At 41.3% G+C, this 72,089-nt stretch overlaps 1 protein-coding gene across 4 annotated transcripts; it reads right to left on the bottom strand.

Moving 5' to 3' along the window:
* Nucleotides 1–12,509: 12,509 nt before the first annotated feature.
* On the bottom strand, nt 12,510–43,489 carry SPTSSB (serine palmitoyltransferase small subunit B). Of its 4 annotated transcripts, XM_078069606.1 has the most exons (5): nt 40,479–43,484; nt 29,956–30,052; nt 21,088–21,212; nt 17,105–17,148; nt 12,510–13,483 (listed from the first exon to the last, which is right to left on the bottom strand). In XM_078069606.1, exon 5 carries the CDS (start codon nt 13,449–13,451, stop codon nt 13,221–13,223), a length of 231 nt encoding a protein of 76 aa, XP_077925732.1. In that variant the 5' UTR covers nt 13,452–13,483; nt 17,105–17,148; nt 21,088–21,212; nt 29,956–30,052; nt 40,479–43,484; the 3' UTR covers nt 12,510–13,220. The 4 variants fall into 4 exon arrangements, with proteins under 4 accessions (XP_077925732.1, XP_077925735.1, XP_077925738.1 ...); XM_078069609.1 differs by lacking the exon at nt 17,105–17,148 and having other exon boundaries at nt 40,479–43,489; XM_078069612.1 differs by lacking the exon at nt 21,088–21,212 and having other exon boundaries at nt 40,479–43,485.
* Nucleotides 43,490–72,089: the final 28,600 nt, after the last annotated feature.

The following is a 72,089-nucleotide window of genomic DNA, read 5'->3' as shown; positions in this document are numbered from 1 at the left end:
ACAATTTTTATATGTCAAAGATATCTCAGGAGAGCTGTTAATAAAAAGAAATTATTTGATCTCAGTCTTGCATTGTTGGCAGAATTCCATAGATGGGGGTGATGGAAAGGATTTCAGATAGGGAGAGAATAAGCCAGCAAGCCCGCACTCAAGTGATCAATGACAAGCACAGCCTGCCTGGGGTAGCCAGTGGATGTTGACCTGAAGTTTGATCAGTAGCCAATAGCAGGGGAAGAAGGGGGGCTGAATTATGGAGATTCTTGAAAACCAGGTTAAGAATATTAGATTACAAGCCTGTAGCAGATAATAGAGTCTTCACATGTTTGGGAACAGGGAGTCTATTGTAGTGATCTAGATGGGACCTGAGGCCTTGCTAGGTTTGAATGTTGATAGTGGGGATGGAGAATGGACATGACACAGAATATATAAGAAACATTCAAGATTTGATAAATATGAGGGAAATGGAGAGGAGTCATAGAGGACTTGAGAATTTTCGTATCAGGTAATTTGGATGCCAGTACTCCTGACAGCAGGAAATTCAGGAGGCAAAGGGATTCAGGGGAAAAGGACATTTTGGTATAAAGTTTGAGATATTGTAAGAGATTTGAATGAAAATGTCTTAGTAATAGTTTTATAAACTCATTCATTCATTGATTCATTGAAAAAACTATTACGTGTTTTGTGCCGGGAATTATGCTAAGTGCTGCATATCTTATCCCAGGGGAGTCTGGTAGAGATAGACATCTACGCTATGATTGTAGGGAGCATGAAAGGGCTCTAGGAGCAGCAAGGCAGGGCAAGTTTCTCAAGGTGTTGGGACTACGGGACCACAGGTCAGAAAAAATGGAAGATCCAAAAGTGTTGAAGTCATCTGCAAGAAATAATACGTGGAAACCAAGATTGGCTAAATCCAATTTTAATGGAAACAAAAAGGCAGAAGGTCAAGGTATGAGTCCTGCTGAGACACAGAGAGAATAGGAGAAAATCAAGTGTCAGCGACAGGGAGAAAGTACTGGAAAATTTGCATATGTAGTGGTGTCCCAGACACTGAAGAGAGAGTCTCAAGGAGTTTGCCAATTGTTTGGATTTTGGAACAGCTTTGAGGGGATGGTCTCGGGGGAGCCAAACTAGCAGAGGTTGGAGAGGAGCTAGAGAGGAAGTGAAGGCATTAAGCACTCGTGTAAAAAGTAAGGTAATAAAAGAAACCTAAAAATAGGAAAGTAACCAGACAGGGCACCAAGAGAGAGTGAAGTAGAATCTTCTCTGTTCATTTACTCTGTAAAAAAAAAAAAAAATGCTGATTCAGTTGCCAGGCACTGTGATGGCTACTTCATGTATATTTTCTCTTTTATTCCTCACAACTTTTTGAGTGAGTAGCAACATTTATTCAGCAAACATTTATTGAGGGCCACTTGGAGCCACGTAGTGTTTCAGGGGACAGGGATACAATAGTGGACAAAAATAGACAGTTCCTGCCCCCGTGGCACTTATTTTCTAAGGGGAGAATTAACATGAAATAAATCATGTCACGCATTATGAAAAATTGAAAAAGGAACAAGGTGTACTGTTACAGGACTTATCATTCAAACAGGGCTGTGCTCCAGTTCACCTTTGTCCTGTGAACACACATTTTGCTAAACAAATTAATAAAGGAAAGGCCACGACATCTTTATGAAAAAAGTTCTAATTTGCAGAGAAGTGTGCAAATGAGCACCCTGGGTTTGCTGTAACTCTTAGGGCCACTCTGATTGTGGGCACTGATGTTAGGTGACTTCAAGTGGAAGTTTGTTCTGCTGCCCTCCTGAATCTTTGGATTCACCTGAGGCACCTTATCAAAGCCAAGAATTAGGCCAAGAGTGTGCTCTGAAAGTAGCGGAGCTGGTGTTTAGCACTGAACCTGGGAAGCTGGCTCAGGTTGACCAAATGCCCCCTCTACCCCAACTCCCAGCGGCAGCCTGGAATTTAGAACCCCAGATATGTCTTACCAGAAGTGGGAGTTTCTAGGCACTATTCCCACTCTAGGCTCTGGAGTTTCCCACTTGGTTTTTTTTTTTTTAAAGAGATTTTATTTATTTGTTTGACAGAAAGAGAGAGCAAACAAGCACAGGCAAGGGGGAGAGGGAGAAGCAGGCTCCCTGCTGAGCTGAAGGCAGACGCTTAATCCACTGAGCCCAGGCACCCTCCCACTTGGTCTTGACTCCCTATTTCTGTTCTCCTAGCTCCTGCCAATCCAAACAATTATTTTCTTTTTGCTCAGATCTTGATATTGGTTTTTAACCCCTGCCCAATAGACTGATACCACCTCTGGCTGTTTTTTTTTTTTTTTTAAAGATTTATTTATTTATTTGAGAGAGACAGAGAGAGGGAAGGAGGGGCAGAGGGAGAGGGAATCCCAGGCAGACTCCATGCTGAGCACAAAGACCAATGTGGGACTTGATCTCAGGACCCCGAGATCATGACCTGAACCAAAACTAAGAGTCAGATGCTTAACCAACTGCGCCACCCAGGCTCCCCACCTCTGACTGGCTTTATTTTTTATTTTTTTTTAAGATTCTGTTTATTTATTTGAAAGAGAGTGAGGGGGAGAGAGAGAGCACGAGCAGGGGGCGGGGCAGAGGGAGAGGGAGAAGCAGACTCCCCACTGAGGAGGGAGCCTGATGTGAGACTTGATCCCAGGACCCTGGGATCATGACCTGAGCCGAAGGCAGACGCTTAACTAACTGACTGAGCCACCCAGGCGCCCTGGCTTTATTGTTTTTTCTAAGCTGGTTTCTGTCTCTGGAAGAGTCAGGATCCCACCATCCTGAAGAGGTTTTACCATTTTTTTCTCCTGTCTTTCATCTGGGAGGCAGGTAACTTCAAGTTTCCAGGATATATGACCATTGTTAAATCAGATCGACTTTTGAGCCTGGATTGAGTGTCCCATTATAGTAATTAACCCAGAGTCAACCCAGGTTTTGAAGAAGTGAGAAGCAACCATGTCCTTCTTGCGATTTCTTCTCTGAGCTTCTCAATGCTTTCAGGTCTTACAGGTAAATGTGACTTACAAGGCTTGTATCTTTGCGTGTCTGTGGAGTAAAGTCACCGTCACGGTCAGGTTGAAAGTTATTCATTATTATAATTAATTTGAAAAATATCGCTGTTAAATGAAAGACATGATCCCGAACCAGAAACAAATAAAAACAGGATTCCAATGCAGTCCCTTTTTATTTTCTTTGATCAGTGGGCTGTCCTGTTGGCCCAACCATCCTTAAACTAAGGCTCAGCATTATAAGTAGAACCAATCTTTATTTGTCTGAAACTCGCCAAAATCTAGCATCTTCTCCCTCATATCCTCATGGAGTTACCAGCTCATTACCTTTGATTTATTGGAGAGTCTGAAGCTCTTGCCTGTAAGAGGGAACAATTTCCTCACTCTCTGGTGCCCTGAAATATTTTCTCCTTTCCTAATCAAGAATTTTATTAAATCTTTCCCTCCCTTTCTAACAACCCAAGAACATCACCTGGAAGTGACATTATGCAAAGCAAGTTACCGCAGTTAGGACAGGACTGCACTTTATTCTTGCACATAACTTAATGGGTTTTTTTTTTTTTTTTGAGTTTTGGGGAGGGATGGTCAACTCCATTTATGAAATAATGTATTTAAAGGGGGGGTGCTAGATAACTCAGTCAGTTATTATCTGACTTTGGCTCAGGTCATGATCCCAGGGTCCTGGGATGGAGGCCTGTGTCCAGCTCCCTGCTCAGTGGGGACGGTGGGGAGTCTGCTTTTCCCTCTCCCTCTGCCCCTCCCCCTGCTCATGTTCTCTCTTTCTCTCTCTCAAATAAATAAATGAAATCTTAAAGAAAAAAAAGAATGTATTTTGGGGTCCAAGCAATATAACCAACTGGAATGGGAGAATGTTCATATTGGAGAATAAATTGATTTTAAGGTGGGCAATTGCTATTTATGCTATTTACTCATTAATATGTAACTCAGGCATCATCTCAGGTAGAAAGCCTCTGAATTTTCCCACCCCCACCTAAGACACTGCCGGGGCAAACCAGGATGTATAGTCACCCTCTGTAAAATTCTGTCTAAATCTCAAAGTGTTTTACTACATGCATTGATCTCTGGCAGTCACAGGGAATCAGTAAATAATAGAATGCAAAAACAAAAAAGTAGGGTGAAGGGGGGTGGTTGATATAGATGTTCAGAAGAAGATAACATTTCATCCAATGGTTAAGCACATTTCCTGTGGTGCAGACTGCCTCAGTTCAAATTCCAGCTCTCTCAGAGATTGTGTAGCCTTGAACAAGTCCCTTACACAATCTGTACCTCAGCTTCCCCCTCTGTAGAATGGGGATCCCTAAACGGATTGCTGTGAGGACTAAGTGAATTACCGATGCAAAATGCTTAGAACAGTGCCTGACACATAGTACCTGCTGCATAAATGTTACCATTTATTATCATGGCATACGTTGGCCTAGCAGAAGAGGTAGAATTTGAACTAGAGCTGACAGGTAAGTGCGACTGGGTAAAGACAGCTGTATGCCAGTATGTACATATGGCTATAAAGATTAGCGCTAAGGTGGGGGAAACAGTTCTTTTCATTTTATTTCTACTGGTCTCCATCCATTGCATTGGGTTGGGACGGCAATTCTCTGGTGTTCGGCCCAGTGGAAATTAAGCTTCACTTTCCTTCCGACCTCCTGATAGACATTGATAAGTCGATAATGGATTTCTGTCCAGTGAGCTGATACAGCCTCAGAACGCCTCTCAACACACCCTCCAGGAAGGCCCTGCTAGTGACTGAAGAACCGAAAAAGGCAAAAACATATGTGCCATTCCCAGGTGAGTGTCTCACCTCACAGCAGAGAAACCTGGAGCCTAGAGAAGCGAAGTGACCCGCCCAAGGGGACACACAGCTACCAGAGCAAGAACGAGAACTTGGGTTTTTCTACCCTCCGGTTGACATTTATCTTTTCATCATCCACCACTAGTATTCATTTTTCTATTACACATTATCACTTGGTTAACTTAGTTTCTAATTAGAATGGCTTCTGTCACCAAATACATTAGTATGGCTTTAGATGGTTTAAAAATATGTGTGTGCGTGTATTGTCAAAAGTTCATAAATAACAGAAGGAAAACCAGGGATCACCTAAGTAGTAATTAGTAAAAGTTTATTGTGCATACACCAAAAAGACAATTCTCAAACCGAGAGCACTGGAACCAAAACATGGAATGAGGCTCGGGTGCATTGTTATAAGACAATTTATATAATAGAAAGGCGGTGACTCTATTCTTCATAGTGATTGGTTTATAATATTATAATTTTCTTAAATGATGGGGAATTGGTTAGTGGTTACCTTTGGGAAACTGTTCTGCTTATAATTTCCAGAGGCATAAGCAAGAAATGACCTAGTCAAGTCCGTCCGGCAGCATAAGCTAAATTAAGCTTTGCTTCTATGACTAAACTGGTTTTGTCTGCTCAGAGAATTTTTAAGGCTGGTCTCTGTTTGTTTTTGATTTTTAACAATCTCCTATATTATGTATCTATTACGTGAAAGACAGGTAGCCGCAAGTAATTAAAACAAAAGGAATCGAGGTACAATCATGCAACCATAGGATGCCTTGGTGCCTTCCAACCATACGGTGAAATGGAGAAGCCTTGCACGTTCTGCAGCAGGGCTGATGACACTATCTATCTGGCTTAACTGAATTATGGCGACATGATCTCGTACTCAGGTTGCAAATGAAAAACTCCACCAAGCTCATCAGCGGCAGATTGAGTGTACTTAGAGCTTCAAGCCTAGAAGCATAAATTGTGATATTTTACTGCTCTTAAATGATGCATGATGAATGATTGAAGACATCATCCCATTGAACGGAATCTGGTGGGGAGTGTGATGTTCTTAACTATTTAGCACTTTAAGCTCTTAAGGGAGTGTTAAGTACTTTTACAGAAAACCTGTAGGGAAGTGATATTTGTTACGATTTAGACTGTGTCTAGAGAAACAGTGGAGCCTTGACCCTGTCATAGACATGTTGGGGAACCTGACTAGCGGGAGAAAGTTACGTGGAGTGTCCAGCTTTAAACTGGATTTTAGTGACTTAATTAGCACTTAGCGAAGCCCTGGTAAAGTGGTTCTTGGTCTAGGCTGAATATTAGAATCACCTGGGGAGCTTTTTAAAGTACCACGCTGCGGTCCCCTTCAGGGATTCTGATTTAATATTTTGGGTGGGGCCAAGCACTGGTGGTTTTTAAAGCTCCCAAATGCTTCTAATGTGTAGCCACAGATGAGAACCAATGGCGTGGTACTTGAGGAGCAAATTCATCAATTAGCTTTTAAAAATCCTCCTTCTTTCAGCAGTGAGCATGCAGGAATTGCTGGGAAGGAAAAATATAGGAGCGGAAGAGAAGTAACAGGTAGGAGATTCTAAGGGAGGGTCAGTAATTTCTCAAAACCTTCACCTACACTCGTTCAGAGTTTAAAAACTCTCTTTAGAGGTGAATCACTCAATACAAACTCTAATGACAGATCACGTCTGGAGATAGGACTCTATGCTTCCTGACCTGGAATTGTCAAAAAGGACTTAATTTATTCATTAATCAGTTCATTGAATGAGCTTCTACAAAATTACATGGGGCCAAAAACACAAAACACAAAAAACAAAACACACATACACAAAACACAAGGTCTGTGCTCTCCAGAAGCAATTCACACAGGACTCTGTGGAAACTGACATAGGAGAGACACGGGATATTCCTATGTGGGTAACGGACTTTTCCTCCCCCGCACCCCTCTTTTGGAGCCAGTTACTTTTTCTGGCTCAGGGAAACATAATTCCGGGCTGGGAGGATGGCAAGGCCTTTGCATGACAAGGTGTAAAAGATAAGCTGCCAGAGGTTACAGCGGACCCTTGTCTGTTGGCTAGACCAGGACAGGAACCGAACCGCTTCCCTCTTTGTAGATTCTACTCAGAGCCGGTCCTCTTGTCCCCAGTCCTTTGTGTTCATCCAGTGGTGAAAACTGAGGTTGCTGAGAAAGACAGTGAACCACTCCTGGGGCAGCAAGTAAGAGTAGGCAGGGGGAGGGCCCCGAAGAGGCCTTGGGGAGGGGGGGTGGTGGGGGAGGGGCTGCGGAGTAGGCGTGGCTACTGAAATGTAAGGTGCAAGCTGAATCCCCCAGGAAGGCCTCTCCTATAAACCCACCACCCATTCAGTGAACTAGATTTCCTCAACTGAATCTGCGGTAAAGGACTGACTGATTGCTCTTTGGGATTTTGTGTGTTTGCTTGTTTTTTGTTTTTTGTGTTTTTTTTAAATTTTTTTATTGTTATGTTAATCCCCATACATTACATCATCAGTTTTAGATATAGTGTTCCATGATTCATTGTTTGTGCATAACACCCAGTGCTCCATGCAGAACGTGCCCTCCTCAATACCCATCACCAGGCTAACCCATCTTCCCAACCCCCTCCCCTCTAGAACCCTCAGTTTGTTTTTCAGAGTCCATCGTCTCTCATGGTTCTTCTCCCCCTCCGATTTCCCCCCCTTCATTCTTCCCCTCCTGCTACATTCTTCTTCTTCTTTGCTTGTTTGTTTTTATTTGTGGACTGTCTTACCTTTCTCCCATAACAATGATGGTTAGTGCGAGGGTTACAGAGGCCATAGAATTTCAGAGAAAGGTCAGGTTCCTATCAATAACCAGGGAAAGCTTCAGGAAGCTGAAATGCTGAGAGTCACTAGAATTTCATAGACTGTAGACTTTTTAATTTGAAGACACTCTGGAGAGACCCAAATCCATTCCCTAATTTTCTAAGGAGGTTATTGAGCTTTGAAAAATAATGACGTAGTGGGGTTGGGATGGGGTGAGACAGAGTGAAACTTAGAAGCCAGGCCATAGGGGAGGGAAGACATAAGACCCACTGGAGCATGGAGAGAGGATCAGTTGCCTGATTATTCGGAAGATTTTTTTTACTATGGGCAAAGGTGAACTATTTTAACAAAAGAAACTGAATTATTAATATGAACAAGATATAAAACATTTGGACATGGCTCGTGTTAGGAAAAAAATATATGAGATCAGGGAATTTCTTTGAGGGATGAAGATGGAGGAGAAGCATTGCACTTTACTTGGAAGTGCGACTTTCCCAGTATGAACTCAGAAAACAAAAGGATAAGCCTTCTTCCATTTTCCTTCTTCCCTCCCCTCCCCCAATCTCTCTGACTCTTCTTCCTCCTTGTTCCTTTCTCGTCTCATTGCTGAGTGGGAATCCAAGCTGGGTGACATGGGGCTCTCCTCCATCGCTGCATCCCTAGTGATCAGGATAATGCCATCCAGGGAATTTACCCGCTGTTTGTGTGTGTGTGTGTGTGTGTGTGTGTGAGAGAGAGAGAGATGTGGGGCACTCTCTCCTCCATTTTGCAGTCTCCCCTCCCCCACAATCAGACATCTGGGTTAAGTGCTGCCTCTGTTAGGAACAAAAATACAATAATAAAAAGCAATTTGAATTTTGAATTCCATCTGGAAATGATTAAAAGTGTGAATTTTGTTAATGGAATACGTCATCATTGTTCACAGAAAAGCTACAGAAATAGGCTTTGCCATTATAGTAAAGGCAACTGTAATTTTATTTTGGAACTCCTTCTGCCTCCTATTTCCTCATAATTTCTAACCAAATAACTGAAATTAAAAATTGGTCAGCCATGCTCCGATAACACTACTATTAAATCTTCTCAATACCATTACTTTCACTGTTCTCAGCATAATAATTCAGGAATGAATCAAAGAGAACCCGAGCCGGGAAGTTTGCTTTTAAAGCCTTTTCAAGCTGTAGAATTAGTCTTGGGCTAATTTAATCCCTAGGAACAACCATGCTACTGATATTTCGGCTAGTCCGTTTTGATGATGCAAAGTACCTAGAGAATAACATTCTGTTTCCTGGTGGAAAATTGGAGTCCTTTCTTCCAGTCATAAGTGTAAGGACTCTTGATGAGGTACAGTGGAAAAAATAGAAAAAATATATGAAGCTGGCTTCCTTCAACCTCTCTTAGGATAGTTAATCAGCTCCGGAAATAACTTTACCAAAATGGGAAGTTTCTTTTGGAGTTTAAAGAAAAAAGGTTTTGGGTATTTAATGGAATTACTCCTTTGATCCAACCTATAAATAAGACGTATTGACTTTCTAGCTCCAAAATATATGTCAAATCAGACCATCTGTGTCTCTGCTTCTGATACTGCCCCCTTAGTCCAGCCCTCTCCTGCATGGGTTCTCCCTGCTCTGACCCCTGCCCCTCCCACTCACCCTCACACAATGGCCAGTGTCCCCCTCTTACAGTGTAAGATCACCTCCTTCCCACCTCGTCCTCCTGCTACCATCCTACAATGAGAGAAGTTTGGATTTAAGTCTCACTGGGTCTCCCAAATGCTCGACCCTCCCCGACTTTCTGTTGCTTCCTCTCCAGCACTCTGCTGTTCCTTTCGTAAGACCTTACCACAACTCATAAATATTTGGTTTGCTTATTTTTTTCTTGTGTCATCTTGTGTGCCAGATTGTATGATTCATGAATTTGGGAGTGTTACTGTTTCAGTCTCATTTATCTTTGTTTCCTAGTGGCAAGCTCAACAACTAGCCTGTAGTAGACTTTTTCTCCAGCGTTTTTTTTTTGTTTGTTTTTTGTTTTTTGTTTTTTATAAAAACTTTCAAACAGGGCTGCCTGGGTGGCTCAGTCATTAAGCATCTGCCTTCGGCTCAGGTCATGATCCCGGGGTCCTGGGATCAAGTCCCGCATTGGGCTCCCTGCTCAGTGGAGAGCCTGCTTCTCCTTCTCCCTCTGTTCCTCCCCCCATGCTCATGCTCTCTCACTCTCTCTCTGGCTCGCTCTCACTCTATCTTAAATAAATAAAATCTTTAAAAAAAAACCTTTCAAACATGCAGTAAAGTTAAGAGAATTTTACAACGGACATGTGAATACCTGCAATCTAGTTTCTACTAGGCTTTCTTCATTAGATATCTATCCATCTTTCCATTCCTCTATCTGTACATGGTTGGCTTTTAATACGGTTGTTGAATGAATGAATAAACAGATGAATGAGTGCTACTCTTCTGGTTGATAGATGGAAGCTATTCATTCTGAGGTTGGCCCAATACAAATAACTGAGCTTCCTAACCTGTCGGTGACCCCATCCCATCGTTTCTGTGTGGATAAGGGTATGGGGAACTATGTGATGTGCTCTAAGATGTGTATCTGCTAAGTTCTGTATTATGAACTGGGCTAGATACTGGGGATTCAGAAATAAGAACAAATTTCCTGCCTTCCAGGGGCACATGGTCTGCTAGTGAGAGAATCTAAATATGGTAATGATGGAAGAAGAAAGAAGTAGAAGATGTGAACTAGTGATTTTTTTTTTTTTTTTAGTACACACAACTTATTAACAAAGACTGACCAGTGTTATCTTGGTGTTAAAACTGCCTGCTTTCTCAGCATTTTGTATTTTTGGTTGCACAAGTAGGGAAAAGCAGTTGTTGACTTGGCCAATATCCGTGCAGGAACATTTTATGATTCCAAGTTCAGTGAGTGACAAACGCAAGCCCATTTTAACCATGAAACTTTTGACTGTTCTTTTTTTTTAAAGTTCTGTGACCACTATTGAAATATACAAATAATGCAGAAAAGAAAAAGCATATAAGAAGTGTTTGTAATCTAGGCTAACGCTGGTCATGGTAAAGAGCATCTCTGCCTAGTGGGGCAAATGGACAGAGCAGGCACTGCAGGTGGGGTTCTCTTCCCTTCTGCGTGCAGATAGGTTTTTCCCCCCATACTATGTTTGATTATATTTGATGAACCCTGTGTTTATCATTTTGATTGCTCAGAGGAAATGCTTACCTTCAAAGTGACATCCTGAGGGCAGTGCTTTGCAATATCCTTTATTAGGCTTTACTGTGTCTCTTCACATTTATCTTAACTCTTATTTTTAGAAGGAGGATTTTAAGAAGGTCAATGCGGTATCTTTGTAATTGAATTCCAAGAGTACTTAGCAGGGGTCCTTGTATATAAGCATGTTGAATCATTGTGAACTGGGAATGCATCCAAGTTCATGCTTAACTGAGAATCCTCTTTTAAATATTTAAAAGTGAAAACAATCTTTCAAAATAGGCCTATGGACTTGGACAGCGTAGAAATGGGTGAACACAACACCCGGGTAAGCAGCAAAGGTGGAAACTGGGACCTGGGCTTCTTGCTCCTCTGACCTCAGCTCCTCTGACCTCATGCCCTTGCGTCTTTTAATCCATGCGGTTCTGTTTCCTAACCTGTCGGTGACCCCATCCCATCATTTTTCGTTTGCTCCCATTGTCCTCCCACGGGCTCCAATGTGCCACGTATTTCTGGGCCCGGAGGGTCCCCGCCCTGGATTTGCTTCCTTGCTTTGCCACTAGCAGCTGAAGGACCTTGAACAAGAAATGCGTCTTTTCCAAGTTCCACGTCCCTTACCTGTAACTGGGAGACCTTAATATCTACTCCAACATGTAAAATGGGTTCACTATGGAGAAGACCCTTAATAAATGTTCATTTTACCCCGCTGTTTTAAGATCAGTTGCCCCAATGGATTATAAGAAAAGATAAGTTTAGGGGCATCTGGGTGGCTCAGTCGTTAAGCGTCTGCCTTCGGCTCAGGTCATGATCCCAGGGTCCTGGGATCGAGCCCCGCATCAGGCTCCCTGCTCCGCGGAAAGCCTGCTTCTCCCTCTCCCGCTCCCCATGCTTGTGTTCCCTGTCTTGCTGTCTCTCTCTCTGATAAAGAAATAAATAAAATCTTAAAAAAAAAAAAAAAAGACAAGTCTGGGGACAAGTGTGGATGGAAGCACCTAGATAGTTGGTGCAATATGAGGAAAAAGCAAATCTGGGGGTGACTGTCTTATTTACAAAATTAAGCCTAAGTTTATTTTGCAAAAATCAACAAGTCCAGGTTCAGATCTGGTTTATCTTCAAAACACATGTTTTTGGTTTTGTTTTGTTTTTTTTAACAAACATGCATGTTAATTTGGCATGCCAAACATCTTTCTCTCTAGCCTTCCTTGGAAATGTTTTTTCCATAACACAAACATGGGTGCAAATACTGTCCAAAAACTATTTACATTTTGACCCTCAGAATTACGAACCTTACTATTTATTGAAAGGAAAGACAAACTGTAAGGTTTGGTCTTTGGCATTCACATTTGATTCAGCAGTACAATTAAAAACTTCTATTTGTTTTAAGATAAACACTTTGAAGGAAATTTAATAAATCTTGTTTTTGCTCTGCAAAAGAGCCACTGTACCAAAGCATTTAACTGGAGCTGTCGAGTTCCTGCTGGTAGAATATTACTTCCAGCCTATTTATTAGCTTTCCTTCCTGTAGCCCAATACGTGCTTCCCCCCACCCTCCTCTACTGAGTGAAATCACAGAAAGAAAGCAATTTCTTTTCTCTTTTTCCCCCCGGCATCATGCAAGGCAAGGCAGCATCACAAGTCATGATATCTGAATTTACTTTGATTATATTTTGTTCCTTACACTTAATATTTTTTGTATTATAATACTTACTGGGTTATCTAAAATCAACATTGTTGATTTTAAACTCTTATAAAGCCAGACTTTTAGAGGCGTTTGAAATCATTCATGAACCATTCTGAAAAGAGATAATTGCCTCCCGCCTATTCTTTTGCACTTGAAGTAAAAGAATTTTAGGTATCAGCAGTTTGCTAGAAAATAAGACTTTAGGGGGCCCATATAATTTATTCACATCTTTTTATATGTGTAAACAAGGATAGGATACTCTTGACAGGAGCTTATGAATAAATTTTTTTTTTAAAAATATACCCTTTAGTACAGAATAAATATCAAGGGACCATTTTAAACATGATTCTGGTAGGTCTCTTATGAGCCTACTTTTCAGAAAAATTTTATATGAAATTTCCTGATTAAAAAAAAATCTAAAGTTGTAGATTTAAGTTGAAAGAATATGGTTGGTACGTGAGGCAAGGTGTATGCATTATATGGACTGATGCACCATGTAGCATGTACAAAAAAACCTAAAAGACATCTATCCCACACTGCAGGCAAGATATAAGAGTGCATAGACAAGAGAGTTTTTCAGATCAGACAATGAAAGAAGACACATATTCACGTAAACTGCTAAGTTGTAAGCAACATATACATAGGCAAAGCTGATTCACAGAATGCAAACAGGATCAATTAGAAATTGTACTGTGATAGCCACACATTTTGGAGAAAAATTCCCAAGCCAGACGAATGTGGATTGGGATAAAAACATAGGCGGTATACACCACCATAGCAAAAATGGTCAGTAAGATGGTATTGAACATGGATTGCTCCCAGGGCTCCAAGACAGCACAGCAGCTAATGATTTGGTATTGATAGTAGAGCCAGGAGAAATAGTCCTTCACACGCTTGAAATCCATTGTTGGCTCCTTCAAGCTGCAGAAAGTCTGTCCTGTTAACAGATTAGAAGAAAAATAAAATGAGGAACCAAACACAGAATCTCCTTAGATTTTCATGATCTTAGCATGTTAAAACCTTTAAAAGAATGTCAGTGATCATTGGATGGATTATTTATATGAATATTATATTAGAAATAATTCCCAGTATATTAATCATAGGAGCTCATAATATTGCCACTATGGATAATAATTACTACCAGGATTAATGGCAGCAATATTATTAATAATAGTAATAGTTATCTAAAAATGATAATTGCTAGTGGATAATCTAGTGAAAATACCTAAAAATCAAGGCTAACCACATTTTCTTTAGCTATGTATGCAAAGAGTGAGAAGTGTGAATATTCTATTTCCTACAACACGTATTCTGGAAGAAGATTTAAAGAATGGTGTGCAGAAAAGAGTTAATACAGCAAGCCTGAGGCTGCTATATTTACAAGGGTCTGCTTGCAAGTTTTTGGCCCTTGGCCGGCACCTGGGAACTTGCTTTCGGAATGTTCTCTCTATTCCCTAATGGATAAGGATGATTCGCTATGCCTAAACTGTGCAAACACTGTAATTTTCGGTGAACACCTGCTTTATTCTGGAAGTCTGAATTTTGATAATTGTTAGACAAAGGATGTCCACAGAACCAGCCCCAATTAAAACCCTGGTGCCGAGTCTCTAATGAGCTTCTCTGGGCAGAAGTATTGCATATGTATCACTGCACTTTTTGCTAGTGGAGAAAGAAGCACACTTGGTCTGTCCACTCATGGGAGGCAGAAAGCATCGGAAGCCTGTAAGGAGATGTTTTCCAATTCCACCTGTATCTTTCTTCCTTGCTGATCCTGTTGTACATCCTTTCACTGTGATAGTCCCTAGCTGTAAGTATAAACATATATTGAGTTTTGTGAGTCTTTCTAGTGAGTCACTGACTATGTGGGCGGTCTTGGGGACCTCCAAAGCACATGGAAGCCCAAAGTTGGGTGATCATTTGGTTTTTGGGTAAAGAAATTATGAAAACCATATAAAAATGTTTTGTTGGTCCCCAGATAGGATCACACTTACAACCACATGCATGTAAAACTTCCTAGAAAGAAGGGCATCTATTATTTCTTAAAAAGATTCTTGGGAAGATTCTGTAAACTCCCATAGACACTATGGGAATATAAGCTGACCCTTGTGCCTCTTCTGCTTATTCCTAAGAATATAATGGTGCCACATCATCTAAGTCCACTTTGCTTACATTTACTATTCAAATCACAGTTAAAGTTTTTGAAGATAATTTCTACCTTCTGACCTAAACACGTCTCTCTTTTCTTTGATTCTCTGAGTAAAATAAGATGTTTTTGCTCCATAAGACTAAGGACTCCTCAGGCTATGGGGAGACTTTCATGATCCTAAAGCCCTCCACAAAGATGGTCATAAGTAAATATGTGCTGAATGAATGAGTGAATGGATGAAGAGTAACCAACTTAAAAAAAAATAATTATAGATCACTCATAGTCCCAACCTAAGTAGGATATGGTTAGCTACTGTTGACTTTCAACAGCTTGGCTTTGATAAGTAACTATTTCTGATGAGGGTAATTTCCACAAAAACTCAAAATACAAAGTCTTTGTTGCGATTATCTGTAATAATGGCCAGGATAATCCAAACAAGTAGATGGTACAAACTGAAGTCATTGTGCTTTCTTATGAAAAGAAAAGTCAGCCTCCCATCTGTCCTAGAAGCCAGAGCGGGAACTAAGTAATTGGATTGAAATGCCTTGTCCTGGTTGGTGGACCTTGGTTAAGAAGTCACTTCCAACATTCTTTTTCATTCCTAGCTCTGGCTGCAGAGAAAGAGCAAAGGCCAATACAGTTTGGTCTCAGAGGAAATGAATGACAAAAGTGGTCATTTCAGTGAGCAATATTATCCAAGCAACCCACATTTTCCACTGATAGGCCAAAATGGAGAAAATTAGGAGGTATCACTATTTGAGCTTTTAGGCTGTCCTGCTAGACAACTGTATATTTCAAACTAAACTTACTTGTTTAAAGATCTCATTTACGGCTACCCATATTTGCTTCCTCTTCATTACCTAGATATGGTTCAGGGTGACACTGGGTAACTGTTCGGGAGTGTGAGAAAACATTCATCAGGTATCACGTCCAGGCTGTACTAGGCAAAGGTGGGAGACCGATGGCTCAGACAGGCACAGACCCTCCCCTTAGGAAGCTTCATCCAGTTGAGGAGAAAGGTAGCAATCAAGTGGTATACACAAATATGTATATCAACTACATTATGCCCTTAACGAAAAGAGCAGCATATGAGAGGCTATGGGAAACCCGATCCAGTCTTAGCAAGTTTTGGAGGAAGAGATGCTTGGGATAAGATCCAAAGGATGACTATAAGTCATACAGATAACACGGGTAGTCAGGTGGGGAGAATGGCCAAGAGAGGGATCAACTTATGTTTGTGCAAAAGTCAGAGGTGGGAAGAGGTTTGACAGATGTTTGCGGGGGTCAGGGAACGGAGCCGTAGACACCTGGGGATGGAGAGTGGGAGTAGGAGAAAACTGAAGAGAAGGGGGTGGCCAGAGTTAGGCCAACCACAACAGGACCTACTTGGATAAGCTAAGTATTTTGTCTTTATCCTATGAGTGAGGGGGGCTGTGGTGGGTTTGAGACAATAAGGCATTAAGCTCATATGGACACGTGGCCTTCTCTGCATTCTAAAGCCAAGATGAAAGGATTTTCAAGACCAGTCATTTCAGAAAATCTATACCTCTGCTGTCCCAAGGGTGTTACTCATTCAGAATCAACCTCCTACCGAAAATCTACTTAAAATATTCTTAATACTCTTTTCACTTTCATAAATGAGATAAATGACTCATTTAGAAATATCATTGACTTTTTCTCTATACACTTTAGCTTTTAAAAATACACACAACAAATTGCCTGGCCATAGCTTTCTCTTCTATTTTTATCTTTTTTCTTTTTTAGTAGTCTCTACCCCAATGTTGGGTATAGATTTCTCTTCTAAAATTAAATTTCTTGCTTGAGCAGCCCCGATGGCCACCTCGACTGCAGTCTTGTGAGAGACCGTGAGCCAGAGGCACGCAGCTAAGTTGTGCCCAGATTCCTGAGCCACAGAAACCGTGAGACAGTCAATGTTCATTGTTTTCAACCGTAAAAACCAATCAATCAAACAGACAAACAGTAGATCTGAAGCACACCAACGTGCATTCACCAGAGGGGGATACCTGGTAAGACTTTGACGTATACTGCTAACAATTTAAAGAATCAAGGTTTTAAAAGTTTTTCTTGCCAGTTTTCCCGGCCCCTGTGTCACTTCCCAGGCCCCTGTGTCACTTCCCAGTTCTCTCAGGAGCCAGCTAGGACATGTGAAAATGCTTGTACCACCCCATCTCACTTCTGTCTCCTGAAGCCTAAAAGTCAACAAAAGGCATTGATTTCTCCCCTCACTTTGATTCTTTTTTCCCCTTATTGATGAAAAGCAATTTTAAAGATGGTTTATTTGTTCCTTAGCTGGAAAGGTAACTATACAAATTAGTCACGGGGCAGAAAAGTACAGCATAAGAAATATCGTCAATAATAACTGTAGTAACTTTGTATGGTGACTACACTTACCGTGCTGAGCACTGGTGAGTGTGTTGAATCACTGTGTTGTACACCTGAAAGTAATATAAGATTGCATGTCAACTACACTTTAGTTAAAAAAAAATTACTAATGCAGCCGGGAAAAAAAGGAAATAGAATTATAGTACATTCTAGAACCTACGTGCATTTTTACGGAATAAAAGAGGATAGTGTTTTATAAAACATTAAAAAAAAAGAAAAGGTGAGAAGAGAGAGTTGGTTATTATTGGTAAACCATCTGTTACAATCTATTGTTAGAAAAACACTATATTTAGTTTCTAGATTTGCTTAGGTAATATATTTCTACTTCCTTTTGAGCCCATTTTAAAATTTCCTATGGGAATACATCCAAGATTAAAAAAAAAAGTATTTAAGATGAGTAATGTGGGTAGAAGAATTCACTCATACATTAACAAATGCAATTTGAGTACTACTGTGTGATTTCTTCTGAAAAGTGATGGCTTCAGAAGGAATCTGTCCCCAAAATGGCAGTGTAGACAGGAGATACTCTTATAGGCAGCATGCTGGACCATGTAACAAACACGTCAGGTCAGGACTGAACACCATGGGGATAGGACATGGAAAGATGCTAAGAAGGAAACTAGGAGACTAGGCTGAATTTGGGGAAACAAGATGGTAGAAATGCCATGAAAGGAATTACCCATAGGTAACTTAGAACTGGATGAGAGCAAACATCTTAACGTCTTAATTTCTCACAATGAAATGTGGAATTCGTTTGCCCACTTCCTTAAAGACCTAATGCCCTATCCCGGCAAAGCTAAACAAAGGACTTAAAATGGTAACTTTACTCAAGCACACAACACATCTCCTTGTTTTTAGTTGTGTGCTTTTGAAAGGTGATTTCCATACATGGAAATGAGGGAGGCAGTAGTTTGTTGCCTTCAAAAAAAAAAACTTCCCTCTAAACTTGATGATTTTTAAACCCTTCCTAGATCTTTAAGGAAGTTGTGCTTTTGTTTAGGGGCGTCATTGCTTAAGCAGATAGTGATATGTCTTCGGGGGCCTAGATGGGTATGACTGACAGCTGAAGCTGAGTGATGGGTACACCCTTGGGTGAACTGGGAGGGCTGGGAGCCCCTGTGGAACAAAAAGCAATTGAAGCTCCAGGTAAGAAGTAGGGGGTAAAGCAAAGGGCAGCAGCTTTACCTGGAGAAATGGACTGTGAAGCCTAAGGAAAGGCTTTCTCTGGGCCATTGTTTTAAAAAACATGAGGACCAGTGTAGGACCACATTCTAAGGTGCCTAATGGATTTGATTTATCAGAGTTTCTCTAGTAATAATAACAACAAAAGAATTTATATTTTCAAAGGATCTCCTATAGTTTGAAAAGTGCTTTTTTTTGCATTTGCATAATGCAGAGTATGGGTTTGGGAATAAAGATAGATGTTGGTTCAAGTCCTGACTCCTCCACATACTGGCTGTGTGACCTTGGTCCAGTTACTTAATTGTTCTGGGTCTCAATTTCCTCACCTGTAAAATGGAGACAATAATCCCTACTGTTTAGGGTTGCTGGAAGGATTAGCAGAAATGCAAGCAAAACATCAATTCAAAGATTTGCATATGGAGGAAGGACATAGATAGGAAGATAGAATCTAACTGGAGAAAGCCTTCCCTTCTTCCCTCCCACCCTTCCTTTTATTTACTGAAAATAATTATTGACATGCTGGTAATTGCACTAGAAACTGGAGATTCTATGGTGACAGTCATCATTGCCCTTGAGGATTATAATTCAACTGAGTATATTCCACCAATCTACATTAGAGATAATATTTACCATATATAACAGGTAGCTAAAGTGAAATGTTAATGACTGGATGGACTGTAGAGTTCCCCTAGACCAAATTACTCATTTTAAAGAAAAGGACCAAGTCTATGGGGCTGACATCAAATTGATATTAAACTGGTTGACATTGAAATTGGTTTGTCAAACCAAATTGAAGTGACTGGACCAGGTAGAGAACACCCGGTATCTTGGCAGTTGACACTGGATGAATGAAGTGAAAATTCCAGTGAAGGTTTTCTGTGGTCTTAAAAGACTTAAAGTTGAGCAAGGACAATGGACTCAGGTGTGTAGGATATCTGGAAGACCTCAGCCCCTACCCTCTGTTTCCCCAGACTCTTTCCTGAATTCCTACCCTTCAGATGCTCCTCTGACCAAATGAGGATCTGGATGCCTATTTATTGCAAATGTTACTGGGAACTAGCAAAAATTAAGGTTCTTGTTAGTGATGCACATCTTAGCATGGCTTTACCCATGCTACGATATGCAAAATAATAAATTGTTTTGTTATTATTATTGGAGAAACTCTGATAATTGGCTTTACCCATGGCTTGACCCAACTTGGTAAAGCAGAGTTTTACCAAGCAGAGGGGAGGAAGTGGGAGAAGGATTATTAGAGTCCTGGGAGACTCAGGAAGAGACTGAATCCTGAAGGGAATCCAGCGAATGAACAAGGACACTGGGGCCCTGGAAAATAGTAAGGGCTTGGAAGTCCCCTAAGAAGTTATCTTATAACTGATTGGAGAGTAAGTGACTATTTTTTATTTCTGAATGTCACTGCCCTTTTATCAACAGGTGATGATTTTTTTCCCCCTCACTCGATTTGTGTACAGTGAGGAAGGAGATAAAGTTGCACCTCTTCTCCCAGAATGAATGGAGAGGACCTGGGACTTATGACCCACATTACTCAGGGGCAGGACTTTGTTCTGGTCTGTATGGACAAGAAAGAATACATAGAGCAACAAGAAAACCCCATGTGTTCCCATGGACCCATGTGTATGAGTCATGAAACGAGAGCATTGCGAAGGGAACGTGCAGGGAAGGAATGAAAAAGAGAGGCTGGGCTTGCTCAGGAAGTTCTGTGTTGTTGTTTTCTGTCCATGAGAACAGGAGTGGCACGAGGTTAGGCAACTGCAATGAGGGGGAAGCAACAGGTGGTTTGGCAGGCTGGAATTGACTTTGTGGACATTGCAGAGGCTTGATCTTGCAGCCCTCCTCCACCTAAAGAAGGTACTCCAAATTACCGGATTTTCTCAGTGTGGGATCTCCCTTTCTAAACATTAGCTAAAAATGAATCTTCCCTCTTGTGGGGAAAAAAACCCTAACACATGTTGGGTTTTGGGTTAAATTTTGGGTTAAATTTACTTCTAAAATGTCAGAATCTGGGGCTGAGGAGAAAAGTCAGAAAGATCTGCAATGATTTTGAGTTAATTCCTTTCCAACTTATTTAGAACTTTGCGTCAGTCACTTAGCTTTTCTGTGTGTGTGTGTGTGTGTGTGTGTGTGTGCGTGCGCGCTTCATATTTGGAACCTGAAAATCTGAGATGTGAAAAAAGTGTCCTGCCTGCTGCAGAGAGAGATGCTGTATCTAAAAAGAGACCGTGTCTGTACTCAGAAGTAGCTTTCTTTGGAAAGAAGTCAGTACTTTTTACTCAGGTTCAAGCCTCCCTTTGATTAAGTAATTCATTTTTATTTTTCTTAAAGATGTTATTTATTTATTTGTCAGAGTGAGAGAGCACAAACAGGGGAAGCAGCAGGCAGAGGGAGAAGCAGGCTCCCTGCTGAGCAAGGAGCCTGATGTGGGACTAGATCCCAGGACCCTGGGATCATGACCTGAGCCGAAGGCAGACACTTAACTGACTGAGTCACCCAGGGGTCCCTAAGTAATTCATTTTTAAAAGGAGCAGAGTGATTTCCTCCCAAAGAGTACTGTTTGACAAGGGGGATAAAAAAGTAAATTTAAAGTGGAGAAGACTGATTAGCACTACCTCAGCCAGTGGATCAAGGCCAAGATCAATAGCGATAAATGATGTTGATGGTATGTATCCATGATATCATGGCATGAAAATGGCATTTTACCTCTGTGGTCTTCCCCTAAATAACCCACAACCTCAGTGTAATCATGAGAAAAAACATCAGACAAAATTCCAACAGTGCAGCATCCTGCAAAATACCTGATCAGTACTCTTTAAAACTCTCAAGGTCATCAGAAGCAAGCAAAATGTGAAAACCTGTCACAGCTCAAAGGAGCCAATGGAAACATGACAACTAGATGTAATGTGTTATCCTGGATGGAATCCTGGAATAGAAAAAAAGGATATTAGGTAAAAGCAAAGGAAATATGAGTAAAGTATTGGCTTTACTTAATAGCATATCAACATTGGCTCATTAATTGTAATACTAATGTAAGGTCTTAATAGGAGAAACTGAGTGCAGGGTATGTGGAAACTCTCTGTACTATCTTCTCAATTTTTCTGTAAGTCTAAAGCTGTTCTAAACAATAAAGTCTATTAATTTTTTGAAAGCAAAATAATAATTAGGAAAGTCTTGAAAGGTCCAGAGTTATCCCTATTCTAAACTCCAATGAACTAAACTCTGCTCTTCTGGGAACATCTTGCTAATAACTCTGAACATAGTTAAATAATACCCTTTCATAAAGGAATGGCTTTCAAACATTTTTAAACAGAATAGAGAGGGAAAGTACATTTGCATTGTGATCCAGAGTACACACACACACACACACACACACACACACACACACACACAGCTCTCACAGTATTACTCTACAGTGCATGCTACTTTCTTTTCTATTCTGTTCTTTTTGATTTAATTCTACTGCATTCTATGTTATTCTCTTTGGTCATTAAAAAATATCCCAGTTGTGAGCTACACCAATTATAACCTACAGTTGGAAACACCCTGCTTTAAGGCTTAACTCAAGTGCCAGCTTCTCTAAGATGCCTCTGCACTGGCCAATATGGCAGCCACTAGTCACATGGGGCAATTTAAATATTTAGTGCTCAGTAGCCACATGCAGCTCATGGCTACCATATTGGACAGCATGGATACAGAACATTTCTGTTATGGCAGCAAATTTTATTGGGCAGTGCTGTGGATTCTCTCCATATCTTGCTTGGACTAATGAAATAGCCTACAAACTTATCTCCTTTCACCTTACAATCTTCCATCCTGATGCTGGAATTAACTTCCTAAAATCACAGATTCATTTCTTTGCTTGAAACCCTTCAATGGCTCTCCATTTCCTATGATATGAAATATTCCTTTAAGGCCCCTCACGATTTCATTTTTCTACCTCTCCAGCAGCATCTCTGAACTCTCCCGCTAAATTCCATTCACTCTTAAGCTTCCATGCTTTTGTTCATCTTTTTTTTTTTCTAGAAATGTTCCTGTGCCCTTTCTCTTCTAGATAAAATCCTGTTCACTTTCAAGACCTAGCTCCTATCTTCTCTCTTCTACGAAACATTTTCAGGAAACTACCCTTCCTGAGGAAAATATATTGCTTTTGTTTATGTGTTTTAATTGGAACAACATTTCAGCACTTATACCGTATTATAATTAGCCATGTAAAGTTTCTTCACTAGACTAGGAGGTCTTTGAGAACTGGGAATATGCCCCAGTCATCTCTTTATCCCCAGTGCCTGGAATGTGGGATACTTGCATGCTGGCTGGTGAGCTGGTTGGCTAGCTGGCTGGCTGGCTGACTGAACTGTAAGTGGGGTGAGGGCAGGGAACACACTTGTACTTATTTAATATTTCCATGGCACAGTGTGGGCTACATAAAAGGTACTTATGAATTCTCATTGTCTGCTTTCAGGCAATGAGTTTTAGGCAGATTGTTTTTTGCAAATTCAGTACAATCTGTCTTTTTGTAGGAAGGAAAGAAGCTGGTACTAAATTTTTTTCAATGTAACACATGCTTTTTTTTTCTCATACTGTTTAAAGTTCATGGACTCTGTGGGGAATAAAAAAACAAACACTTGTGAAGTGGTTTTAAAGCCCATTAAAATGGCTTTTACAAGTGCTTACTCTAGGTGAGTAATAATTTAAGATTGGTAGGTAGAAAAATTGTTCTAATAGAGAAAAATCCCAGGATGGGAACATCTGGAGACCTTAATTGTATTGTAGCTTACTCTTTTCTATTCATTCATCCATTCATGCATTTTGCTTCATATTCCTGAATAAGTTCCAAAATCTTCTGGGTCCCAGCCTCTTTATGTAAAATGAAGATAATCATAACTGCCTCCAAGTGTCTCAGTGATGCGGTAGGGAATGTAGGGGTAGGTTGTGAGCTCTTTAGAAGTCATAGTCATGGTCCTAGTAGTGTTTGTTTCTTGTGGATTGGTACAACTTTAAACTGCAAGATTTTTCCTAAGTTAATAGAGTCAAAGAGTCTTTGTCAAATAACGGTTACCTATAACGGAGTGCTGTGTATATTTTATAGGAAAAAAACCCTCAACCCTTATTTGTGTTCGCTAGTTGAATTGTCTAGTAATGTTTTTGAAAAAATAAAACAACACATGTATATAGCGATTACCACAAACCACTACTTGAAAGGCATTGCAATCTCTAAGCACATTTTCAAATGTGTCTTGGGCAGGGCAACCACATACCTTTGTGTGAGCTGTGCCCTGCGCAACCTTACGTAATAGTTCTTGTCTTGGGGACCTAATTGCAAGTTGCTGCTTTACGTGAACACAGTTTGATTCACAAAGATACAAAGTTCCTATGATTAATGGCAAAACTTCATATTGTGTCTATGTCAGAATCAGGCATAATAGCAGTTTATTGGTTTCCCACTTTCCAGATATCTTGCTCTAAGTTTTCTGTGGATGACTCCAGTGTTTTTTTGTGCCTCACAGAAAGTTCCATCCTTGCTTCACATTTTCCTGTGAATTTCCGTACATCTTAGAATACTCTCCAGCCATCCTTTGGCAACCAATGCCTCATGCTGATACCCGGGTTAATATTAGCAGTCAGACGAGAAGTGATGGATTTGAATAATTCTAGGCTCCTCGGAGAGGAAGAAACAAACAATTGTAAGTCAAAGCATGTTACTGCTTTGGGCAACTAAGTTACTCTAAATTGTCTAATCCTGTACTTAGAAATGAGTTACTGAAATAATGTACTAAAAGGAAAAACTCTCACCAACAATTTAGCCAAGTTGTTGTTGGTACAGTGTTGGTTTGAATTATATGCAAGAGCAGAGTGTCTTTGTGGCTATCTGAACTGACCTGATTGCCTCCAATTGTCATTGACACTAACAAAAGCAGAACAAGAGAAAACATGTATTTCCAGCCCAACTATTTATTGAGACTGCTGGGCAACATGGCATGTGTTGAATAACTGTAATTTCAAAGTAATCCTTATTGTTTGGCATATTCTGACAGATTCCAGAGGGATTTATGAATTAAAGACTTCTGCCCAGGAAAGAAAATTTGGAATTTGACTTTAACAGAAAATTTCATAATAGTTTAAGAAATACTAAGTTCACATTAGATCAGTCTCTATGTTGTGTAGCTATCAAAAAGAAGATAAATATTTTGAAACTAAAAAAGAGCAGTAAGTACATTCGTGTTGAGTAGATGTTATGAATAGGAAGAGAAATTTGTAACAAGTGGGATGATATATTTTGTGTTGTTCCTGGTGTCCTTTCATTTACTCATATAGAAAAGAGCCAAGTTCCCCTGTTTATTTCTGCCCAAATTGGAGTGGAGAGTAGAATTTCTGAGCCAAGCTTTTAGCTAGAATGTCATTTCTTAGGATAAACCTCTTTATTACTATTTTTTAAAAATTTTTTATTAACATATAATGTATTATTTGTTTCAGGGGTACAGGTCTGTGATTCAACAGTCTTACACAATTCACAGCGCTCACCATAGCACATACCCTCCCCAATGTCCATCACCCAGCCACCCCATCCCTCCCAACCCCCACCACTCCAGCAACCCTCAGTTTGTTTCCTGAGATTAAGAGTCTTTATTACTATTTTATTAAAGAAGAAGAAACCGGGGCGCCTGGGTGGCTCAGTCGTTAAGCATCTGCCTTCGGCTCAGGTCCTAATCTCACGGTCCTGGGATCGAGCTCCACATTGGGCTCCCTGCTCAGCGCAGAGTCTACTTCTCCCTCTCCTTTTCCCCTCCCCCTACTCGTGCTTGCTCTCTCTCTCTTAAATAAATAAATGAAATCTTAAATAAAACAATCTGAACAATATATATTTTTTGTTATTAAAAGTCATTGAGATTCTCAATTTGTAGTGGGGCATGACTAGCTGAGCAAAATTACATAGATGTACCATCCAAAGCTGAGTAAATAAATAACCCCAAATGTCTTCAAATAATAATTCTGAGGTCCCAGTGGGGTTCCCTTTCTCTTGACTTTTAGGATACAAGAGGAAAATCAGGAACTGCCAAACTACAAATAACCTTCTGAGAGGAGGGATGACATGTTTACGTGTATTCCTGGCATCAGTGAAAGTCAGTATACAGAATACATACAGTACTTGGGGGAATTGTAAATTCTATGATATGCTTATTTGGTTTTGACAGTGATGTGAAAAATGGGGTTTATAAGACCCTGGTACCCAGAGCACTTAAAAAGAAGTAAGAGTGGAAAAGTGGTTAAATTGTCTGGCCGAAACTTTTCTACTGTCATTACAGAGCCCTTTCTAGGCAACTGTATTCCATGTACATCATAACAGTTCTGCTTTGTGTTTTCTTCCCCAGCTCTTGGCCATCAAACCCACAATTTTTTTTTTTTTTTAAGATTTTATTTATTTGACAGAGAGAGACACAACGAGAGAGGGAACACAAGCAATGGGAGTGGGAGAGGGAGAAGCAGGCTTCCCACGGAGTAGCGAGCCCGATGTGGGGCTCGATGTGGGGCTTGATCCCAGGACCCTGGGACCATGACCTGAGCTGAAGGCAGACACTTAACAACTGAGCCACCCAGGCACCCCAAACCCACAATTCGGTAAAGGAACTATGTGCTTACTGTTTGTTTCTAAGGACTCTGTTTTCTTAGGAGCTAGAATTCTGACCATGAAAAATTAAACCTTTATCTCATCCTATCTATTGTGATTATATTTGATATGTGTTCAGAAACAGAAAACTTATTTCTAAGAAACAATCTGAGGCCGAAGAAGGTGAGTTACTGCAACACTGATCTGTCACAATCATACCTGCTGAGCACTTGCTCCCAGAGTTCTGTCAATGGAAATCTGTTTGATAGGCAGGCAGCTGGTCAATCAAGACACTTCCAATAGTATGTCCTAACAGTAGTTTTCTTTGCAAATTTATTTTTTTGATAACATTGAATATTTGCTCATAAAACTTTTTTGTTTTTGTTTATTATCTGTCCTTCCTCCTCTTTCTCATTCTTCTGGTTTGTTTTTTACTTCTTATTACACTGTTTGGAATGCTTCCGGTGATGAGTTCAGTGTTTTTCTTATTTTGGTGACAACAACACTGAACTCTCATAGGCGTGATTTTTGTGACAGTAGTAATACGGTCTGTTGCTTTTTCACTGCCCTCAACTGAGCTGCTTCTGTGTCTCAGTTATTATTGCTTTTAGGCAAATGACTAGAAATCTAGGCTGACTCCAAGGGTCATGGAGATAGACATAGCATTGTTGAGATGTTTTCTCTGTCAACCCTCAGATCTGGGGGCATTTCCCTACGGGGTTGGTTGGCATTCTAGGTCAGCTAGTTTCTGGCATAGGGAATTTAGGAGTAAGAGGAGGAGGGGGGAAAGGAAAGACAGGTGTTTATAGAGTTATGTCAAAACAGGTTGTTGCTTTTAGGCAATTAAATTACTCTAAATCTTATGATTTTGTACTTAAAATTGAGTTACTTAAATGATATACTAAAAGAAAAAAGTCTCATTGACCATTTAGCCAAGTGGATTTTTCATTCTCCTGGTAAGAACTGTGTAGACATATTATTACTGGCTTCATTCTCTTTCACCTGCTCCCAAGTGCATGGCTACCTTGCATGATTCTAGTGAAAAGTGGACAAGTGCTAAGCTCGAGGCCTGTTCTTTTAAATGGGTAACAATTGTTTGTTTACCAAGAATTTTATTGATTTTCAAGTAAATGTGAGAAGGCTAATGGCAACTGGGTATATTAAGAAAAATATTTTCAGCTGGCAGATTTTATAACCAATTTAACTATAGGTGTAAATTGGGTGAGATAAAATGTTCTTTTCCCTCTTGGAATAAATGTGGGCTTGTTGGTCAAGAATACCAGAGGGAATCTCCCAAGACATAAGCATATTTAAATTAAGATTTCATAGTAGGTTGAATGGTGGATCCCAAAGAGATATGTCCACATCTTGGACCTTGTGAATGTGGCCTTATTTGGGAAAAGGGTCTTTGTAGCTATAATTAAGTTATGAATCCCAGCAGAGGAGGTGCAGAGGAAAAATTCCCCGTAAAGCCTTTGGAGGGAATGTGGTCCAGCTAACACATTGATTTCAGACTTCTAGCCTCCAGAGCTATCAGAGAATACATTTGTTTTGTTTTAAGCCATCCATGTTGTCATAGTTTGTTACACCAGCCCTAGAAAACAAATTCAGATCTCTTTAAAAACACTAGAATTTTGGGATGCCTGGGTGGCTCAGTCGGTTGAGCCTCTACGTTCGGCTCAGGTCATGATCTCAGGGTCCTGGGATCTAGTCCGTATCAGGCTCCTTGCTCAGCGAGGAGCCTGCTTCTCCCTCTGCCTGCAGCTCCCCCTGCTTGTGCTCGCTCTCGCTCTCTCTCACAAATAGATGAATAAAATCTTTTTAAAAAACCCAAAAAACATGAGGGGCGCCTGGGTGGCTCAGTCGTTAAGTGTCTGCCTTCAGCTCAGGTCATGATCCCAGGGTCCTGGGATCGAGCCCTGCACTGGGCTCCCTGCTTGGCGGGAAGCCTGCTTCTCCCTCCCCCACTCCCCCTGCTTGTGTTCCCTCTCTCGCTGTGTCTCTCTCTGTCAAATAAATAAATAAAATCCTTAAAAAAATAAAAAATACAGAAAAAACATCAGACTTTTATAATGTGAAATTCTCTTCAGAGAACAGAAAAAACGTTTATTAAGTACCACTGTGGCAGGCACTGGCTAGATGCTTAACTTAAGTGACTTCTATTTTAAGGATGAAAAAACTGGGGGCAAAAGTTTCACAGTGACCGAATGTGGAGCTGGGTGAGAATCTCACCGAGAGACTGGGTGTGGTGAGTAGTGATGAGCTCTGGCCCTGGATCACATCTGGGTTTAACCCTGGCCAAGTGACTCAACCGCTCTGACTCAGTTTCCTCAAGTGGGAATTAGGAATCATAACAGAACTTCATTCATAAGATTTCTGGGAAGATTAAAAAGTGTAAGGTATTTACAATAATACATATGAAGAGCTAAATGAATATTAACTATTATGATTACTACATAGTGTTTTATATACTACATTACTTACACTGCACACTCTATTAATATTACTAATCATTGCCTTAGCTATGAATACCAGGTATAGATTAAAGGAGCATGAGCTCATCTTTAAGACAAGGCATCTGAACTTTATCTGTTATTCAATTAGAGGCCACTTTTAGAGATATTCTTCTTTAGTATGTTTATTCAATTCTGGTGTGGCTGTCATCAAGGAGATAAAAAATACATCATTTTAAAGACGAGAAAACTAGGGGCACCTGGGTGGCTCAGTGGGGCGCCTGGGTGGCTCAGTTGTTAAGCGTCTGCCTTCGGCTCAGGTCATGATCCCAGGGTCCTGGGATGGAGCCCCACATCCGGCTCCCTGCTCTGCGGGAAGCTTGCTTCTCCCTCTCCCCCCCGCCCCCCCGCTTGTGTTCCTGCTCTCACTATCTCTCTCTCTCTCTCTCTGTCAGATAAATAAATAAAATCTTTAAAAAAATAAATAAAGACAAGAAAACTGAAGTGCATTAACTTTTTGCACTTTGCTTATTGCCAAAAGCCAAAGCGGAAACAACAGTGGGATTCGGTCCTAGGATTCTCTCACTCCGAGCGTCGTTTCTATCGCCACACTGGCCCTCCTATGAGACTGCTGCACAAATGCTAAGTGTCCCATGAGTGGTTTTGAATTAGTAAAATCAGGCCTCGTTATCAATAACTTTAAAGTAATATAGGAGCTTCCCAAACTATTTTAAAATGAAGACATTTTTGCCAACCATTTCAGAACCATAAATCTCTTAAAACATTGTGGCAAAGGGAAGGATTAAGAAACAATCAATTTAGAAGATAAATCTATTTCTTTTTGCCTCCACCCCTACTCTTTTCCCCATTTCCCATAGATTTCATCAAAGCGGTCAGGCAATTAGTGGTAATCTAGGTTTTTTTTTTTTCATTTTACTTCCTTTTCTTACTTTCTTAAAAATAAAAGAAACAGAACGAAAATGAAGGTCCTATTATAAGCACGAATCATCCTCACTTTCACTGCTAACATTTTTGAAAGAAAAATGTTTTCATTTTATCATATTTCTCAATTTGTCCCATCCAGTTAATTAAATACTTATTAAAACATTTAGTACTCTCTTGAATCAAAGGTCTTCCAAGATAAGATGCCACTACATTTAAATAAAAGATGAAGGATGCTGAAACAGAAGATGCCTTTAACCAGCAGACCCATAAATAAGAAAGGAGCTGGCATTATGCAGTCCTGACCCTGGCACTCGTACTGGGCTTGGTCAGAGGTTCTTAACCTGCGGGCCAAGCACTCGGTGGTGGTGCACATCTAGAAACCCCTTGAGATGTTAGCAAATTTTGCATAAACCTTTTTCTGCACACACTTCAAAGGAGCCTGTGATGTCTGTAAGCTAAGCTGTTTCAAGGCCTCATTGCTAAAGCTAATTGCCACATTTTATTCCTTTGTATCATCTTAAATGTCATTATAATATCAAGGATATAATGTTTGTTGGTTGCTTAAGTGAGAACCAGAAGACCCATGTTGTTGAAGATGTCATCTTGTCATCAAAAGGGTCAGATTTCTAAAAGTGAGACTCCATGATATAATCAGAAGAATTTACCTGCCGAGGAGGGTCCAGAGCCGGGTTCTTGTCCTTGTGCCTCTGTGGAATGATCCTGTGTGGGTTACTCCTCTTCTCTGGGTTGCTGTTTCTTCATCTGTGAAATAAAGATTTGAATTAACCCAAAGTTGCCTTCAAACTTCAAAACAATTCTGTTGCATGTAAAAGATTATGCATTCTCTTAAATGGATATCTCCCACAAAATTCTAGAATGTATTACAAAAACAAGGTATGACAAGCTAGCCATATTTTTAAAATTGTTTTCAGAGAAAGTTACAGTTTGAAAACATGCCATTGGCTTAGTCACTTCCGAATGTCCCTGGGGGACTGTGAGGTGCCACCCTACCGTCTATAGCAGGGTTGAGGGGACGCCCCAAGTGGGACAGAGACAAGGCTAAGGGTCTTGCACCTCATTTCTATCAGAACAGCCGGCTTTTAATCTGCTTTATATGGTGGGTTTTACGTGAGATTTTGTTTGTAGAAAATGTTGTGGTTTTTTTTTTTTTTTTTTTGAAAATGTTTTTTGATTTTAATTAGTCTCTTTTGATATCCATGGTGGGGAGAAAAAGGAAAAAGAGATTAGGTTAATCTTTTTTTAATCTGTTTAAAAATCTGTTTTTGAAAAGGCACTGGAAACAGAAGCCCTAAGGCTTTTTCCTATTTTGACATTTATTAGCTGTGTCACATTAGGCAAGTCAGATAGTCTTTCTGAATTTTTGTCCTCACATATAATGATAATAGTATCTGATTAACAGGGTGGTTGTAAGAATCAAATGAAATGTTTGTGCAAGTGCTTCGTAATTGGTAAAGCATCAAGTCAGGGAGTGGGTCTTTAGTGGTGAGGCCCACAGGTCTGCATTTTGTCCTGACCATGGTAGCATTTTTGTCCATCTGAATTAAATCATAGAAATTATGCATGATCAAATTTACAGATAAGCCCAAGTTATGGGGTGGAGTTATAAAAGACTTAGCAGGTTACAGGGTTCCAAGTATGGTAAAACTTAGGAGGAAATATAAAATCTTGTTCTTCAATTCAAAAAGTTAACTGTCCAAGGGTCAGATGGGAGAAAATGTGGCCAATGATCAGTTCAAGTAAAAAAGACTAAAGAATTTAATTTGACTTCAAGTTCATTACGAGCCGTTAGTGTTGTGAAATGTTGGGCAAATAAATAAGTGATGTAATTGTCTCAGTCCATTTGGGCTGTTATAACAGAATACCACCAACTGGGTAGCTTATAAGCAATAGTAATTTATTTCTTGCAGTTCTGGAGACTAAGAAGTCCAAGATCAAGGTGACAGCATCACTATCCTTCTGGTGAAGGCCCTCTTCCTGGTTCATAGCCGGCACCCTCTACTGTGTCCTCGCATGGTGGAAGGGGCAAGAGATCTCTTTGGAGCCTCTTTATAGGAACACTAATCCCATTCATAGGGGGCTCCATCTTCATCACCTAAGCACCTCCTGAAGACCCCCACCTCTTTCTAATCCCTTTGGGGGTTCAGATTCAACATGGATTTTGGGAGGATACATTCAGACCACAGTGCCAGTATTCTTCTGTATTTATAGGAGTACTGTGCCACAGGTGACAAAAGGGGGCTACAGCCCTTGGCTTTGATTAGCATCCTTCTTCCAGCTGTTAAAAACAGTTACTCCAGCAGGTTGAGAGCACATCCAAAGGAAGCTAAATAGAGAAAAGTCTGGAAGGTTTTCTTTTTCTTTTTTTTTTAATTAACATATAATGTATTATTCGTCTCAGAGGTACAGGTCTGTGATTCATCAGTCTTACACAATTCACAGCGCTCACCATAGCACACACCCTCCCCAGTGTCCATCACCCAGCCACCCCATCTTCCCACCCCCCTCCCCTCCAGCAACCCTCAGTTTGTTTCCTGAGATGAAGAGTCTCTTATGGTTGGTCTCCCAGGTCTGGAAAGTTTTCAAGGGCAATGTTGAGAGAAGATTTGAGGAGAGAAACGTGTCGTGGAGGTCTTAAAAGATCTGAAAGGTTTTAAATGACGTTACAGGCAGTCATGGAGGTGAAGGTTTGGAATTTATTGTTTTCAGAGGTGAATCTCAGGGAAAACTTTAAATAATAAGAGCTATCTAAAGGGAAAGCGATTGCCTAGTTGAAGTAGTGAGATTTCCATTAGGGAAACTGTTCAAGCAGAGACTGGACCACACCTCCCGAGGGTTGCTATCAATCAGCAGGAAGGCTTTAAGAAGAAATTACTAAGATTTCATCAAATCTGAGATCCTATTTCTACAACAGAATTCAATATCCCACTGGAGAATGATTCGCTTCATTAAATTTTGGGGGGCTGTAATAAAAGTGTGGATTTTGAAATTGGCAAACTGGAGTGATATTCAGGATGCTGTTTAACCTCCGGGGACATCAGTTATGTTGTCAGTAACAGAGATGATTATTTCTGTGTCGCTGTAAAGATGATACAGCACAACATTGGTGAAGGATGCTTAATGGTGCCTGGTCCTAGTAAAGGGCTCAGAGAGTAAAATTTATCACAATTATATTTTGTTCCTCTTATTTTCTACATGCATTTTATTTCTTCTCCTAAGAGATTCCTTTCAGGTGACTACTGAACCCTTTAGAGACATATGGTGTAAGTGGGTAAAATGGTGACTTCCGTGAGCCTAGGAGAAAGCATTCACTCCAAAGGTCATAGGGGTACCATATCACCTCTTTTGTGTTTGCATCAAATGTTTGTTTTCTCCTAAATGGAGGAAACCTGTGGAACAACTTCTTTGTCCTAAATTATAACCTGATTTTCCTGCCCATCAAAACCAGAACTAGGCCAACCTGATTGATTTTTTTTCTTTGCTGAAAATTTTAGGCAATAAAACATCTTATTAAAAATTTAAGGACCAAGATCTCCCTTGTGGAGTAGAGGAAGTATCTAGAGCCTTGAGGAATAAAAAGAGTTGGTAACTGAAGAATTGGGGTCAGTTAGGTCTTCTTTCTAGGCCTAGTTTTTTTCCATCAATAGAGTGATCCTAAGCTAATTTTACTTACAAATGACTTCCCAGTTGATGAGTTAGTAAAGGAGAAGCAGTTTACTATTCTTAGGGGAAGACGAAAGCCATGAGACTCCCCTGTGGTTGGGAGAGAGACCATGTGAATTCTGTTTGCCAGAAGTAGAGGGAAGAAGTGAGCATGCTGGGTTTCCATATGTTGGTCACAGGTTGGCGTTTGGTCTCATTCAGAAGGTGATAAGGAGTTGTCTGTGAGGAGGCGTTATGATAATTCTGACCAAAGGTCTCACACAAAATGAGGATTATTCAATTTTCAAAAGAAATGAAAAGGATACTATAACACTTTTAGGTTTAGATTAAGACTCCACTTCAAATAATTTTTTTTCCACTTTTCTTTCTTCTGCATCAGTGAACACTTATTGATGCCTAAGGGGCGTGACATTTTATGAGGCACGAGTGTGTTCCAGAATGGGGATGAGCTGGTACTTGGGCTATCTATAGGGGAGGGTGAGAGCACTAGAGGCTATTATTGCTCCAGAAAAGTTGCTTTGGACATGCCATCTTGAGCTTGTTTCCTCCTTTCTTTTTCTAGTCTGTTTAATTTTCTTGTTCAATATCCTACTTACATTAATTCCCAAATTCTCTTTTTAATCTTTTTGGAGAGCTTGAACTCAAAATAACACCTTTAGCTTGGAATTCCTAATTGACATCCTTTGATCTTACAATGCAGCTGAAAGAGCAGAGATGCAATATTTGAATAGCAAACTGTCCCCCAGGAAATTGCCATTCTATATTGGTAATAATAGCAGATAGTATTTATTGAACAACTTTTGTCCCAGAACTTTGCTAACCACTTTGTATGTTTACCTTATGTAGTTCACTTAATAACACTATAGTGGAGGCACTATTTCTATAACCATTTCACAAATAAGGAAACTTATTTTGGGGAATTTATTTTATTTATTTTTTAAAGATTATTTGAGAGAGCGAGAGAGAGAGAGAATGCAAGCCAGGGGTTGGGGGGAACAGAGAGAGAGGGAGAGAAGCAGACTCCCCGCTGAATGTGGAGCCCAAGGCAGGGCTTGATCCCAGGACCCTGAGATCATGACCTGAGGCAAAATCACTGGACACTCAACTGACTGAGCCACCCAGGCGCCCCTGACATTGGGAATTTAAAAGCTGACCCAGAGTCTCACAACTAATGTAGAGTACACAACTCTTAACCACTCTGCCAGACTGCCTATCTATGCAAAGAGCTTTGATCTTAACCTGGCAAATCATTAATCTACCCATCCATCCATCCACTCAAATATTCATCAAACATGTGCTAGAGAGGGGCGCCTGGGAGTCTACTTGAGATTCTCTCCCTCCCTTTCCCTCTGACCCCACCCTGTGCTCCTCTCTCTCTCTCTCTCTCTTTCTCTCTCAAATAAATAAAGAAATCCTTAATTTAAAAAAATGTACTAGAGATGTAAACTATGACTAAGACTGACATGGGCACTCTCCTCTAGCCACTTTCTAGAGGGGAGAAAGGACAGTTACACTAGCATCCCCACACACTGTGATAGCGCTATGACAGGGAAGGGGGCAGGGAAGGAGGTTCTAACCCAGTCTGGAAGGGGGTGTCAGGACAGGCAGGTGGAAAAGTTCTTATCCTCATCACTGTGTGCTTCAACTTTTGTAGCAAAAGGCATATAATGTAACCTCTACAAAGAAAGGTCTTTGAAACAAGGTCTTCCTTTATGTTGTTCCCCCAGCACCTGGCACATAGTGACTGCTCAATTAACATCTGTAGAATAAATGAATTAGAATTCTAATACTCCATAATAACCCCATTATAACAGGGAATCTTTTGACTTATTTCTAACTGGACTCTGAACATGCTTAAATGCTTCTCCTCTAAGCCTGAAATAAATGCTCTTTTTTTTTTTTTTTAACTTAAAAACATCAAGTCCCTGATCCCTTTTAAGCCATTTTCTAAAAGCTCTATTCCAGGAGAACTGCCACATCCATTGTCTTTTCCTAGAACAATGTGTCCTCTGGTGTCTTTTAAAACAGGGGCCTTGGGGTGCCTGGGTGGCTCAGTCGTTAAGCATCTGCCTTCAGCTCAGGTCATGGTCCCAGGGTCCTGGGGTCGAGCCCCACATCAAGCCCCACATCAGCCTCCCTGCTCAGCAGGAAGACTGCTTCTCCCTCTCCCACTCCCCCTGTTTGTGTTCCCTCTCTCACTGTGTCTCTCTGTCAAATAAATAAATAAAAATCTTTAAAACAGGGGCCTTGAGTAGAGATTCTGGGACAGTCCAGGAAAGTGGAGACTCTGGTTGCTTCCCCCCTCCTTTTTTGGGTGATCTGTGGGATTCCATGCTCTGTTCTCTAGTTCTGAAAACTTCGTTCTCCCTTCACCTTTCCAAGATGACCTGGAAAGTTTTCTTCCCCTCATCCTCTCCCCAACCCTCTCACTCTTCAAAAAAGATGTAAACTTTGGGAAAGCAGTTCTTAATTATTTACCACACGGTCCTCCGGCAGACCACAAGAATCCAGGGCAAAGCCAGAGAGAAAGGCAAAAGAAAACCGAAACCCCAGGCTAATGATTTCCCTCAACAAGAATTTTTGTTATCATAAGGTGGTGTTTTATTTAGGTTATGGTTCTTTGGAGCAGGTGTTAAACTATGTCTTCCTTGGGGCTGCGTTAAGACTCGTATTTTCCTTAATGAGACAGCAGCAAATCCAAGGGAGCAAAATAATGCTGATGGGAAGGGGACACCGAGACTCCTGAGGGGAGAAGTTCACTTGGAGCTAGTCATCCTCACGGTCCATCTCAGAGACACGGGGCCAGGTTTGTACACGATCTTTACATTATCTAATTACATAATTTTACTTCCTAGCATGATGCCACAGTTTAAAACTATGCCTCATTCCCTTCCCTGCTTAATTTTTTCTCCAGAGCCCTTATCTCCTATCATATACTGTAATTCACTTAATAATAACAATAATAATAATAATAATAATAATAATTTTTTAAATCATTCTTTAAATGGCTGATGTCCCCTCTAGAATTGAAGCTCCTCAAAGGAGCTTATTTTATTACTCATTCAGGGCCTAGAGCTGTTCTGGCACAAGATAGGTGCACAATAAATATCTATTGGATAAATGAATTATTAATCCCGATCAAAGCAATATTAATAAATAATAACTGTGATCAAGTTATTTTTTTACGTGTATTTAATCTACAGACAACCGGTTGGACCTTTAAAATTATTTTGTATAAATCTTCTAATTGGATAAAATATGACAATAGGACCTTTACAAAAGCTTTGATGGTCAAAAGCCAAACGGAACCCATTTTCATCAGCGTGGTATGCTCTTCTAAACATATACATGGAAGGATAAGCCTGTGCTGATGAGAATAGAAACTCTTGTGTTTTCCTGACGCAGGCAGACTTACTTGAATCCCTAAAGCTAAGGGTATGGTTAGGCTCATTGTACTCATAACTGTTGCTAGCGGCAAGTTTAGCTGCTGCTTACCAGCCCCATGGAACTCAGAGACTCACTAACTTTATATTCTTATTTCTGGACAAAGCACTATCATCCAATTCCATGTTTCTTGCTACAGGATCAGGCAGTTTATGGGAACTCAAACCACTAAGGTGACTAGAGGAGTATATGCATTATTTGAGAGCTCCTCTTGTATTGGAGACCGTCATAATCACAGGAGATGCTTTCTAGCAGCGCCATGTCGGTGTAGTCTGAAGACCATAGTGGCGGCTCCAGCTCTTCCTTCCGCCCCCCCCGCAAGACTCCTACTCCGGGGGCCCATCTAGTGGGAGTGAAACTGGGCTAATCTGAGTGGCAAAGTTCACTTTTGGTTGAGATTTAAGTAACCTACTTCTCTCACACAGTGTGACCTCTTTCCACAACTGGTCTGAAGAACTGATAAAGGACTAGAGCTATCTAGAAGTGGGAGGAACAACTGGCCTCACAGGGCTTAAATTAATATGGCAAGTTGGCGAGTCCAAAAAGATAGGGCATTTACAAGCCGATACTCTATAAGACTACATTAATGACACTTGACTACTTTCCTTATTTATTTATTTATTTATTTAAGAGAGAGAGAGAGAGAGAGAGAGAGAGTTCGTTCATGCCGGGGCAGGGGGGCATTGGGGGCAGAGGAAGAGAGGATCTTAAGCAGGCTCCACGCCCAGCACAAGCCCAACCCGGGGCTTGATTTCACGACCCTGAGATCATGATGCTGAGATCATGACCTGAGCCGAAATCAAGAGTGGGATGCTTAACCGACTGAGCCACCCAGGCGCCCCTACATTTGACTGATTTCTAAACAGAGGAAAGTTTGCGTGGGTGTGTAAACATGTGCAAATCACATAGCTATGTAACACCTGTGCCACTCTTGATTATTTCATATATTTCAATGTGGCCTTGGGGAAAAAACCTCATGTAGGGACACCTGGGTGGCTCAGTCAGTTAGGCATCTGCCTTTGGCTCAGGTCATGGTACTGGTCATCAAGTCCTGTGTCGGGCTCCTTGCTTGGTGGGGAGCCTGCTTCTCCCTCCGTCTGCCACTCCCCTTGCTTGTGCTCTCTCTCTCTCTGACAAATGAATAAATAAAACCTTAAAAAAAAATTTTTTTTTTAAAAGCCTCATGTAAACCATTGGTCTAGTGGTATATGGGGATTCATGAACTCCAAGTTCTAAATCCGCCTGTTTTTTTTTTTTTTTGGCCAATTTATTTTTAAAAACCAGCTTTATTGAGATATAATTCAGACATTGCAAGTACACAATTCAGTGGTCTTTAGTATACTCACAGTGATATAAACATCACCAGTCAACTTTAGACCATTTTCATCACCCCAACAAGACACTTGTATCTTTTAGTAGTCACTCCCCATTCCTCCCCAATTCCACCCTTTCTGTCTCTATAGGTTTGCCTATTGTGGATCTGTTATATACATGGAATCATATAATATATAGTCTTCTTCCGTTTAACATGATCTTTTCAAGGTTCATCCATGTTGTAGCAAGTATCAGTACTTCATTCCTTTTTGTTGCTGAATAATATTCCATTTTTCTATTCTGTATCACATTTTATCTCTCCTTTTATCAGTTTTGACCACTTAGATTGCTTTCACTTTTTGGCTATTATGAGTAATGCTGCTGTGAACATTTGTGTACAAGTCATACATTTGTGTACATGGACATACATTCTCATTCTCTTGGATATATAGCTAGAAGTGGGATGGCTGGGTTATATGGTAACTCTGTTCAACTTTTTTTTTTTTTTAATTTATTTAGTTGAGAGAGAGAGAGAGAGAAAGAGAGAGTGCGTGTGAGCAGGGGGAGGGGGAGAGGTAGAGGGGGAGAGTCTCAAGCAGACTCCCTGCTGAGCTTGGAGACCGATTCGGGCTCCATCCCAGGACCCTGAGTTCATGACCTGAGCTGAAATCCAGTCAGATGCTTAACTGACTGAGCCACCCAGGCGCCCCTGCCACAGCAACTCACCATCTTATATTCCCACCACCAATGTATGATGATCCCAATTTCTCTACCTCCTTTCCAACAGTGTTATTATCTGTCTTTTTTATTATGGTCATTTTGGTTGGTGTGAAATGGTATCTTATGCTTTTGATCTTCATTTCCTTAATGACTACTGATAGTAAGTACTTTTTCATGTGTTGATTGGCCCTGTGTACATCTTCTTTGGAGAAATGGCTCTTCGATTCCCTTGCCCATTTTTGAATGGCTTATTTGTCTTTTAGATGTTGAATTTTTCTTCATATGCCTTAAGAATGGGGGTAGTTGGAGGAAGAGCCTGAGACCTCTTGCCTGCTCCTGCCTAGATGGAAGCTTCTACAACACAAAATGGGTGGTAAGACGCCAGTGGCCTGCTTTTCCCAGGGTTATACCATAGCCCTAGACTGGGATCTAAGCTGAGAGGGAGCCCTGTGTTCTTGGCTGCAGGCCCCGGGAATGGAGCACCATCCCCTAGCTGGAAGGGGGCAGGGAAGTGGGTTGTGGCTGAAATGCCTCACACTCCTGCTGTTCTTACTGAATTGCAGTAGTTTATCTTGAGTAAAGTTTTCTTCATTTGTTGTCTTTCCTCAGAACAATTTCCAGAGATGAACTAGTTCATCTGTAATTTTCACCAGTGGTTGTTTTGCTACAGAGTGGGTTCATGGAGTTCCTTACACAACCATTCTGGAAGTTGAGTTCCTTTTGAATAACTTTTAATGCAAATGTTGCATCTTTTATACTTGGTGGTAAAAGAGTTTATGCTGACATAGTAGATAGAGAATTATGAAGGACAGTTTTTACAAAAGTAAATTTTGTAAATTTATTAACAGTGGATGAAGAGAACTGATTGAAGTTGAGGCCTGGTTGACTTTTAACTTTATATCCAGTCAAATTCTAGAATGCTCATGCATTTGATTTGACAAACTATTCTTAATTTATTGTCATTAAATGGCTGAATAGAAATATTTGAATAATGAGGGTGACAGTGCATTTCATATGAGAGATTATTGCTCTAGTAATCTATGCACAAAGCCATCAAAGCCCTGACAGTTATCAAAATAATCCCTGTTTTTGAAAGCATAGGAATAATTAAAATGTGAAAATCAAGTTACTAAAACCTCATTAGTTTTATGCATTAATCTAAAAAGTTCACAGGCAAAAATGACCATATATTTCTTAATTAATTCAAAAGAACGACCACACCACTACGTCTTTTAGAAAAACAACTTTCCCAATTTCCCTGATGAACCTGTTTGTAGTTTTAGGGCTAAGATTTACATTTAACAATTCCTCAAATTCTTTATTGAATCAGGAGCTGAACTCATCTATGTTAATTGCCAACCAGTCCAATGTCACTTTAGTTGAAACAAACATAGAACCTCTGCTCATATCTAAAACCCTCTCTTTCCATTCCTTTCCATTCCGTGGCAAAGGTCACTATTCCTTTCTCCTGGGGTTTAGAAGTCTGGTTACTTATGAATGATCACATAAGCATCTTTGAGAAAATACATACTGCTTCATAATCATGAGAAAATGTTAAAATGTATTCCTTGTTGGAAATTCTTCCCTTTTTGGGCAGTTGACTTGTGTGTACTATCGCCTAAAGTAGCTCTAGGGGCAAAAAGTATTATATAAGAACATAACACTAGAATATTTAAGAATGAAACCAAGCACCTCCCAAAGATATTTCCCTGAATAGTTACTGAACTACACAAAGATAAATATGAAAGTAATTCACAAAGTAATTTTCTCTTCTTTGGGCTGGGAAAGTTTCGTAATAAAGTTTGGCTTCTGTTGAGTGAAACCTCTTAGTTTCTAACTATGTTAGAAAGGCAACTGTGTTACTAAGGCAAATGGAAAAACCCATTCAATTCTTAAAATTTTAATGCAGTTAAATAATAAACTGATAAATTGCATTAAAGCTAGGATTAATTTTTCCCCTATAGAGACAGGAATTCTAACCCACTAAAGCTACTTTAGCGTTCAAGCATATATTTTGGAAGATGCTTACCTCCCGGTTGGGTGTATCTCCCTGCGGCTTAGGTGAGCACCCAGGCTTTGGCTCCTCCCCAGCTGCTGCGAGCTTCCCACTGCGCCGGGCGCCTCAGAGCCTCCTGGAGTTAGGTGTTCGGCCCCGCCCTCTGCACTATTGCTAAAACTCCAATTCTGCCAGACCGATTCCGGTGATTAATTATTGACAAAAGGAAAACACTCCCGCGCAAACTTGTGTCCAACCGCACTGCTCCCAGCGATTGCTTCCAGAGGAGAATGCCGGCTGCACCACTCCCCTCCCCCTTTGCTCTACGGTCCCAACTTCCCACACGCTGCCACTCTCTGTCCTGGGCGATCAGGCTCGTCCTCGGAGGAATGCAGCCCAGCGACTTCTACATTTTTTAAATTTGGTTTTCTGCAGCTCGTTAGCACTTCTCCGGGGACCAGCCTCTCAGGAGGGGGCGCTTTCCGGATGCAGGGGAAGCCGGGGCTCTGAGAGCAACCGAGGAGGCGAAGGCGTCGCTGTCACCTCCGGCTGCTGCAGTAAAACCCCGAGCCGCGGCGGGGATGGGGAGGAGGGGATAGGGAGGTGTCCTCCCCCTCGCTTGGGCTGGGAGCCCCGACACGACCAGAGGGGCACGTCCTTCGGTAGTGGTGGTGGGGGCGGGCAGATAAACGGGAGGCGCGAGGTGGGAGTTGGGGGCTTTAGCGGGAGCCAGCGTTAACCCGACCAGGGGAAGCCTGCGCCCCGCATCCATCCATCTGCAGACTTGGGCAAGGGGGCGAAGCTCGGCGGATGCTGAGCAGGACTGCGGTGTGAAACTCGGCAGCAGGCTGCGAAGTGAGCCCAGGGCTCCGGGCCGGGGCGGCAGTCGGCCGAGCAGGCATCCCCCTGCATTTGTTTGTCAAAAATCGAAGAAAGTAAACCCGTTTAGCGTCGGCAGCTGATTTTGGTGCCTTCGAACGCGCAAAAACGCCTCTCCCCGCCCCACTCCCTCCATCCTGCCCCCTTCCCTCCGCCCCTTGGCTGGGAGGTTAATCGTTGAAAAACTGGGCTCCCCCGGGGAAACAGACGGAAGGATCGTGCCCGGGGAACTTGTGTGTGCTCACTCACAAGTGGAGAGAATTAATCCCGGCCCGGACTGCGGCAGGAAAGCAAACTGGGAAGAGCGGGCTGGCAGGCGGCTCGGCTGTGCAGACCCGCGCGGCGCGGGCTCCCGCGGTTCCGGGGCCGGCGTGCCCAGCGCCGGCGCTCCGCTCTCAACGATCTTCCCGAGGAGGCGCAGGACCGCGAAGAGCATCTTCCCTGGAAACCCGCATCCAGAACACCATCGATCCCTTCTCTACCGAGCGCAGGATGCTGGCTGCGAGCGCAGAGGCCCTTGAGGATCCCGGCCCCGATATCTCCGCCACCGAGACTCTCTGCCCAAGACCCGGGGGCGCCCGGGGCCCAGAGCTTCTTGTGATTAATGAGCATTTGGGCAACTGCCAGTCAGCCCCCACTGCTGAAGGAGGAGGCACTGCACATGCTCGGCCAGGGCTGATGGTGCCGAAGCGCGAATTTGAGCAGCGGGCAGGTTTCTGCTCCTTTTCACCACACTCTTCCAGCAGGTTCCAAGCTGCGGGTGCCACGAAGAGGGAGACTTACGTTATTGAGAGGGATTTTCTCCTCGCAGGAGGGGGTGCGTCCCCAAAGGAAGCTGAAGGTGGTTTGGGGCCAGGGAAGGGAGCCACTAGGAACGGAGGAGCAATTTGGAGCCTGTACTGGCCAGTTTTTACATCGTTATCTTTTCCTTCTCTGGAACTGTATCTAAATATGAGCAACCACGCCTAGTATTTTTTATTTCATTATCACTTTGTGTTGTTCACATTCCTTATCTCGCTGCCTCTCCTGACAAACCTTGTAATTTCGGCAGAGCAAGTAAGACCACACCATTGAGGCGTGGAAATAGATGAGGAAATAGAAAACCTGAAAAGTGACTTGTCCAGGGTCACCAAGCCCGTTGTGTGGTAGGACCAGTACTATTACACTAGTTTTTAGGTCTCGTTCTTCATTATCTAGTTCTCTTACTGGATCTTGCCAATCACCATGTGATTGTACATTTGTGGAACTATAGAAACAGGCCCCTTTTCTCTGTGCCAGAGATTTGTGAAATGGATAGAAGACCTTGCAATTACTTCAACTGGCAGTTGGGAGAAAGTGGTGTATTTGGCAGAAGCATCCAGACTATTAAAAAGGATCTTAAATGACATGTGTGTAATATAACCACACACAGATAAAAATGATGTGTATCTTTTCACCTCCAAATGGAAAATAGATTTTTTTCTATCTAATCATAGAACATTCTCAAAACTTAACTAGATCATAAAATAAAGATCATATTTTTAAAAGACAGAAATCATACAGACCACATCATCTACTGAAGCACAATGAGGATAAAATTAACCAAAAAAACTTAACAAGAAAAATTCCTTCTCATTGATATACAACTGGAAATTTAAAAATGCTTTAAATCTAGATTAAAGAGAAGAACAAATGAGAAATTACAAAATCTTTAGAAATAGAAGAAAAAAAATCCTGCATAACAAAATCAGGAGAGTATTGAAAAGCAGAAATCATAAACCTTAAATGTATTTATTGCAAAATAATGTACAAACCAAGAAACTTAGAAAAAATTGCAAAAGATTTATATTAACTAGTAAAGATTAAGCAGAAATTAATGAAATAGAAAAGTAAAAATCCAGGAGAATTGATCAATAAAAGAAAAAACTTATTCATTGAAAAAAAATCAAGGAACAAAGACACAAGTAACATCAGGAAGGAAAGATGGAAGGAAAGATGGTATATAACCACAGATAAGGAGGATATCCTTATCTCCTGGGTGGTTCAGATGGTTAAGCATCTGCCTTTAGCTCAGGTCATGATCCCAGGGTCCTGGGATCGAGCCCCACATTGGGCTCTGTGCTCAGCAGGGAGCCTGCTTCTCCCTCTGCCTGCCTGTCTGCCTACTTGTGATCTCTCTCTCTCTCTCTGTCAAATAAATAAATAAAATCTTTAAAAAAAAAAAGTCTCAAATGATGTTCTTTCGCCACGAAGAGGATTCTCCCTTTATGCTAACTACAAATTGTGAGATAAGAAATGGTTAAGACACACCACAGCTTATGGAAAGGGGAATAAGATTTAAAGAACCAGGCAGAATTGTTTAGAATATAATAGTATGAGAATCTAAAGTAATGATAATTGTATCAACTGAACATTTTGAACAAGGCCTTTTGTTGTCATTATCATAAAGCAGCTGTTGAATTCTTTAGGTATTCCAGCAAGCATGGAGTAGAAATCTTTTAGCAGTAGTAAAAGTTAAAAGTAATAGAAGAGTATATTCCCTTAGGTAACCTGGGAGGTTTGGGGACAAATATGGGAAGAGAATGGGATCACTTTGTAAAAGCTGTACCAATTGACCCAGAAAGGTTGTGTGGAATGTATCTGGAGTTCAGCATACCAGGAAGGAGAAAGGACCTGATATGAGAATCCACTTAAAATAACCAGCTGTCAGTTACCTGATCTGGTATGCATCTGCTGAGAACCGTCTTACTCCTGGGGGAGCAAAATGAACAGTTTGAAATACGAGTTTTCTCAAGCTTCCAAACGTAACCAGGGTGTCCTGGTAGAAAAAGTTATGGACTTTGGGACAAAATCGCCCTGGGTTCAAATCCCAGCTTTTCTACTAACAAACTGTAGTCTGAGACAAATTGTCTATTATTTCTATACCTTAATTTTCTCATCTGCGAAGTGGGAATAATATTGACTTCATTGGGTTCTTTTGAAGAATTAAATGAACCACCATTTACGAAGTACTCATACAGTTCTCCATCTCCCTCCTCCCCGGCTTTTCCTCTTTCCTTTCTTCCTCCATTCTCCTCTAAATACCATCATTCAGGAACTTCTCTTCTGTATTTTGACATTTCTTCTGTTTTGTTGGTGGTACTCTATGTTCCTTCCCTTTCTTTCAATGACTCAGCCACCTTCTCCATGGCTCTTTAGCATTGAGAAATCCAAGCATCATGACTGAGCACCTCTGGAATACTTTAGAAAGACCCCCCTGAATTGAAAATTAACTCAGCCCCTCTCTTATAAAGTGCATGGCAAAAACAGGATTGCCCACCTGTCCGTCAGTCTTTCCTCCCTCCCTCCTTTCCTTCCTTCCTTCCTTCCTTCCTTCCTTCCTCCCTCCCTCTCTCCCTCCCTCCCTCTCTCCCTCCCTCCCTCTCTCTCTCCCTCCCTCCCTTTCTTTACTTCCTTCCTAATACATTCTTTAAGTTCCTATGGAGCTATGTTCTAGCAGCGTGAGTGAGTGAGTGAGTGACGTTGCTCCAACTCACTGATTCCAGTTTCACAGATATGCATATGCTTAGGCTGAAGTCTTTCATTGTAGGAAGACCATAACCCTTAAACAGTCTCAGTTTTAATAATAAAATAAAGATCATACTAATAATGAGAGACAGTAGTTCTAAAAATTGGAAAAGCAGTATTTCATTAAGGAACTAATGTGACCATCCCATTAATTGTCAACAAACATGAGATGTACCATAATAGGCACAATTCTTGCCCTTAAAAGGATACTTCTTAGCAATAAAGAGACCCCCAAAGAACAATACAGAAACCCCCAGAGCCGCTGTAAGACCAGTTTAACAGAAGATTCTCGGCAGCATCTATTCTAAAGCAGCCTCAAATACTGTCTTTACATACACTATCCAATATGTATCTACAGCTATTTGGACAAGACAAAGAAGACAATGGAAAGCCAATGAAATCAAGAGAAAAGAATACAACCCCAACTACCTATATCAGCAACATCTATCTCTCTTTATCAACTCTTATTCTCTTATGTTCATTTTATGATCAGGAGGAGAAAAAGTAAGAAACCCAGTAACAGGAGTATTTAAAAGCAAAAACAGGGGCGCCTGGATGGCTCAGTTGGTTAAGCGGCTGCCTTTGGCTCAGGTCATGGTTCCGGGGTCCTGGGATCGAGCCCCCCATCGGGCTCCCCGGTTGGCGGGAGGCCTGTTTCTCCTCCCACTCCCCCTGCTTGTGTTCTCTCTCTCGCTGTCTCTCTCTTTCTGTCAATTGAATAAATAAATAGTCTTAAAAAAAAAAAGCAAAAACAGAAATTTGAGACCAATTTTATTGACTTCTTTCTGGTTTGCTTTCACAATGTGCAGATTAACCCTTATTTTTATTTTTTAAATTTTTAAAATTTTTTTCAAAGATTTATTTACTTGAGACAGAGAGAACGAGCCAGCTTGAGGTTGGGTGTGTGAGGGTGGGGTGGGGGGAAGGAGCAGAGGGAGAGGGATAAGGGGGTGAGGGGCAGAGGGAGAGGGGGAGGGATAAGCAGACTCCCTGCTGAGTGTGGAGGCCGAGGCGGGGCTTGAGCTTGAGGCGGGGCTCCAGGTGGGGCTTGATCCCAGGACCCTGAGATCATGACCTGAGCCAAAGTCAGATGCTTAACTGACTGAACCACTCAGGCGCCCCCTTAACCCTTATTTTTTAAAAAACATTATTAGGTTAGCACTACTTATTTTTATCATGACATAAAATACTCTTGGTTTCCCAGAGTAGAACTCTTTATAACGCTGAGAATTCTAAAGGTTTGTGAAGTTGACATGTACTAGTTTTTACTGAGTCATCAACTAGCTTTGCAGTAACTCTGCACCTTTGGCTAAGCCAGCTAATGTCTCCAGAACCACATCATGGTTAAACCCAGGTACTTGCATAAATTACTGGATTATATTAATTAACTCAAAGAACCCATCTCAATTTCCTTCTGGTTAGTATAAGGATCTTCATTAGTAATTTTTTATTTATCCTTTTTTCTCCAAATAAGTGTATAATTCTGTTTTTCTGTTAAATGGAAAACATTTTTTCCCCCTCCTGGTTATGCTGTTATAAAGATGCAACTGATATCCTCCATTACTATCAATTGTTGTGTTTCAGTTTCCCTCTATCAACATAGAACTTTATTTTCTTCCTTAATTAGAACTGTAAGGTTGAAAACAAACCAACCAACCAGGAAAGTTGTATGGCTTGTGTCTTTGAGCTCTATGTCAAATTTCAAAAGAAGAATAATAATAACAGTGATAAAGATAATAATAATGTTGATATAACTATAATTTATTGAACTATTACTACCAAGGTTTCCATACATCATCTCTTTGTCTTGCCACAAGTTCGCAGGGTAGGAGTTTTTATCTCGTTTTTATGGACAGTAAACCAAGAATCAGAGAGGTTGTAACTCATCTAAAGTGACACAACTTGAAGAGTTGGATGTCAAACCCTGTCATTTGCCGTATCCTCTGTTGGCTCACTATAAACAATCTTTCCATGACTTCTCATGTATCACTTTTCTCAAAGAAGGTGGCTGTGTTGTGCTGGTTAAGAGAACAGATATTGGAGCCAGACCTCCCATATTTAAATCCATGACCACTTAACTTGTGAAGGAGGACAACTTACTTAAACTTCTCCAAAGCCTCAATTTCTTCATCTGCCACTTAACATAATAATAAATGTATTAAGTTACTTAAGTTAATATACAAAAAGCAGTCAGAAGTGTGCCGGGCACTGAGTAAATGTCTCATAAGTGTTCCCTACTATTGTTTTGAGAGTTCGATGAGATTATAATGCGTATAAAGCAGTTAGCTAAGTATCTGACCCTTAGAAAATGCTTAATGCATCTCTTTTGCTTATTAAAATCTTTTCTAACATATACAGCTTTAAACTAGTCTTTTAGGAATATAATTGGTCACTCCTTCCTCTTCCTTCCCTCCAGCCCTCCTTTTCTCCCTCCCTATCTTCTTCCCTTCCTCCCCTTTTGTGCCAACTATGACGTACTCAACTGTGTTTTCTATGAACTACCTTTTCAGGGAAACCCATTGTTTATCCTAATATTTCAGACCAACATAAAACATTCTTTAACTCAGTATCATATATTCAGATATAGAACTCTTCACTTCCTTATCTGTTTAAAAGACTTTTACTAAAACAATAGTTGACAAAAAATAAGATAAAATAACTCAGGTTTTAAAAGTAGAAATTAGTTTAAACATAACTGCTTCCTATTTTATGAGAAATTGATTGATTCATCAGTTAAGGATAATAATGACAGAACTCTCGGGGTACCTGGGTGGCTCAGTTTGTTAAACATCTGCCTTCGGTTCAGGTCATGATCCCAGGTCCTAGGATCAAGCGCCGCATTGGGCTCCCTGCTCAGGGAGGAGCCTGCTTCGCCCTCTCCCTCTGCTACTCCCCCCACACCCCTTGCTTGTGTTCTCTCACTCTCACTCTCTCTCAAATAAATAAATAAATAAATGAAATCTTAAAAAAAAAATGACAGAACTCTCAATGTTTGAAATACAGATTGGTCTAAAGTGGCTGTATTAGGGTTTTCCCGAGAAATAGATCCAATTATGGAGAGAGAGTGAGAGCAAAAGAGAAAGAGGGGGTGAGGCAGGAGGGAGGGAGACAGTTTATAAGGAATTGGCTCACTTTAGTATGGAGGTTGACAAGTCTCAAGATCTGCAGTTGGCAAGCTGGAGACCCAGGAGAGCCAATGGTGTAAATTCCAGTCAAAAAGATGGCAGACTCCAGACTCAAAAAGAGTTGATTTTGGGGGCGCCTGGCAGGCTCAGTCGGTAGAGTGTGGGATTCTTGACCTCAGCGTCATGAGTTCAAGCCCCATGTTGGGTGGGGAGCCTACTTAAAATATAATAAATAAATAAATAGTTGATATTTCAATTCGAGTCTAGGGTTAGGGCAGAGGTGGGGGTGAGAAAATAGAAAGTAACTGCTAATGAATATGGGATTTCTTTTTGGGGTCCTGAAAATATTCTGGAATTAGATAGTGATGATGGTTGCACAACTCTGTGAACATACTAAAAACCACTGAACTGTATTTTATAAATGAGCAAGTTGTATGGTATGTGAATTATATCTCAATAATGCTGCTTTTAAAAAATGATAGGTAAAAGCATATGACAGCCATTTAAAAAATAAAATGATGAAGATCAATATAAATTTTGGTTGCTATTTGTGGTAAGATTCTGTTTTAATTTACACGGGCAATGGCATGTTGTGACCTGCCTGATTTTAAAAAGTCTAGTCTTGCTGGGAAGAATTTCTGTAATTATTATGTGGTTTGTGAGATGCTTCACCAAATTCCCCAGATGCCTCCCATAAAGCTATCATATAAATTTATAATACAGGTCACTAGGCCACTAGATCAGATATTGAAGACTGGGACAGACTGCCCCAAAAAGGACCCTGGCTACTTTCCAGTTGCCATTGTGTTTCCATGAGCTTCTTTTCCTGTTGTTGTTTACTCTTGGCATCTGATTTTTCTTGTTGCCTTATTTTCTTATTTCTTATTTTTACTCTGGATTTGTTTGTTCTTTTTATCCTTAAGAGCAACCTGACCCAAAAGTTACATTTGATGGTAATTAAAATAATACCTTTACAATGAATGCCAAATTCTCCACAGAAAAATGTCACAATGCTAGAGCAGCTATGAATTTTCATAGTACATAAAAGTCAGAGGAAGATGTTTTGTTGTTGAAGATGGGTGACAATTCGCTCAGTGGGGAATGGGCAATGTTGGGGCTGGAATTCTCTCTCCCTTTCTCATTACACAGCTATTAATTATAGCTGAGGAGTCTTACTCCAACTAATTAAGGATAAAAAAAGAAATCAGAGAAGATTGTTGCTAAATCAAAAGGCTTAAGAAAAAAAAAAAAGCAATGCATCCCTTAGCAAAATACAGGCAAAGTAAGTTTGTTCTGGGCAGAGATTTGGTTACATGTCAAAATCCAAAGTAAAATGGTTGGATCATCCAAAAATTTTGGCCACTGTGATGATAAATTTTATGTGTCAACTTGACTGGGCCAGGGGTCCCCAGAAATGTGTTCAAACATTATTGTGAATGTGTCCATGAGAGCGTTTCTACATGAGATTAATATTAGAGTCTGTAGACTAAGTAAAGCAGATTGCCTTCCTCAATGTGGGTGGGCCTAATTCAGTCAGTTGAAGACCCAAATAGAACAAAAAGGCTAAGAGGTAACTCCTCCTGTCTGACTTACTATAAGAAAGTTAACTGATGGATAATATATGAAGGCCAAGAAGGTTAATTGGCATGGCTAAAGATGCTCAGTCCATGTCAAATATAAAATGAGAGCACAGTTTAACATTTCCCACTAGTATTATATTAATTCTGAAAGCTTTTAAACCAAGAAGCACATGGAGAAGATCAGGGGGAAAAGGAGGATGGCACTACATGATTTTTATTGAATTACATTAAAAATGCATATTGTCATATCATCCAGTTCCTTTAGGGCTAAAAGAAGGGTTTCACTCAGATGATGTATTTCTTTTTTGAGCTTCTAAATGAGAAAAGTGAGAAAAGGCTTATAGTTATCCCCATGTCACATTTCAGTGACTCATTGATGTGAAAATACAAGACTCTTGACTTAATAAAAGTTAAAGTCTGACTACCAGAGATGGAGTTAAACATATAGCAAACCTTCTAGACTCTCTTTTCTACTTGTGTTTCAGAGGTAGGGATCTCTTTTACAAGTTGACACCTCCTAGAATGTTGTGTCTCCTTAGGCTTTAGACTTGTGCATCCAGTTAAGCGTTTGGTTGAGCATCCAATAGAGAAGTGCATGATGGGATAAAACAGGTATTAAATTACTGCAACTAAATGGGTGATGAGTATTAAGGGGGGCATTTGTTGTGATAAGCACTGAGTGTTATATGTAAGTGATGAATCACTAAATTCTACTCCTGAAACTAACATTACACTCTATGTTAACTAACTGGGATTCAAATAAAAACTTGAAACAAAAAAAAATAAAAAAATAAATAAATAAATAAATGACTGCAACTGAAAGGAGAGGAGGCTATCTAGCATTCACAGAGAACACTTACAAACCAGGAAGACATTGTCAAGGTGAGGCAACCAAATGAACCAAGAGAAGAGTGCTAGACCTGGCTAGATGTTACTGATCACACAGCTCTCATCAGAAGGGGGTGGGGCGCCTGGGTGGCTCAGTTGTTTAAGCATCTGCCTTCAGCTGGGGTCATGATCCCAGGATCCTGGGATGGAGCCCATGTGGGGCTCCTTGCTCAGTGGAGAGCCTGCTTCTCCCTCTCCCTTTGCCACTTCCCCCACTCGTGCTCTCTCTGTCTCTCAAATAAATCTTTAAAAAAGAAAGAAAGGGGAAAGGAGGCCTACTGAGAGGTTTGATGATGGAAATGGGAGGTGCATTAAGAGAAATGCCTGTCAGGGGCTCCTGGGTGGCTCAGTTGGTTAGATGTCCCACTCTTGATCTCGGCTCAAGTCTTGATCTCATGGTCATGAGTTCGAGCCCAGCGTTGGCCTCCATGCTGGGTGTGGAGCCTACTTAAAATAAATAAGTAAATAAGTAAATAAGTAAGAGCAATGCCTGCCAACAAGGGTATGAGACATTGTGGCCTAGGAGGAATCACCATGACTGACTGATACCTTTCAGGTCTGACCTTGATGAATGATGATGGCTGCCTGGGCCCAAGATGAAGGAATTTTCAATGGTAAATGGTTAAAAAAGAAATGACCTAGTACTCCAGGAAGTATTCCCCAAGGAAGCCAGGTTAAAATCTGTGATTTCTTCTCTGTAGGACAATGTAAGTAGAGGGACAGGGGGCTTCTGAGATGGGAGTGAAACACAAAAGAACTTATAGATGAAGATGGGAGTTGAACTGCTCTTGGCCACATAGTTATTATCTTATCAATTGTTTGAGAATCTAACCAATGAAATAAAGGAAAGGGAGACATTTTAATGAAGGCCACGAAATAGACCCTGGGCATATGTGGATGTAATATTTTTAATGCCACTATATTCAAATTATTTTAGAGGTCCATAAAATCTGTGCTTTTGCTGAGCCACAGGCTTGAATTCTGACTTTGAGGTTGGAATGAGAGAGCAAGTGCCTTAGTTAGGAAGTGACCTAGCTCGTAAGAGGTAATCTTTAAAAAGTTGTTTTGTTTTATTTTGTGTTCGCTTTGAATGTGCCATCAGCTCTGGTAAAAACCAGTAGGAGGTAACATGAATATTTACAGTAAAATTTTTGCCTGCCTTGAATTTTATTTCACTTTATAATAAAAGATAGGGATATTTTTTATTACCTAGATAATAGAGTTTATTTGGAGGAAATCAAGCAGTTCCACATTTCTATTTAGAAATTTCTTAGATATGGCAAATAGTAGGAAAGCGAAGCTTTTGTCATGAAGCTGCATTTCCACAGTAAGTATCCAAGTTTAATTGAGGAGAATATTAAAGAAAAACTGGAAGAGTTTATTTTTTCATCTTAGTTTCAAGGAGGCTTATGGTTTCTTAAGAAGAAAAGAGTCATATTACTGTTGTTTCTAAGGAAAGCTGAGATACAGTTTTGAGTAATAGGTTACCTAGGCATTCTTCTCCAACTGTTGTGTGACTAATATATGATCAATTCCAAGTTATCAGGGTCAAGTTATTTGTACTGCAGTAGCTGTTTGGATGCGGCACAATTTTGTGGAGGGCTTACTCAGAGGTCTCTTTGACAGGTCTCTGGAAACTACCAACTCAAACTTAAGTCCTTCTAAGAACTAAGGATATTTCAAGTCCCAGGAGAAGAGAGCCAGACTCAGGCTCATTGGTAACCAAAGACCTGATTTTGAGGAACAAATAACAGAACTGTGAATTTGGACCCAGGGTAGGACCCGACAGTAGCTCGGAAGCTACTCGGAGCACAGATTTTTGTTGTTTGATGTTTATAAGCTGGACAAGTTATTTCAGTCAGCAATATCTCAATATTTGTGTCCTCCCTTTTGAGGCAGTTGGCTCAGAGCCTGTCTCTTAAGTTTAGAAGCTGCAAGGGCAAGAAGATCCTATGCTTTCTGCCAGCAGCCTTTTCTCTCCCAGGGCATTTGAGGGATAAATAAATGAATAAATGCTCAAACCCTCCTTCTGATTTTGAAATCAATAATAGCAAAGGAAGGAGCAATTAAGAGGTAGATCAATACTTGAAACAAAATGAGCACTAGGAATTTCCCTGTACTTTTGAAAAATGTCTTATATTAAGACAAACTGTTTTTCTCTTTAAAAAAAAAATTTTTTTTTTTTGTTTCAGGTTTTCATTCTTTACACTGAAACAATGTAATAGTTTGAGTCACTATATCTCAGAGATGGTACATTTTACTTGCCCCAAATCTTCTATACTGGATTTTATCATGACTTTTATTTTTGTTTTAAATTCAATGATTGGCATTACAAGAGGTCAGGCATTCCTAGATACATATCCTCCTGTGGTATGTACTCCTCCGGATCGGCAGAAATTATGCTTTTCCTGATTTCATCTTAAAATTATCTTTCATGGAGGCGTAGAACATGGTGTTCTGGATTTAGCAGATTTCAAGACAACGTTAGTAATTATAAACCTTGAAGTTTTAAATAAGACTGGAGCTCATTTAAAAAAGAGCTGAAGCATTCTTAAGGGAGAATTACAAAAATTTTTAATCAAGGACTGTAAAATTGAAGGCTTCAATTCTATACTATGGCCACTAGAGGGAGAGAGGGAGGGAGGACAATGATGATGGGGTGTTGCATAGGTGGGGGGAGAAGCACACAGTTCTCCCCTAGAATGAAGAGAGAATGAAAGGTGGCTCAGCTAGGGAGACTGATGGATAGAGAATGAGAGACAGGAGGAAGGGTTTAGTGGGAAATGCGCTCCGGAGACACTGCTTTTTTACCATCCTAATAAATAATCCGCTTTTATTTGAGCCCTCCTTTACTTAGGGGAGGTTTTTGACCTCCTGTACCTCTTGCAAAGGACAGGATCCCTACCCTCCCTGTATCCTTTTAAAAATATCACTTGCAGCCCTTTTGGTTGACTTTTTGTTGTTGTTGATGAGGAAATAATCAATGTCTTTTGAAATGCCTGTTCTCTCCAGTGATACCAAATAGTATTCCTGACTTGCCTGGGAAATACCTTTCCTACTCTTACTTGCTAAAGCTAATGGTTTCTTTTCGCCAAGGCTAGTCATTGAACACATGGAAGGTGTTAAAAATGTACTTTTCAACTTAGCTGTTGGATCATTTAATTTAAATTTGACACAGAAGTTGCCGACTGGCTGTTTGTTTCCGTGTGTATCTGGATCGCTAGATTACCGCGCCAGCTGAAAGTTAGCACCTGTTGATGTGAGGCGTAAGATGATGTTTGTAAAAGGAATTTCCCATTGCCTTGCACATAGCAGGCACTCAGTGGTTATTAGTTGTCTTACTTCCTTAACAGTGAAGTTTATGAAAGATTTTTTTAAAAGATTTTATTTATTTATTTGAGAGACAGAGAGAGAGAAAGAGAGCACGCGTGCGCGCGCATGAGTAGGGGGAGCCCAATGCGGGACTCGATCTCGGGACTCTGGGATCATGACCTGAGCCAAAGGCAGACGCTTAATGGACTGAGCCACTTAGGTGCCCCTGAAGGATTTGTTTTATAAACAGCAATCATATCATGTGAATAGGTCAGGGATCCATGTAAAGTTACTCTGCAAATTACTCTGGTAGGTCTGCCTTCATCTTTTTGAAGACTGTCATATTTACATCTCCAAGAATATTGTAGGAAAGTTTCTTGCAATATAGCCTGATGGGAAGTGAAGCCAAAAGATTTCTAAGGCCCCTTTCATATCTAGGATTTGGTGAATTGTAACAAACCAAGGTGGGGGGGATCTCTCCAAAATGACCACAGAAAACCACAGAAACCCCCTTAAAAAAGTGCTGCTTGACTCTGTGTAACCAGAGTGATATCTAATGAGCTGGCAGGTGTGGGTTATGTCTATCGCACTATTGACCCTTGCTCATCTTTTATTATTTTGTGCAAAGAAAGTCCAGAGACTAACGGAAAAGCATTATGGAGCTTTATTGATCTCTGCTGCTGACTGTGAACTGGAGCTAGAGACTTGTTAAGCTAAATGAGCTCAGCTGAGACTCGGGCTGCCCATGTTTATGCAGAACCTGCACGTCAGCTGCTGGGTCTGCAGGGCTTCTCCACCCCCCACCAGGTGTAAACACTTCAATAGTTTTTGAGCTGGGTTTTTTTGGTGTTTCTGAACAAAATTAAAGTGTGCCCTCTTACTGCTGGTAAGTAAAATTATAACTTCCTGCTTTGCTGAGTGGGCAGTGTTAATTTCACCTCGGTGCCCCCTGTGGTTGGAGGTATTTAAACAGAGGCTCCTTAGCAATAAATATTAGAGGGCGGTGGTTCTCCAGGTGTGGTCTTAAGGCCAGCAGCATTCGCCTCACCTGGGGGCTTGTTAGAACTTGCCCTTGCTCCAGGTGGTTGTGATGCATGCTAATCTGGGAGCCCTGTGACAGGAGTAGGAGCTGGAGCTCAGGAATTCTCTAGGAGGCGGAAGAGGGAGGAGCATGTCAGAAACACTTGGGTTTCTTGTTGAGCTCACAGTCTCGCTTCCGTTTCTGACACTCTTCCTTCTCCTCCCTTACTGTACAACGAGCCATTACTCAGAGTCTGAACACATCTTTTGGAGGTGTCAGGGTGAACCTTTAGATGGATAAATGAAATTTTCCAAGAAATGGTCAGTTTTGATGAGCTTTTTAGGGTACTTGTTAATAAAGATGTGTAAAATTCTGTTGTCATTGCATCTACTATAGAAATACTGATAGCCCCACCTAGTCTCATGAGTTGGGCAGAAATAGGAGATGCGCAATTGTTTTGCAATCTAGGACTAGCAACTGGTTGCAGATTGTTCCTAGGAAACTTGAAATGTTTTCTACTCTTTTCCAAAATGAGTTTTAATCTCACTGTGTTGTGCCTTGTACTTTGGGTTTCTCGGAGGTGAGCCATCCTTCATGTGGCATTGAGAAGAGATAATGCGGGGACTGAATGCTCGTGTGGCCTCTGCCAGCCTGCCTGGGCACAAAACCTGGCTCTGCTCCTCGCTACATCTGTGACCTTGGGAAAGTTCCTTTATTTCTCACGGCCAGTTTTTTCATTTGTAAAATCAAGCTACTAGTAATATCTACCTGTTATTAAATTTTAAGCATTTAGTGAGTTAATACATGTTAAACTCCTGACACATAATAAATGTGCAATAAATATTAGCTATCACTATTATGACTGTTCTGTAATGATATAAAATTATGTACAACTGTGACGATAACTAATTAGAAGAGTAGGTGAGACTGGCCTCTATCTATAATCTGTCAGGATAGAGTGAAGAAGCTATGGAGTTCAACATGCCTAAGTTTGACTTCTTGTTATGTATCATGCGGCAAGTAACTTAGCCACTCCTGAGCCTCCGTTTTCTTAGCTGTGAAATGGAGATAATGCTGATTGCGTTGCAGGGCTGTTGTGAGCAGAAACAACACTTTGAAAGAGGCTGGCTATTATTCTTTTTATTGCTGCTTGCTATCTTGGCTAAATTTTAAATAGCAACTTCCCTTTTCTATGGAAATCTGGGAGTCTGATTTAGAGGAAATGTGTATATGCTGTGGAATGGCCCATATGCCACTTTGCTATTAGAATATGAATCATTTCTAAACTTAGTGTTCCTCTGTTTGTCTGCTATTTGCTTTTCTCAGAAATCCCTACATTCAGATCCAATCATAAACTTTGGATATTAAAAGAAGGCAACCTCAGTTAAGTGCATTTTTGGTGGGAGCTACCACAAGTCACTCGTATGAGGTTGTCTGACCAAGAAGTGATGGAAGGAGGACTGTGACATTTTACATTTGTACACAGCTCTTCTATTTACAAAGGTTTTAAATGTTATTATCCTTTTTATTGAGGCACAATTTACATATGGTGAAATGCATAGGTCTTAAGTGTGCGTTCTCTATCAGTCTTAACAAATGTATACACTTCTATCAAGGCGTAGAACACTTCCATCACCCCAGGAAGTCTCCTCATTACCCTTCTCAGTCAATTCCTCCCACCCCAGCTCCGTGCAACCACTCTCTTGATTTCTATCATCACTGCTTAGCTTTTCTTGCTAGGAAACTTCATATAAATTAGATCATTGCAGTCTTTGTGTCTCTTTTCCCTTAGTGTAATGCTTTTGAGAGTCATCTGTGTTGTTGCATGTATCAGTAATTTGTTCCCTTTTGTTAATGAGTAATATTCTATTGCGTGGATACACCACAGTTTGTTTTTCCGATTTCTTGTTGAGCGACACCTGGCTTATTTCCATTACTTGTTTTGATTCCCGGCATAATGCTGTTGGATAGGCAGAAGGTTCTACTGTCTCCATTTTCCGGATTAGGAAACTGGGGCTCAGAGAAGGGGGGCCATGTCTTTTCACTGCTAGCAAATGATGATTTCAGGCAGAAATCCTGGTCTCCTGGTCCCAGGGCCTCTACTTCCCTCCCATTTTCTAAAGCCAGTTTGCTTTGATCTGACCCTGACTCATATTTGATGGAGAAAGACTCAAACATCAAGATTCCGGAATTCAGCTCAGTCTGGGGTAGCCCTTGGCAAAGCCTTAGTTTCTTGGGTGCAGTGAATGGGTTTCTGAGGCTGGCCCCAGGGAGGAACCAGAGCAGGGGGTCTGGATGGGTGAGGTTATAGATCTTCAGATGTCCTGAAGGTGCCTGAGGAGAGAAGCTTTGTCTTCCACGGTGCAAAGGAGAAGTAGGATGGACGCAGAATAGAACAGGCCTCTGTTCTCTTCCAGCTCTGCCACATGCTAGCCGAAGGAGCTCACACAACTCCGCCTCCCTGAGTCTGTTTCCATCTATAAGAGAGATAGTTCAATGCTTTTCTCCCAGGTCCTGATGTAGAAATTCCTGACACAGGACCTGCCCTTTCTGTGCTCTATCAAGGGTGGGCTGAAGGGAGCATTACAATGTGCTGTTGACCTTGCTGTGGGATTTCCACTGTGCGGAAGAAATAATCCTCCCCTTTATATCGGGAGACAGTCATTCATTATTTATAGACTCTGAACAGAGACAAGAAAGTTTACTTGTCAGTAAAGTCCTCACAAAAATAAATCAGAGGAGGGGCACAGAGGGACTCATTTGCTTTAAGAGGGCTGGGAAAAGGAATAAAGCTAAATGTGTCCTTTGAAGACACTCTTGTCATCCCTTCTCAAGAAAAACTCGAACAATTCAGTAGGATGTTCCTTGTTCAGGGTGCTGATGAGACCTCATGCTTCAAGAAGGCCTGCAGGAAAAACAAAAGGAGAAAGCATTTTATATCAGGCTTCCATCATCCCATTCCTGCCTTGTTATGGATTTAGTAATGTCTCTGGGTTTCAGCTTCTCTACCTGTAAAAGAAAAATAGCACTCTTTGTCACACACTTCAGGATTTGATGTGAAATTTGAGGAGTTCAGTTTTCTAATAATTTACATGCATGCAAAGATTTCGGTAAAAAAAACTACTTATGTGGGTACTATGTAATATAAGGTTAAGTGTGCTTCCAAGAAAACCTTACAATCTATAAGATTGCTATGTGGATGATTTAATAGTGGGATACATTAAACTAGCAAAAATGGGGATGAGTCTTAGAAGAAATTATGGTTGGATGATTAGCTTGGTTAGTAAGAGCTTCTAAGGGAATTTTCAAACAGCTCATGACATGACTGAGTTTTGCTGAACTAGGGTTGAAAACAGCTGACCTCGACAAGTACCTAGAGCCCTGCAGGACCAGCCCTGCTTCACAGCATTTCCCTTTCCTGGGGTCCTCAGCCTTTCCAAGGGAAGGATATACTTCTAAAGACTCAGTACTCGTGGTTGGGGAGACACAACAATCCTAAAATCTGGAAATCAGAGGGCCTGCCAAGTATTTATGCAGGAAACGAAATGATAGGCTTCATGTAGGGCTTTCCATAATTGGCATTTAAACACCATCGCTCTGCTGGCTCAGCTTTTGAAGGTAGCAGATCCCTTGAGTGTAGGAGGAAGAAAGAATGAATATGCCTCTAAACGTGGAGTGCCTTTTTTTAATGAAGGATACTTGAGAGGGAAGAGATGACCAGAAGACAAAGATGAATAAGATAAAAGCAATAAGCATAGACTAGAGAAAAAGATGTTTTCTGCAGCAGATGTTTATGTAGCAATTGTTTGGTTTGGGCTTTGTGTTGGAGAACATTTTCTTTCAGAACTTACACTAATTTATGTGTTACTCTCAAGTGCATTGCATAATTTCCATATTTATTTATATGCCTGTCTCCCTTTGAGGCATAAAGAAAGTGACATTTTGAATTTCAGGAGACAACAGGGCATATGATTTTAGCCACTTATTTAAAAGTTAACATTTATTGGGACATCTGGGTGGCTCAGTTGGTTAAGTGTCTGCCTTTGGCTCAGGTCATGATCCCAGGGTCCTAGGACTGAGCCCCACATCGGGCTCCCTGCTCAGCGGGGAGTCTGCTTCTCGCTCTCCCTCTGCCTGCCGCTCCCCCTGCTTGTGCTCCCTCTCTCTCCCTGACAAATAAATAAAATCTTAAAAAAAAACAACTTAACAGTTATTGAGTGGGTTTTTTGTGCCAGGCACTGGAATAATCACTTTTATATATAGTACTTTATTTGATTCACATAATCATATGAGAAAAGTATAATAATTATTTTTATTATTATGTTACAGATGAGGAAACCCAAGGCAAGAAGTTGCTAAGTTTAGACAACTGTAAGGAGCAATGGTTATATACTGTATTGAGTTTCTTGACGGTGGAGGTCCTGTTTCATCTCTCTTGGATCTTCTGCACTCAGCTCAGCATCTGTAACATATTTGTTGAACGATTTACAGAACCCAAATATTTTTATTTTTTTATTTTTTATTTTTTAAAGATTTTATTTATTTGACAGAGAGAGACACAGCGTGAGAGAGAAACAAGCAGGGGGAGTGGGAGAAGGAGAAGCAGGCTTCCCGCCGAGCAGGGAGCCCGATGCGGGGCTCGATCCCAGGACCCTGAGATCATGACCTGAGCCGAAGGCAGACGCTTAACGACTGAGCCACCCAGGCGCCCCCAGAACCCAAATATTTTTAAAGTGACTTTTGCAAAACCACTGGTGTCCTTAGATCCTTTTTCCCTCCATGCACATAATCAAGAGGTGGGGCTTATTAAGGAAAAATGTGGAAACTCTTGGAAATGTTAGCTTCGAAATGCCAATTGGACACCCAAATGTGGTTGTTAATTAAATAATTGTATTTATGGAAATGAACAAAGGAAAAAAGAGACAAATAAAAAACCCAGACTCTAAATACAGAGAACTGGTGGTTGCCTGAGGGGAGGTGGGTGGGTGGGGGCGGTGTGTGAAACAGGTGAAGGGGATTAAGAGTACTGATTGCGATGAGCACTGAGAAATGTATAGACTTGTTACATCATTATATTGTACACCTGAAACTAATATAACACTATGTCAATTATACTTGATTTAAACAAAAATGTATTTATGGGACCAGAGCTTAGAGAAGAAGTCAGGGCTGGAGATAAAAATAAGGTTGTCATCAGTGAATGGATAGCATTTAAAATCATGGGCCTAGAAGACATCTATGGTGGGCATGGGGGCAGGTGGGAGCAGAAGGGATGGAAGAAAAGAGGGCCAAAGACCCAGCCCTGGGCTTCCATGGTTGGCAGCTGGGTACAGAAGAAGGAAAAGGGGGTTGGAATAGGAAAACATGGAGTGAGGAGCCTCAGATGCTAAGAGGAAAAAGTGAATTGGGAAGATGAGTGTGGGCAGCCGGGTCAAAATGCAGTGAGAGGTCAGGTTGGATGGAGACAGAACTGGCCATTGGGGGTTTGGTGTGGCTGAAGGTCCTTGACAAGACTTGTTTCTCGGGTGTGGTGGGGATGAAAGATGATTAGAGGGGTGAGCGAGAGAGTGGGAAGTGAGGACTTTAAAGTTTTGCTGTAAAGAGAGCTGAGGAATGAGGCAGGGGCTGAATGGGGTCATAGGGTCAAGGAAGAGTTGGGTTTTTTTAAATAGATAATAGTATTTGTATTTTATACTCAAGGGAATGATCCAGTAGTAAGGGAGAAATTGAAGGTGCCAAAGATGCCTGGGAGAATGACTGAGTGATGTCCTTGAGGAAGCAAAGAGGAGAGGGAAGCCAAGGACCAATGGAGGGGTGGGGCTTCCACGGAGGAGGGATGCTTCTCCCACATTCCGGCAGGGGAGGCAGGATGTGGGGTGTTGATGATAAATATTCCTCCATTACATTCATTCTTTTTTTTTATTATGTTATGTTAATCACCATACATTACATCATTAGTTTTTGATGTAGTGTTCCATGATTCATTGTTTGTGCATAACACCCAGTGCTCCATGCAGAACGTGCCCTCCTTAATACCCATCACTAGGCTAACCCACCCCCTGCCCCCTTCCCCTCTAGAAACCTCAGTTTGTCATTCATTCTTTAAACTCCCAAGAGCTGACTAATTTTTCCTATGGCAACCGATATAAGTTTATTGTTATGGATAAATATATACAAAGAAAATATTCAGTCACAGGTTGGCATAAGAATAAAGTAAAATTTAATAGTCAAAGGCGATTTCATTATCAGACCAACATTTAACGTTAAACTTTGAACTGCTTGCTATTTTCTATAGCTGCTATCTCAGACTAAAAGGAGGAGTTAGCCGTCAAAATAAACGCAACTAAACCTTTAGTAAAATGGTGAAATGTGAAAGTTTGAAAATCAAGAATTAGGTCTTCTGTGGCAAAGAATTTAAATCTTTGCAGAAATAATCGGAATAACAGTGTCTATAATCAATTGTTGTAAATTGTGTGCTAAGAACCTACCACAGTCAAACATTCTCGCTGATCTTCACAACAAAGCACACAAAGTGGTTTTACTGGCTGACGAGTGAGAAAACTGCCAGGGAGGGGCTGCAAGGCTTAATGATTTGCTCAAGGTCGCCCAGCTGGTAAGGTGAGATTTAAATTAAAGCTCATTCTGGATTCAGAGTTGCTTTCTCTCAGACACTGTCTTGATATAGTAAATGTTTTGAAATAGGTAATACCTCTATTTAACATGGGGAAAGCATTTGACTCAAAAGATTAAGTTCCTCAAATATCTGAAAACATTGCATTTATTTGCACAAACTTACTCCTATTTTTCTTTTAGTCTAGTGTATAGGTATGGCTGGAGGGAAGGAAGGAAGGAGGGAAGAAAGGAAATCTATGTAAGACTGGAGAGAATAGTATCAGGAACCCTCATATCTCACGTTCCAGCTTCGCCAGGGGTCAATTCCTGGCCGTTCTTAGGTCATCTCTATCCCCCCACTAGAGGATTTGAAGCAAATCCCAGATATCATATCATGTCATCCATTCATATTTCAGTATATATTTCTAAAAGATAATTTTTAAAAGATAATTTTTAAAATGTAACCTTAATATCACTACCACATATTTTAAAAAATTGACAATAATTCCTTAGATCTGCCAAATATCCAATCAGTATTAAAATCACCCGAATGGCTCATGAATGACTGTTCTAGTCAGTTCGCTCCATTCCAAGCAAGGGCTGCACCGTATAGTTGGTTGAATAGGTTCTCAAGTCTCTTTTAATCTGTTGTTTCTACAGCCTAGCCTCCCCTGCCCCTGCAGTCTGTTTGTTATTTGTCCTGTAGAGTTTCCATAGTCTGAATTTTTGCCGCTTGTATCACTGGGCTTTGGTGAACATGTTTCACTGACTTGGTGTTTCTTGGAAATTGATTACTGACCCTTGATCAGGTTCAGCAGTATGAAAGCAGGCCATATATCATATATCTCAATATTTTAAAGTTATAAACTAAGCTATGTCCACAGTCAGCCTGCCATTCCCACCCATGGTCCCTCTTTTTCTGGAGCAGAAAGAGCTTTGCCCTCCTGGAGACCAGCCTTGGCCGAATGGCTGCCAGGATCTGTCAGGGCAAGGCAGGCTGGAGTCAGGGAAGGGGCCTGGGCCTTCTGGCTGAGATCAGATCTACCTGTGCCTCCTGCGTGGGGACTAGCTAGATCAAGCTCCCCAGGGAGCCAGGGGCTTGGCTTGACCTGCCGCTCTCCTTGCTTCTCTAACTTGTGATTTCTAGGCAGTTAAAACACCTCCTAAAATTGGCCTTCTAGTAGAGGGGTGGGAGGGGGCACAGTCGTTGGGGAAAACCAGTCTGCTGAGACCCTTATTTTGCCAATGCTCTGCTCTCTTCTCGACTCTGCAAATGTTTCTAAATGGGGGACTTCAGCTTGCTCTGCTCTGGACCTCACTCGGAGGGCCTTTCTAAGCTGTGTGATGTTTTAGCTGTTGCCTGCTGAAGACCCCCTGCTGCTGCACCCAAGCAAGGCGAGCAGCAGAAAGTCCCAGCCACCAGTCGCAAGAGCTACTCAACTCTGGGAAAATCGTATGTCCACTTTATTTAAGTGCCACAGAGGACAGATTTAAAATAACTTTATCTTTTGAATCCATCATCTTTAGCATCAAAAGTCAGACAGTTTGAACCAGATTTTCTCATTTCTGTGTAAGCGATACAAAGCCACTCTTATGTCTAGATTTATGGTTACCATGGAGATGGCTGTCTTTGTGTCAAGATTTACACAGACAACCTAGACAGCCAAAGAATTTGGGCTCCTAAGTTCTTTAAAGGCCTTGTGAGGTGGGGGGGGGGGGACCATAGCAGACCATGTGTACAAACCTTAAATTTGACATTTTGGTTGAGCCATGCCATTGAACGGTCACTGGTTTGTGAGGGAGCTGGCTATGTTCTGCAGATAATGGAGTCCACCTTCACAATCGCTTTAACCTCAGACATGCCAGTGTCAGCTCTGATGGTCCTTCTGTTCACAGCTTGCTCTTTCATTTTCAGTTACTGAGTTTCTAACTTATATCCAGGAGGCTCAGGATTATAAAGCACAGAAAACTTCCACTGAAAGTAAATACAGGGAAGAAGGAAGGACATTTTAGTAACGTACTGAGTTTTGGGTCTCATTGAGTGGTCCTTGATTGTTTTTTTCATCCTAAGGCATATGAGCCAGGATTCCCAAACTTCACCCTGGAGCGCATCCAAAAGTCAATTTATTTACCTTCTTCTCCCTTCCCCTAGGTCTCCTTCACATGCTCCCAAAGGCCCCGTGTAAACTTATTTTAAGTCTCCTATTTAAAATGGAAAATCTGGGGGTGCCTGGGTGGCTCAGTCGTTAAGCGTCTGCCTTCCGCTCAGGTCATGATCCCAGGGTCCTGGGATCGAGCCCCGCATTGGGCTCCCTGCTCAGTGGGGAGTTTGCTTCTCTCTCCCCCTGCTGTTTTCTCTCACTCTCTCTCTCACAAATGAATAAATAAAATATTAAAAAAAATTTTTTTTAATGAAAAATATGTGCAAAACTTTATTGAACTGCATAATGTTTTGGTGTGTTTTAATATAAGCTACTTCAAATCAAGAAAATTACCCCAAATCTTCAAGCCAAATAGATGCTCCAGAGTAATGTGCCTGGCTTCCCGTGGCTCCGAGTACAGCTTAGAGTACTGCCCATATTCCTGATGGAGCACAAAATTCCGTCTGAGAAACAGCAGAGAAGGAGACTTTTTGCTACAAACTGCGAAGGATCATGCCTCTGGTCCTCTGTGATGTTTGAAATGCCCTTTGAATTGCTGTTCTTTAAGCTCTGTGTTCTCCTTGATAAGCTTCTCTCTCTCCCTCTGCCGTATTCTCTCTCTGTCAAATAAATAAATAAAATCTAAAAAAAAACCCCAAAACCCCACACAGCTTTAAAAAAAGGGGGGGGCATAATGAATGATCCACACCTTAGCAGTGGCTCGTCGTGACACCTCCAAGAGAGTACGCATTTAAATAATGATCACTGCATCATCATAATTGGTTATGGGAGAAATCATGAAGGAAAACGGAGTGGCAGTTGTCTGTGTGAGAGATGAGGAAACCAAAATCATTACCTGTAAGTCATGGAACTCGTCGGTGAATTCCTTGGGGGCCTGGACCTCATTTTAATGATTTCTGACTTTTTAATGCCTCGCACAGAAGTACTAAATCAAGGCTTGTTGAATGAACAACTAGAGAAAGTAGGTTCACGTCTCAGGTCACGGTGATTTCAGAAACCAGAGGGTCTCTGCGCCTTAGGAACAGATTTATATGAACTCAAAAAGGATCTCTGCTCCTGGCACCACTCCTCTCCCTGGAACCAGGGGTAGATGGTCTTTACTGCATTTGACTGTTTTGTGTTCCGTTCCTGGGGCTGCTTCCTTTGCGAGGTCTTTCATATTTCTTAATTCCCTCTGCCCTTCTCTGCCTCAGGCCCTGGTGTTTTCCCTGCTGGAGAATTATACTAGGTTTCCAGCTGGTTTTTCTGCTTTTAGACACTCACCCTCCAGATATTCTGTGAGGCTGTCTGCAGGGGAGTATTACAACTCACGCATCATGTGTTTACCCCCTGCCCCCAAACCTTTATCCGTGGCCTGTGACCCATCAAATCCAGTGGAACTTCTTTCTTTGGTTTTGGAAACCTTCCTGCTGTCACCTAAACTAAATTTTGGGACTTACCTTTGAAGCTACTGACATAAAACCTACATTCTTGACAACCTAGTTGTTTTACAACATTTCCTCAGGCCTGAGAACATTGGGTTGAATTGTGAGGTTACCTCTGACCCTCGAAGCTAATCAGTTTGAAGATGGGGTTATGTGTCTCGTACATCTTTGCATTCACCTTCCAACACAGTGGATACCCCTGGGGCGGTGCCCCCCAGAAACCCCAGTTTCAGCTTCTCCATGGGGTCCTCTGGCAGGAGTGGTACAGTGTGCAGGCCTGGGAGGTGGAGGGGCTGTCCCTGATGTGGGGGCACAGGTGAGGGGACATTAAAGAGTGAGTGAAGAGCTGAAAGTGGTGGGTAAGATGCGGGAGCTGGTGCTGGAGGCCGGTTTATCTTTTTAAACTTCCTGGAAGCGTTGGATCCTTGTGGGCAATCCTGACGTTCGCTGGTGTGGTGAAGCAGCAGACTTGGAGACTGGCGTGTGATGAGAAAGAAACATACAGAAAAGGGCTCAGACTAATGTCTGGGAGAGGGAGCCGGTGGGTAGAAACCCCTATGGAAACTACCACACGGGTTGCTAGGTTGGGAGCTGGGAGACATGAACCAGGCTGATGACCAGCTCTCCCGGGTTGGGGACGAGTACGTCTCTTTAGGGCAAAGACTGGCTTAGCGGGGATTGCAGGTAGCTAAGCCCTATCTACACGTAAAAGCTGGTCTGAAAATTTTGGTGTGCATTAAGTTCAGATGCTCTAGGGTTTGAGGAAAGTTGGCCATTTTTTGTGTGTGTGTGTTGGGGGGGCAAAGCAAAGAAGGCTGTGGATGACACTAGGACTTCCGGGAGTCCTAGACCAAAGAGCCTTGTGAAAGGGTCTTTAACTCCTGGGTTAACAGAACCTGGGTCTAGGACAGCTCTGATTTCATACGTTTTGTTAACTCTTCCCGAAATAGCAGCATATTTATCATACTCTATGCCTTTATTTCTGGTGCCCCAACACAGCTCTTTTCTATCTCAACGCCACAGTCATGGAATTCTCTTTGAATACAAATAAAACATTTTCCCTTTGCCTTCCCTTACTTTCCCTCTTCCACTTTGCCTTCTTCCATTGCTTCTTAAGGACTTTCTTTTGCACTTTGCAAGAGGCTCAGCCCTCAGAATCGGTCTACAGTGAAGCTTTTTGGAGGAGTGTGGGACCCAGAGACATGAGAATTCATTTGTCTCTAGTTACGGGTTTTTCAGCACAACAGAAGAATGCTTCAAGTTGTAAGAATTGGAATTTCTCTTGAGACATCTTCATGTATGGTAGAACAGAAGTCAGGAGATGTCAGAGGGTTGTCACTAAGAGTAGGTTATTTTCTGGCTCCAAAAATTCTTTTCAAAACAAATATGTATATTTGATACCTGCAAGTTTTGAATGTACAAATGTCGACTCCATAGATGGAGGAACCATGGTTAACATGCTCTGTTTTTTTTTTCTCAAGGGTTGGGCCTATTATGACTCTGACTAAGGATTATGTTTTTCCTCCCCAACTGATGAATTTTCTAGAACAGGATCGTTTCCCACCCAGACTATATAACATCTATGGAAAATGCTAAACAGATTTTTTATCACCCAGGGTCTCCCACTGAAAATTCATTTTATGGTTTAGGCTAAATACCTGGTCTCACCCCATCACTTCTTTAGTGACCCCTGCTGGTGACCTACATCAGGTCACTAGGGAATTTGATGGGACTTGCTGAGTTATTTTATTCATTTGATTTTTAATATTCTCATTTTGAGACTGGTGAAAAATCTGCCCTCTTATAAACAAAGAACCTTGAATGATGGAATTTCAAATGTTCAGGATTAGTTCTGGAGATAAACGTGTACATGAAATCCTAAACTGTAAAGTAGTTAAACTGTAAGGCAGTATGCATAGTTGTTCCTAAATATGAACAAAGCAAAGCAAGGTACATATAGTTGAATCATTAACATCAACCAGTATCAGGGAGTGCAATGATTTAAAAATACCTAGTTTCTTTATAGTGAAGATTAGACAATTAAGTCATTAGGCAACCTATTGGCACAACATAATTTTCATAAAGGCCTGTATAATCATTTTTGCAAAAGTTAATTATAGCAGAGGCATTTAAAAAGGCTGATAATTAACTGATTTATCTACAGTTATGGGCCCTCGGTATGCAGACAGACCACCAGTTTCTTGAGACCCACTGGAAACTCCTCCATCCCTGATGGAGCCCGCCCACCCAGACCCCACTGGTTTTGAGTGATGTCTCCACGTGGCGCCTAATCGCTGCTAGTGGAAGGCTGCAGTTGAGGAAGGGTTTTTACCCGAGGCCTTGATTTCCTTTTACATCAGGGTTTTAGGGATTCAGGTGTCAGGAGATTCTCTCTCCCATTTATGCTTCTGGGCATATATTGTCTTCAGGATCCTGGCTCCAGACAGGTAACGCAGCAATCTATTTGAATTAACCGTGTTTTTAATCAAATCTTACTTGTGCAGGCATAGGGTTTCCCTGGAAATTAGCATCTGCCCTCTGTAGTAAGCAATGCAGGTGATTTTAGCCTGTTTAACAAACATGAACTTGGAGACCCAAAGTAGGCAAGGAACTCGCCCAAGGTCTAACTTCAGTTCTTTTTTTTTTTTTTAATTTTTTTATTGTTATGATAATCCCCATATATTACATCATTAGTTTTAGATGTAGTTAACCTCAGTTCTTATACTCCTAAATTCTGATATTTAGCTCTCATTGCCATTGGGAGGGTGTCACAGAGCTTCGAATTCCTGGCAGTAATTCTTAAAATCAATTCCTAGAATATTATTTTTGTAGTAAGCTTGGGCTCTGGAAAAGTTTGAGGTTAAAGAGAGGATTCAGGGTTTTTGTTTTGTTTTTTTTTTTAAATAATGTCTCACCTATGTGACGGCCCCATGTTGCCCCCTAATGGAACTTTCAATATTTGCAAAATTCTTTACTGACTAGTCTTTCATTAAACTGACACAAATAAAACATTTATAAGCATTAACTTTTCTCAGGATAACATAGTATCTTACCATTTTCATATTTAAATCAATTGCTACTGAAATTTTGCCAAATTTAAGGAAAATGTGATTGGGGTAAGTAAGGAAGACTTTGTACAAATTTGTAACTATATTTCACAGCCCCCTTCACCTATTCCCTCAGGGCTGATCGTTTTGTACACATCTTTTTAAAAAATGCATCTAACAAAATGCGGTGGTGGTCTTACTATTTTATAAATCTGGAGGATAAGAGAGTGGCTAATTTTAAGTTTTATATTTGTGAAACATTTGGAAAAAAAAATTTTTTTTTTTTAAAGCAGGCTTGGGGCACCTGGGTGGCTCAGTTGGTTAAGCGACTGCCTTCGGCTCAGGTCATGATCCTGGAGTCCCCGGATTGAGTCCTGCATCAGGCTCCCTGCTCAGCGGGGAGTCTGCTTCTCCCTCTGACCCTACCCCCTCTCATGTGCGTGCTCTCTCTTTCTCATTCTCTCTCTCTCAAATAAATAAATAAAATCTTAAAAAAAGAGTGGGTTTGAATTCTAGCCCTGCCCCTTTTGCTGGCTACAGAAACTCAGTTAAGACTCCATTTTCTCAAGCCTCAGTGTCTTCCTCTTCCAAGGGTGGGGGAGAAGAGTGCGATTTGTGAAGCATTCAACACAATTCCTGCTGCAGAGTATGCATGCAAAAGTCAAGTAATAGTGGTGGTTGGGTCCTCTATTATTACATGAGAAGATTGTGGTAAAGGAGCTCTGTAGAATTTTAACATCTCTGATCCTACCTATAGATGCAGGAGGAAAGGGAAAGGAGACAGTGGGGGAGGAGCAGTTTTTATTTCTGCCCACCTGGGAAAGCCCATCCCCCCACCACAGGTGGGAGGAGTAGGAATTTCAGTTAATTTGCCAGGAGGGGCCCGTGGTGTGGACCACAGTTTCGGAGTACTTTGTGGAGTTAGATGCAGTGGGGGCCACTTCAGATCCTAGACCCCCTCCAGAGGTATACAGTCAGTCTGCCCCAGGACCACACTCCCCAGATGCTGTCACCGGTTGGGGAAAGACGCGACGCCGGGTAAATGGGAGCTGGCGGTGGGCGGCAAATATGGTAAAGGGAGGTGGGAACGTGGGGCACAATCAATGTCTATGAAGTGGGCTGGAAGAAGGCCCTAGAAGAGGTTGACGACAGGGGAATTCTGCCCACTGTCCTAGTCTCAACGTCACCAGTTCAAAGCTAAACAAAGGGGGGCATGAGTTGAAGCGGTGAAAACAGATTGTATTCAGTCACTACTGACAGCTGGGGAAAGAGGTGAGCTACACCCTGATTTGGGTGGGAGTGACTGGGCGTTTTAAAGGGAGGAAGTATGGAGGAAGAGAGTGGGGCTCCAGGAGAAGGACAAAGAGCTGGTCAGTATAGGTGCGTCGAGACCAGCTGTGCGTGCCAGCTGGTGGGGACGGAAGTGTGGATTCTATCCTCTGACACGGGCTGGTAGGCAGAGGCTCTGTACCGCCGGATGGTTACACTTCCAAGGCTTTCAGGTCCTTAAGAAGGACACTCCAGAGTTGTAGGAGATACATACACATCTCGAAGGGACAGAGGGAGGATTCACAGCTGTAAGTTCTTTTTAGTAGATGCTCTAAGAAAGGGAGGTTGGGCCTGTCCTCAGGTGTTGGTTAGAAAAGCAGCCAACTTTTCTGGCAAGTGAGCTTTCTCTGGGCAGGTGTTTTTATGGGGGGTGGGGTGGGACTGCGGTCATCCTAGGGACACAGTCTCTTTTTTTTTTTTTTTAAGATTTTATTTATTTATTTGAGAGAGAGAAAGTGCATGAGAGGGGGTAGGGTCAGAGGGAGACGCAGACTCCCCACTGAGCAGGGAGCCCAATCAGCAGGGACTCGATCCTGGGACTCCAAGATCATGACCTGAGCTGAAGGCAGTTGCTTAACCGACTGAGCCACCCAGGCGTCCCGGGACACAGCCTTATATTGCTAAAAGCCATCCTAGAGTTTGGTTGTCTCTTAGTAAAGAGGTGTGGGTAGACTTCTTCAGTTCTCACCATGAAGCCTTCTCCAACCAATATAATTCTTCATCTGTCAACTTTGATGGCATTTGGAAACTGGAGCATTAGTGGTTCATCCACTCACTCCACAAAGATTAGTTGGGAGTCTCCTATGTGCTGGGCATAGTTCAGGAGGCAGGGAGTCTTAGAATTGTTTGTATTGGTCACTAGTCTATTTATTTGTGTTAGTCTTACCTTAATAGGTAACTCAGATTAGAAACACTGTCTTATTTTAATTAATTTAGTCTTTAGTTAATTTAGTCTTAATAGGTAATTCTGAGATTAGAAACACTGTCTTAATTTAGTAGGGCCCAATAAATACTCAAATAATTATAATTGAACAACACAGAATAAATAAAGAAGGTAAAGGAAAAGACTTTGAACCGAAATTTTAAGCAATTTGGGAGTTAAGTGGAGAAGGAAATGACCACATTGCAATGATGAGAGAGATTATTTTACTGGCGTTTCTGACAGGAGGGAAAACTAAAATTCACACAAAAGGGCATGCCAACTTCTGCTATGTTTCTGAAACAGTCTAGAAAATATTGGCTATTTGCTCCCTTAAATGCAAGGAAGGAAGGAAGGAAGGAATCTCTGAGATGCATTGTATAGATGATATTAAAACTACATTTTAGTGTGTCTGAAATAGTGAACATTTCTACTAGTTGAACATTTATCTAAGCCCTAAAAATAGGTCCGAAGGATTTTATTTCTTCTAGATGCTAGGAATATTCTCAGATCTTGCCAGCTCTGCAGCGAATGGAGGGGGTGGTTCTTGGATGGCAGATTTCCCTGGAGGGAGGCCAGGCTGCAGTTGGCCGAGTTGTAATGTTTTCATCCGAGGTGTTGGCATGAAGGCTTCCAGCACTGTTTCCTCCCCTGTCATTTCTAAAGGAAGGCCAAGGTTGGCTAAGGGTCAGGGCTGGCAAAGAACCAAAACACAGGGCTGTTTTTACAAAAATGCATGCGTTTTACCTATTGGCCTTTTCCCTCCAACCGCCCACATGTCCTTGATTTCCGTGGACCTCAGCTAGGGTGATTTGCCTCCCGAGGGACATTGAGCTGTATTCGGCAGCATTTTTGTTTGTCGTAACGGGGGGATTTGCTCCGGGCATCTAGTGAGTAGAGGACAGGGATGCTGATAAACATCCTACAGTGCGGGACATTGGACAGCCTGCAGGATGGCACCTCACGACAAGGAATCATCCAGCCCCAAATGGCAGAAATGTCGAAGTTGAGACACTTTGTTCTATATTTTAATACAAGAAAATCAGTTTCTTGCTTAGGGTACCAGCTGACACCTTAGTAGTCAAAGGCTGGCCCCCAGGTGACAGTTGTGAGAGATACAGACTCTCAGGACCCTCAGCAGACACACTCAATTAGAATCCGCATCAATTTGGAAAAGCAGGACTAACATTCTCTGAAAACTACAGAGGGCATGGCAGTGTGACTTAAGGACTTGGGGTAACCAAGTCAAGAAGACACATCATCCTGGCCCTGCCTAGGTGGTGTCTTTAAATTCACAACTCACTACTCTATTTTTGTTTTTCATTTTCACTGAAGTATCTTTCACTTCTTTGCTCCCTTTCCCTCTCTCCCTCCTTTCCTACCTCTCTCCCTCCTTTCCTTCTCTTCTAGTTACTCTGCTTCATCAAAGCTGTATTTGTCTTTATCCCACGTGTGTGCATTGCTTGTCCTAGAACCCTAATCTTGAGCCACTCTTAATACACACACACACAAAGCAGACACTTATCTCTTTAATTAAAGGAAATTGTCCTAGAGGGAAAAGTGGATAGAATCTGGAAGGACAGCCATACTTTCTGAAACCTGATATAACAATTAAATTCAGCCCTCCTGCACTGAGTCTCCAGTGGTGAGATATTAAAAAGGCAGGCAATTAAGCTCATCCAGCGCTAATTTAATCAGAAGCCAGGGCACTCCGTCTCTATGATATACCTTTTGTCAACACAGCTTTTGGTTTTGAATCGACAATCTAAAACCCTGGAAATTTGCCATATTGATTTACCA

Source organism: Halichoerus grypus, chromosome 1 (assembly GCF_964656455.1).
Source record: "Halichoerus grypus chromosome 1, mHalGry1.hap1.1, whole genome shotgun sequence".
Classification (NCBI taxonomy): Eukaryota; Metazoa; Chordata; class Mammalia; order Carnivora; family Phocidae; genus Halichoerus; species Halichoerus grypus.
The sequence above is the reverse complement of the archived record's forward strand: the minus strand, read 5'-3'. Positions and strand labels throughout refer to the sequence as shown.

Coding starts and splice junctions, on each gene's coding strand:
- SPTSSB (XM_078069609.1), bottom strand. CDS start 13,451: ATGGATTTCAAGCGTGTGAAGGACTATTTCTCCTGGCTCTACTATCAA.